Here is a 72,089-nt window from a genome sequence, read left to right on the forward strand (position 1 = left end):
CCCGCAAATATTAATCGGCAATGATCAGTGATTGTAGCTGGAAAACATGTTTATATGAAAAATTCAATTAAGATACAGTCCAGTATAAACAAATATACACTCTGAGCATAGAATAAATATAGGCACGAAGATACATAATACTCTAAAATAGAAATCCAAAGTTAGGAAGAATTCTATTGTGGGAGAATAATAATTCCCACATCTTCTCTCAATAGTAAGAACATAAGGGAAATTGCTATCAATTGTTGAGGATCTAGGACGAAGCTTAAGGAACTAGATAGTGTGGCTTAGAGGATCTGGTCCACACGGCCCCATGTCAAAATAGATAGGGTTCACAATACGTGGAACATTGGATTTTATAAAAGACTCATTAAACAATAAACACAAGCAAGGAAAGTAAGGAACGCTGAAGTGAACATGGAACTACATCGAGCATCCACATGGAATTTCTTGCATCAAAATATATACATTAAAATGAAAAGTTGGCAAACTACTCAACCTTTCTTCACGCATGAATCAGATAAGCATTAAGTGATTGGATAGTAGCTTCCACCTTAGGTAAGGTAAGTATATGATATGGATTATTTTTCATTCCTTTACACTATTGTCTATGAAATAATATTATTGAGATTTAGTATATTGGCAATAGATACATGATAGGAATGTAAATGAATATGAAACATATATAGCTGCCCTTTTTCATATGACATTAAGGGTAAGCACATACGGGTGTGCGAATTCAAACAATATTTTTATTTATTTATTTAAAGATCATAAACTAAATAGTTTAATATGTAATAATATTAATAAATGGATTAAGAATTTATTCACATTTAGTGATAGATTGTTAAGGGGAATTCAGAAGTCTATGTTTTCCTTGGAGAGCGTAGAAGTGCAAAGGTTTTTGTAAGCCTTTAAGTCACAAATGAATAGATGTTTTCAAAGTTGAAAAGTCATTATTCTTGTTAGATACCTCATTTCTAAGAAACCTTGAATAGAGTCTGGGTTAGTTAGTACCCTTGAGTTAGTATTGATATGGAAGAGTTTTTATATGAAACCCTAAACTATAAGTGGGGAAAAGATTTAGTATTATAACAACAGAGAAGGAAGCCAATGGAGCTTCAAGGAAGTTCAACCATAGTTAAAAATATGAAAATGTAAGTTTCCTTAATTAATCTAATCATAAAGGTGTAAAATTGATTATTTGAGAAATGATTTAGGGATTTCAAGTAGCTTTCCTATGGAGTCTACAATCAAGGAAGGTATATAAGATGCCTTATTGTAGTACTAGTTAAGGGAAAGACTATATAGAAACCCTACTGTATATAAATTTCCTATGGGGTCTGCAATTAAGGGAGGTTTTTCAAGACACCTTATTGTAGTATCAGTTAAGGGAAAGGCCATATTTAACTTTCCTATGGGGTCTGCAATTAAGGGAGGTCTGTTAAGACACCTTATTGTATATCAGTTAAGGGAAAGGCCATATTTAACTTTCCTATGGGGTTTGCAATTAAGGGAGGTCTATCAAGACACCTTATTATAGTATCAATTAAGGGAAAGGCCATATTTAACTTTCCTATTGGGTCTACAATTAAGGGAGGTCTGTCAAGACACCTTATTGTAGTATCAGTTAAGGGAAAGGCCATATTTAACTTTCCTATGGGGTCTGCAATTAGGGGAGGTCTGTCAAGACACCTTATTGTAGTATCAGTTAAGGGAAAGGCCATATTTAACTTTCCTATGGAGTCTACAATTAAGGAAGGTCTGTTAAGACACCTTGTTGTAGTACTAGTTAAGGGAAAGACTATAAGGGCATCTATCCTTCCTATGGAGTCTACAATCAGGGAAGAGCTGCTATGATACCCTATTGTAGTACTAGTTAAGGGGAAGATAGTAAGGAAACCCTACCACTTTCCTATGGAGTCTGCAATCAGGGGAGAACACTCTATTGTAGTACTAGTTAAGGGGAAGATAGTAAGGGCACCCTACCAACTTTCCTATGGATTCTGCAATCAAGGGAGAGCAGTTAGGACACCCTATTGTAGTACTAGTTAAGGGAAAGATAGTAATGGTTCATTTTCACAAGAACCTTTCTAGGCAAACAAGCAATCCACTAAGTAGACCACCTCGTGTGAATACCTAACACCTACCACCGAGGCCAAGGGGGCCAAAGTTCCACTCTTGGGCTTAGTATGGAATTGGCTTGGATTAACTTATTATCATTCAAATTTCTTGAAGTTTATATATATGCATTTACTGATGCTTATTTTGTGGTTGCAGGGTTTATAAGCCTAATGAAGAAGTATAGTCATTGTGCATTATTAATTTTAGGATCTAATCAAGGTTATGTATGATGTGTCTACATCGTGTCTACTTCGTGTCTTCATGCATCTATGTGTATGCTTTGTGTTTTCTTCGTGTCTTCATACATTCATATCTATACTTTGCATTCAAATGCATACTACATGTGTGACTCTTTATAGAATAGAATGAAGTAATCTTATAAGTAAAAATTTGAATGGGATCTAGTAGTCAATTTTGTTATATAAGGTGAAACAAATATGAAAACGATTATTGCTTGAGGACAAGCAAATTCAAGAGGGGCGGACTTGTCATGAGCCCAAATTTAAAGAATAATAATGAATAGATAATAATAAATATTATAATTACATTATACATTAATAAAATAACAATATATTTAACTAGTATTTGAATATAAATACTAATCATAACTAATAGTAAATTGATTACTAAATTTAAAACATATTAATCAATGTAATATTATATCTAGTAATGAATATTGTACAATAATGATAATAAAGAGTAAATAGTTAAATATCAATCAATTCTCTCTTATTATTATATACCAAATATTTTATATATCAATTATTTAAACCTTTCAATTAATATAACTCTTATAAATTACCATCAAAGATAATGATCAACTATGTAATGGGCACCATCAAAGAGACATGTTAATAACCATACAAGTTGACATGTCGATTCATCACGCTACCCTAATTTTGTATATTTATTAAGTCCACTTGGACTTCAAAGGGGGAGGAAAGGGAATTGTGTGCAAGAGGTCACAACGAATCATGTAGAGAGAGAAAAAGAAAGAAAACCGTAAAAAAAATGAATGACCTAAAGAAGGGTCATTACAGAGATTTTGAATCCCTGTTAGGAGATTCCAACTCTATTAGGAGTTGTGCTAACCCTATTAGGAGTTGTGGAAGGTAGCTGTACCCATTGCCCAAATAGCTTCAAGGGAAAGATCAATGAACCTACTATCCAAATGATATTTGTATTATTCCTTGCAGAATAATATAAATGAATAGTACTACTCCTTCCTCTTCCTATCCTATCAACTGGGCTTCTACTCCTTCTAATCTTGTAAATAGATCACAAGTCTCACATCCATTAATCCCTTGGATCTCTTACTTGCATTTAGTAAACACTCTACTCCTTTTCACACTTCCACACTCAATACAATGATCACAACTACCATGCACATCTTACAAACAAGGAAAACATCTTTTCTTTATACCATATCTTCAAAATAATTCCTTGAGTCAGCCTTGAGGTTTTCCTAATTAATTATAACAACATAATTAATTAATTTACAATTATAATAGCACTGTTGACTAACAGTCTATGCAATTTCTCACATGTGCAACACTAGGGATTGCACATCCATTGACATCATCATCGGACTATCATAAGTCACTGGCTGACTGCACATCAACAGATTATGTCATTGCCAGAGGATATAATGCAAACATCAGAAACTACTTCTTAGGTACTATGTTTCTATACTGCTCTCTGTCAATTAGGTACAACTTCTGTATGTCTTTGACTACATGTTGTGCATTGAACCTTCACATCAAGACAATGAACCGAACATGTCCATGAACGCACATCACCAGACAATCAAAACATTGTCCATACAACTAAGATCTTTGTCAGCTACTCAGTCAATCTTCACAGACTTACTGCTTTGTTGACATCAATGACAAACACAATCATGAATGCAACATGTCAATACTCTCCAATGCTTAAGATACTCCCCCAAAGTAGTATCATTAGTATTCATGCTAACAAGGCCTTCGCTTTCAATGTCAACAATGCCTCTCTATTGGTCATTTGGCTATAAATTATTCTCCTTCGTGTCTTAAAGGTGTTGCAACATAGTAGAAGGATGCAAATGATGATCATTTGATTGCCTTGGCCTTTGAATCTTTCTCAGATGACCTTTATAGGTTGATGGTGTCTCTCTTAAGGGTGGTACTCTTGTTGTGGTCCCCTCTAACCCAACATAGATGTCTCCACCTCTTGTTGTTGATATAATCCCTTTGGTATAGTGTCCCCCCTTTGATTGTTTTCTACTATTGATGTGCTCCTTCCTAGAATTGTTGATGTTCATCATTGTCAACACTCTATTCTTGATGTTGCTACTAAAGAATCTCCCTCTTTGAGGGTTCTACTACATTCTCTTGTAGTGGTGACCTTCCTAAAAATACAGCTTGGATGGTTGTTTTTCAGTGAAGCAAAAATCACTCTATTGTCACTCTCTATTCACTCCTTGATGTTAGTGAGTTGTCTACCATCTCTGGATGTAAGGGTGTGTAGTTTGAGTCAGCCAGGTTGACTCATTTTACCTTGTTGGCACCTTCGACTAGGTATCTTTCTTTCATGTGGGCTGACTAGGTTGTCATATTTAACTTGGTGCCAAGATTTGAGATTGACCTGCATGTTTTGGAGCAAGGATAATTTGGGTCTCATGATGAGGCTCCCATTCTTTCCAGCATTGTAATTTGGTAGCGCACTTCATGGATTCGTGTAACTCTTTGTTATCTTGGAGAGTGTTCTTTTGGAGCCAACTTGTGTAGCCATAATGTCTTCTTAATTAATGAAACATGTGTGATGCATTGATTGAGGATACAAGACATTTGGGTCTAAGCCCTATTTGGCAATGACTAGTTCTCATGCATACCCAAGGTGTCACTATTTAAAGATACCTTGCTCATTTATTTGGACATGAGGATGGATGGAGAAATTTAGATTCAAGCAATGAAGGATTTTCGACAATGGGATTTGGAGAAGAGGAGAAAACTGGTTACTCCTACTAGGTGGGTCTTTGTAGCCATTCTTTATATTCGAGCCAAGACTCATTTCTTTGTGATAAGATATGTGTGAAGACTTCCTCGACAAGAACAAACCTTGGGGACAATCTGTATTTTTAAATACAACATCTTATCCTTGTTATTGTAATATTGGATTGCATATAATAAAAGAATCTGGGCATTTCACCCCACCATAACTTCGTCTGTGTTGTTGCATCTTTTTAATTTTGGCACCATTTTGTCATGCACCGCATTGTTAAGCTTTTGCATACTTGGGAGCATCTAATCTGATCATCTACACATTCTACATAGGTGCATAGGAGAGACATAGTCTAACATCTTTTTTAGTAAGGTAACTATTGACATTTTTATTATCACCCTTTAGCCCATTGCAGATAACTAATCAGAGACATCTTATATGGGCTAAGTTCTATTTGTTTTTGGCCTAGGAAAAGTTGTGTATTTTCAGCATTCTTAGGTGCACGAAAACATTGTGCATTTTTGGGCATTGAAGTAGTTGGTTGAATGAGTTTGCTTAGTGTATGAGTCCTTTTTGCTCATTCAACATTTGTAGGTAAAAAATATAGTGCATTTTAGGGCTCATGTAGGATCACATGACAATTTGAAGAGAAGGGACTCTTTGTTGCGAGTGCACTTTGTGTTAGCCATGTCGACTCATCTTACCTTGTTGGCACATCTGACTAGGTATCTCTCTTATACGTGGGGCGATTGGATTGTCACATTTGACTTGGTCTCAAGATGTCAATTTGACCTACATGTTTTGGAGCAAGGGTAATTTGGATCCCATGGTGGGGTTCCCATTCTTTCTAGCATAGTAATTTGGTAGTGCGCTTCATGGAGCCATGTAACTTTTTGTTACATTGGAGAGTGTTCTTTTGGAGCCGACCTATGTAGTTGTTATGGCTTCTTAATAAATGAAATGTGTGAGACATATTGATTAAGGAGACAAGACATTTGGGTCCAACCCTATTTGGTAACATCTAGTTTTGGAAGCAAACCTGAGGTGTCTCTATTTAAAGAGACCTTGCCCATTCATTTGGACATGAAGACAGATGGAGAAATGACGACGAGACTTGGAGCAGATGAGCAAACTAGGTACTCTTGGTAGGCGGGTCTTTGTAGCCATTCTTTGTATTTGAGCCAAGGCCTCATTTAATAAGATCCATGTCAAGATTGCCTAAGCAAGATGAAACCTTGAGGGTGATTTGTATTTTAAATATATCATCCTATCATTGTTATTGTAATATTGGTTTACACATAATAAAGGAATTTGGGCATTTCGCCCCATCATATCTTGGCCCGTGCTATTGCATCTTTATTTTGGTACCGTTCTGTCATGTACCACATTGTTAAGCTTTTGCATACTTAGGAGCATCCAATACAATCAGTTGCATAGCTTGTATAGGCACATAGGAGAGGCGTAGTCTGGTATTTTATTTTGTAAGCCCTGCTTGCAAATTCCGCACAAGGTAGCCACTGCCACATGTGCAAATACCAAAGTCCGTGACAGGTTGCTCGTCTATTAACACTAGTCTAGTTTTGATATCATTATAATTATTCTATTGTTTCATTTCCTTCAGATCATGATTTTGTAAGGATCAACATCCTTCATTACTACTTTTAATATAAAAACATTTGAAATCATAGCTAAATCCACTCTAAAGTTTAAACAAAATATTATTTTAACTTCAATTGACAAATTAAATTTTAATTTTTAATTTTTCCCATAGAAGAATGAAATCTGTCCAACAAGGATTAATTTGCAAATGCCAATTTACACTACATAGACAATCGACGGACCGGCTGCTTCGCTTACTTGTAAGCCAATCTGGACATCCCACGTCATTTCAGTAATTTCTTTGATCCACGGTTAGTAGATGCAACCATGTAATTTCTTTGAGTTCCTTGGCGCATTTTCAACTCATTCCTGGTCGCTACCCTCTGCAGGAGTGGAAGAGACCTTTCAGTCTATTTTTGAAACCAAATTGATTATATTCTGAATTGTAATCCTAATCGAAAATCACTTGAATGCGATTTTCTTTCCGACAACTGAAAGTCCCTTAAACAGAAGCCTTTATTGATATGCTACTCCGTAAGGCTGATTCATAATCATTTGAATCCGAATTTCTTTTCCCCATTTCCAGAATTCCTTAGCCAGCAAGATTGAATGTATACTTCGCAAGGTCGATTGAAAATCTTTTGAATCCGAATTTTACAGATAATATGGGCTACTTGATGCGTCCAAAGTTCCTGAAGATACTATTCGTGTTTCTACTTTTAATTACGCCAATTCTAGCGTCTGGACGTGTATTAGACGATGACGATGCCTTAAAAGAAGCCGCGGAAGGAGAAGGAGGTGTGAAGACTAGAGATGGAGGTTCGGTTGAGTCTTCTGAAACAGTAGAAATGGAGGATTCTGAAGATTGGGATGAATTTGGATATTCAGGGGACAGATCAGAGGAAGACCTTGATCCGGGGTCATGGAGAAGGGTTTTCGAAAATGCCTCAAGCACCGAAAATATATCTGCAGATGACCGCTTATATTTATCTGGTGTGAATAAGATGATGTTTGCTGTCAGTGAGGGCGAGCCAGAACTCATGAAAGAAGCGGTAACAGATCTTCAGCTGGCTGCCGATGGAGGCCATGCACATGCCCAGTCAACGCTGGGTTTTTTGTACGGGAGTGGAAATGGAGTGGAACAGAGCGATGCAAAGGCTTTCTTGTATCATCATTTTACTGCAGAAGGTGGAAATTTTCAGTCAAAGATGGCACTGGCATACACCTATCATCGGCAGCAGGTACAGTTGGTTTGTTTTTTTATCATTTTATTGAGATGTGGACATAGGTTTTCACAGTAAAATCCAGCGAGGGAGGAACGACTCCGGGAAAATCTGTGTGCGTGTGTATACATGTTATGTTTGCATTGTTGTTCCCGATCACATCTTGATCAGGATAACGAGGTAATAAAGAAGTATTAAGATTTTCGCAAAAGCTTTTCTAGAAATTTCCATATGAACAATAATTGCACAAAGAAGGCAAGGCCCATTTCCTTCCATAGCAATTTATCATCACTGGGAACTAAGAATCTTAATCTAGGCTGAACCAACAATAACCTTTTATATGCTTCCGAAAGCTAATTTTAACTCAAATGCAACTGCATGTCAACACAAAAATACTAACCAAGGTTTTAAGAATTGTACTACGATTTCTACAAGCTTTCCAATGCTGCAACTGTAATAGCCCCTGTGTGCAATGAGTGATACAATTATGTACTTGATCCCTGTCTGCAATATGTGATTCATTTTTTATATCCATATGTAAAATATAGGAGAGACGGTTACATGATGGATTAAACAGCAAGATAATGGTTTATAATACTAACCCAAATAGTAGGGATTGAAATAAAGCATATAATAACACTGCTGCAGCCACAACTTGCAACAGCAATTTTTAGGTGTACATTCTGGTCTGATGTTACATTATGTACTATCCCCAATTGGATATTCCCCCAAAGATCTTCCAGAGTAATCTTTAGAATACAAACAGATCATTCGTGCAGTAAACTTTCAGATTAAACAACAAATACTCATATAGAAAACTTCAGAATTTGCTCTCGTTATTATAATATTCAATAGTACAACAGTATGACCAGCAAAGCTTATGAAGAATAAGTTATTGCATTATACATTTGCAATACAATAACCAGCTATTAAAAACCCAATCTTAGACAGAGTTTTACAGTCAGATTGGAAAACTAAGAAAAAAACGTGTAAATACACATGAGACACCTGCTGTGACATCTCCACGGACAATGGGGTTGCGTCCATTGTCTACTGGTACGAGGGTTTTTGTCCCGAGACTGGTTGAAAGCTGAAGCTTTCCAAATAGCTCTCCAAGAGAGAAACTGAAATCTGAATCATAAAACCAAGCATGCTCAAATGAATGAAGCTTTCCTCTTTTATGCTCATAATGGTGACCCTTCCATTTCCTCCGGTCCTTTGTCTTTTTCTTCCTTGTCACCTTTGGCTTTAACCCACTTTATAACATTAATTTGTCCCGTTTTTTAAATTTGCATTAAACCCCCTTGAGCCAAAATTAATATTTTATGAAGAGGACTTTAGGATCTCTAATGTCCCAAAAAGGGGACATTACAAGTCCTCCCTTCTCGAGATTGCTTGTCCTCAAGCAACCGGTACCGAGATCCCATATAAATCTGCAGGTAACTTTGTAGCCCATCCTGAAATCATATCCTGTAATACAATGAAACAAGGTGTTCATCTGCAACTTTTTAACCATTGAAATTCCTAGATCCCAAGTCAATCTCTGCTACTCTGCTGTTTCTGTAGGATGTGCGACTCTGATCATAAACCTCAAAGTGTGCAGTATCACAACATGCTCCCCCCAATGCAAAGCACACCCTATGTTGACTCTGGATGCCAAACCAACTTTTCAGCATGATCCTGGGAGTAGAAATAGATGATCGGTGAATCACCAACCTCATGATTCAGCCAGCTGAACAAATGGATGTCTAACACACTGCCCATATGCAAGGAAACCAAATCATCCTATCTCAGGATGCCATTGCCATAACTCAGATCAGCATCAAGAAGGTCAACAGTGTCACGACTATGTCGCTGAACTAGAAAGATAAACAATTCATATGGAACATGTCGCAACATGTGTGGCTCCCACTCATCTACCAGCAAGTCAACAACCTATGTAGGCCAATTAAAATCTGAAAATCTACTGACAGTCCAAGTGGTGAAGCTATTGATAACTGGAGTATGCAAAAAGATAAAATCGCAAATCAATAAGTAGGAAGCTGCCATATCATAAGATCTTGGTGATAAATCTCTAGGTAAGCTGTAAAAATGTTCAATGCACATTAAGGACAACTCTGAATTGTCTACTTCACCATAAGTATCATCACTAAAATTGACATCTTCACACATAGTTTTCGAAGTAAAATTACTTGGTTCATCTTCCACCTCATGATAAGGTGAGTTCATATAACTATTGTTGTAAAAATCAGAAATATGTTTTGACTTCTTGCTGGTCCTTGAAGCTTTCTTCATCATAATGAACTGCATTTAGAGACAGTGAAGTGGGGAACCTAAGCTCATCTTCATTGTCACCTAAGTGATGATAGATTGATGCGAGGGGAAACAACTCCCCTATAATACAAACTCAAACTTCATAACATAAAACATACAAAGACTCACGCCATTCCATACACAACAGATTGCAACACAACAAAATCAATTCATTTATACGAATTTTGAAATGAAATTTACATCACATGGCCTGTCGAGGGTCTCTCAAGATTTCCATACAATTTGTTTCTCAGCTCTGTTCATTTTCTACAGCAACTTGCCCTCACTTCACTTTCCTCTGCATCAAAATCTCACTAACCTCATTACCACTCTCTAATACCAGGCCCAAATATTGATTTTCTATGCCCTGGTCAAAATCTCTTTCCTTCAGGCAGTGTTTCACATTCTACGTTATGCTGCTTCCTTCCAAACTCCTCCTTCAACACATTCCCCTCCTTTATGCCCTTATAGTTGCAACCTTAAAATATCTTTAATATACAAATTTTCATTGTGCAAGACACCTAGTAAGCTAGTATTCTCCTCCACATATTTACTCATCTGCTGCATTTCATTCCCCCTTCGATGTTTCTTGTCATATTCTTCCCAATGGGCTGCCACCTGCACTATTTCTCTGCTCCCTATTACATGTATTTGGGCCTCCATTTCGTTTGTCCCCACCACCGGTAATTACTGTAGGCATTTTTTTCTACTTATTCTTGACTGCTTTGATAAAAGGCAGCCTTGGATTTTCAAGGCATGAGGATGATGGCCAAATGTTTTGAAATTGGTGTTACACCTGCCATTTGCCAGAGCTTGTAGAATTTTGCATTCACTTATTATTAAATAAATGTCCATACCCTGTTGCAATGCACCCACTCTGTCATGGGAGATGCACTGGTAGAAAGTTTGTGAGCATAGGCTTACAAAAGTGGAGTTGAGTATGACCCTTTGAGATTGTGAACAATCTGCAGTGAACTCCATCATTGATAATCGCCCATTTCTTTTTCCTCTTCTTCCAATATCCACTTGGAACACTCTACTTCCTTCTCCATGAAATCTGCACTCAACTCTTCTTTGCCACCATGGAATTTGGTCCACTTTCAACCATCCTTGGTAACATGCTTCTTCAGTACCCTTAAAGATCATCTGCATACAAATCTGTACTAGCAACAAAAGACTTCATTTTTCACTTCTTCATCACACACCAATTTAATTTTTATCAAATTCAAGATAAGGCATTACCTCCTCTGCCGCTGCTACAACTTCTTTTTCATCTTCTACCACAACATCCTCACTTGTCATATCCCCTACTCCATCACACAAATCTTTTCCTGCATATAAATCAGCACTAACAATATCCATTCGTACCATCTCATTTATATTCACTACATCATTCATCTGAACATGCAAATAATCTTTCACAAATTCAAGAAAGTATGGTTTTACCTCTTTCACATGCTTTTCTGCTACCACAACATTTGTCTTCATACTATCTGCTTCCATCTTTAAATCTCAGCTTCCCCCATCTTGAGTATCTTCTTGGCTTGTCATAAAAACTCCCATTGTAATGTCCCCTCTTTAGTTCGACATGGCATTGATCATGGATTTGCCTATTCCAGACTCTCGTAGGCAAATGGTGTGGAAAGAGAGTCAATTCTGCGGATCAGATAGTCATATCTTGCTCTTGAAGAAGTGTTAAGAGGTTATATTTTATCATTATTTGATATTGGGGCCCACATGTTATAATTTTAATTTGAGTTGCACTTTTTATTTTATAAAATTACTTTATTATAAAAAGTGCATTATAATGAGAATTTATAAAGGATGTTTCTAGAAGTTCTAGCAACTTCTTAGAAAAGTGAATAAATAGAGGGCTGGGCCTCTCATTTGGACATGCTTGGATTTGAGAACTCTTCTACTTCTTCATTGTGAAGACATTTGTGGACTTTGGATCTGTAAATTATTATTCGATCTTTGGGAACGGATCACTCCCTTGGATTGGCGACTTTGAGGTTGTGAAATATCACCTGAATTGTTGCATAATTGGAGTTGGTATTCAGCCATTTCATTGGAGCTTATTGAGAATTCGTTGTTAGGGTTTGTTTTTGGTTGGAATAAGGATTTCAGATTTGCCCTATCATTGGAGAAGCATTTGACAAGAGTTTGAAGACAGAATAAGTGCATTTTCAGAATTGGCAAAGCAGGGTTCGGAACCACATAATTGCTCATATCTCCTCAACCCCTTGGAGTTATTTTTTTATGGTTTTACAGGGTTACTACCTAACCCTAGGCGCCCATTTTCCTTGCATTTGGGGGTCCCAAAAACCCTAATATTATTTTATTTCAGCAGCCGTACAGGTACGGCTTGGTACGGCCCTGCTAGTGTGGGCAGCAGCAGCAAATTAAGGACAGTTTGGGGGTACGGTTGGAGGTCTTCATCAACGATCTGCAGCAAAACGTGGTGTTCTTCCATAGTTCTTCAAACCAGGTTCTTGCATTCTGAAATATATGTCAATTTTTGGGTAAATTTGCTGTCATACAGTCATTGTAATAATCAGTCCAGAATTGGTAATAAAATAATTTTAGAATTTATTGCATTGTAATTGGCTTTATATATATTGTAATTCTGTGATTATATTCTGAAAGTATCAAATCTGAAATTACCATATTCTGAATATTGTTACTGTTACACGCCAAGTGTTTGACAAAATTCCTAAGTTCAGTTTGAGGGTTTCTGTGGCCTTTATAGAGAGGGTCATTACAGTGGTATCAGAGCTATAAGTCCTGCCATCCTGTGGAGGTCTTATAGGGAATTTGGAACAGCTGGATAGGAGGGAAAGTGTTTGACGAAATGTCAAAACACTAAAATCAGAGCATGCGACAAAGGCCTTATAATTTCCGCAATACCAAAGCAAGACAAGATAGGATTTCTGACCTGCAGAGCGAACAGTCTAGCTCATCTATCCAGGTGGACATAGAATCTAGTCATACTGACACAGGGGAGGTATTCTTTGATCAAGACTACGACTACAATATGGATAGAGGTGGGAATATTGGTCCAGATCAGCGAGAGGAGAGATTTTTACAGTTATTAGACACTTTGGCACAGGGACAGCGATTAGCAGAACAAAGAGCACAGGAACAGAACCAGAGAATGGAGCTTATGATGCAGATGATGGCTCGACAAATGGGGTTGAACGCTAACATAGGTGGAGGAAATAATCAGAATGGTCACAATCAGAATGGGAATAATCAGGATGAGATACATAATGGAGGCGAACAAATTGGGAACAATTTCGGTCATGCCCCCCAGCAAGCTAGGACAGTGAGTTCGAGGCCTATGATTCCTACGTTCCTTCCTAGAGCTCCAGAGCAGCCGGTACCAGAACCCCAGATCACTGACATACAGGATCGGCTAAGGAGAGATTGGGAAGCAGGAGGTCCAGATTTTACAGCTGCAATCACCTTTAGAGAGTATATGGATGTGCGGATGAAGCATATGCCCCGTGGACAAGACAGGACTCAGAACTATGAGCTACGAAAGAAAGTAGGAAAACTACAGTTACCATATTATGATGGCTCGGGGAAGTCTACAGCAAGAGCTTGGGTTCAAAAGCTTGACACATACTTTCAATTGAACCCTATGTCTGAGGAAGAAGCTATTAAGTATGCAGCAATTCACCTGAATGGGTTAGCACACGAGTGGTGGCATCATGGTATGATCACTATGGGTCATGCACACATTACCTCATATGTGGAGTTTACGGAGAGACTGATTGAACGTTTTGATAAGAAAGATCCAGAACTCCATTTCAAGGAATTAGCCCAGCTTAAACAGTGGGGCTCATTGGAAACATACATTTCAGAGTTTCAGAAACTTGCAGTGTTAGTAACAGATGTATCTGAACGAAGGCTATTGGTTTTATTTATGGATGGGTTAGTTGATCCGTTGAGAGGGTGGATTAAAGCTCTCAACCCTCCCACTTTGCAGGAAGCCATTAAGAAAGCTCGTGACATGGATTCCTCTTCAGCTTCTAAAAATAAATTTCAGGCAAAGAGTTTCCCTTCAGGAAAAGATAAGGACAGGAAACCCTTTCATAGAGAGGCACAGCTACCTAAGGAAGAAAGTAAGAGGCTGGACAAGGAGACACTTAATGACTTGCGTAGGAAGAAGCTATGCTTCTATTGCAAAGGCCCGTATGAGTACGGCCATGACTGTCCTATGAGGCCAAAAGGGAAGGCCAACCGGGCAATGTGGGCTTATTACGAAGGCTCAGATTCAGATGGTTCAGAACATCATGATGAGGATCCTGATGAAGCAGAGGGAGAGCAGGAGATAGACAGTGCAGGGCAAAGGCAGGAAACAGAGCTACATTTACAGGAAGCACGACTGTCTAGTATCCAGAGAGAGGGATCTTTCAGACTTCGGGGAGTCTTGGTTGGACAGAAGGTTATTACATTGTTGGACACAGGTGCCACGCATAATTTCATTGATGCACGATTTGTAGAGAAGCGTGGACTCATTACTGAGGAGTTCGAAGGACTAAGAGTCAAGGTAGCTGATGGATACACTCTTCGTTGTGACAGGATGGTACGAGACTTACCTTTGCGTTTGAACAACTATGAGTTTAAGGCGGATTATCATGTGGTCAACATGGGTGACATGGACATAGTACTTGGGATGCAGTGGCTACATTCATTGAAGGTGGTTACCCTGAGATTAGAGGATATGGAGATACAATTCGAAATGAATGGTAGGATTCATGTGCTAAAGGCTATCCGTAATGGAGACATCAGGACTATCTCATTTAGGCGGCTGGAGAGATTAACTAGGCATAATGATATAGAGTGGGCAGCAGTTTGTACTTTGATACCTACACAGGAGGAGCAACATAAGGTGGAATATCATCCTGATATTCAGAAGTTGAGGATTAAGTACGAAAAGGTATTCAGTGAGATTCCACCAGGCAGGCCATCGGACAGAGGTATTGAGCATATTATTGAACTGGAGGAAGGTGCTAAACCTATCATGATCACACCATATCGACATCCAAAGCGACTCAAGGATGAGATCGAAAGGACCATTGAGGAGTTGCTAGCTATGGGGCACATCCGACCTAGTAAGTCACCTTTTGCATCTTCTGTTGTTTTGGTAAAAAAGAAGGATGGAACGCTTCGGATGTGTATTGATTACAGGGCATTAAATAAGAGAACCATTAAGAACAGGTATCCTATTCCTCGCATTGATGAGTTGATAGATGAATTGCATGGGGCCTGTTATTTCACGAAAATTGATTTGAGATCAGGATATCACCAGATCAGAGTCCGTGAATAGGATATTGAGAAAACTGCTTTCAGATATCATTGTGGGCACTTTGAGTTTGTAGTCATGCCTTTCGGCCTGACCAATGCACCTGCCACTTTCCAGTCCACTATGAACAGAGTTTTCCACCATCAGTTGAGGAAATTCGTGCTGGTGTTTTTTGATGACATTTTGATCTATAGCCGATCATGGCAAGAGCATCTAGAGCATTTGGAGACGGTGTTGAGCATTCTACAGAAGGAGTCCTTGTATGCAAAGGAGTCCAAATGTGACTTAGGGATGACCGAGCTGTTATATTTAGGACACATCATTAGTGCAGAGGGAGTGCGGATGGATCCTGAAAAGATTCGTGCTATTGTTGATTGGCCTCCACCAGAGAACCTTACACAGTTGAGGGGGTTCCTTGGTTTATGTGGTTTTTATCGCAGGTTTGTCAGTGGCTACTCACGACATGCAGCTCCCATGACAGATTTACTGAAAAAAGGGGAATTTGTGTGGACTCAGAAGGCACAGGACTGTTTTATGAGATTTAAGGAGATAATGACTACGTGCCCAGTTCTAGCATTACCTGATTTCACGAAGCCATTTGAGCTTCAATGTGATGCATCTGGAGAGGGAGTAGGTGCTGTACTTATGCAGAATAAGCACCCCATAGCTTATGAGAGCAGGAAGCTCAGAGGCCTTGAGCGTTCATTCAGTATATATGATAAGGAGATGTTGGCCATCATGCATGCTTTGGCCAAATTCAGACAATATCTTGTGGGTAGCAAGTTTTGTATTAAAACTGATCATAACAGTCTGAGGCATTTCTTGGGACAGCAGGACCTGAATGATCGCCAACAAAAGTGGGTAAGTAAGTTGCAGGCATATGATTTTGACATCTCATATGTCAAGGGAACTCAGAATGTTGTTGCAGATGCTCTATCTCGAAGGCCACACCTCACTCTTATGGTTCAGATATCAGAGGATTGGCGACACTTGATTATAGCAGAGTATGCCAGGGATACATGGGCCTCCGATATAGTAGAGGGAACAGTGATTGATACCAGATACACACTTGTGGATGATTTGATCATTTACAAGAACAGGATTTACCTAGTCCCAGGATCGAAGGTTAAGCAACTGATTATGAGAGCACTTCACGACTCACCGACAGCAGGCCATCCCGGGTACTTCAAGACTTACAAGTCAGTTCGAGAGCGGTTCACTTGGAAAGGGCTGAAAGCTGATGTTTTGCAGTATGTTCGAGAGTGTCTTGTTTGCCAGCAAAACAAACAAGAACACAGCTATCCGGCAGGGCTCCTACAGTCACTTCCGATTCCCGACAGGAAGTGGGAATGCATCTCCATGGACTTTATCACAGGTTTGCCCAAGGTACAAGGACGAGATTGTATTTATGTGGTGGTAGATAGATTAACGAAATATGCTCATTTCTTTCCTATCACCACTACACATTCAGCAGCTCAGGTGGCAGAGGTTTTCTTTCGGGAGGTTTTCAGATTGCACGGCTTGCCTCAGAACATTGTGAGTGATAGGGATAGCCGTTTCATGAGTCACTTTTGGCAGGAGGTATTCCGGTTATGTGGCACGGAGCTTACACTCGGCACTAGCTATCACCCACAAACCGATGGTCAGACAGAAATTGTGAACAAATGGGTGGAAGGGTATTTAAGGAATTATGTGGCAGCTCAGCAGCGAGCTTGGGTCAGATGGATATATCTCTGCGAGTATTGTTACAATACTACATATCATATGACTATACAGATGACACCCTTCATGGTACTTTACGGTTATGAAGCACCTAGTTTCTTGGATTTGTTGTTGAGCGACAGCCGGGTACCCAGTGCAAGTGAATTATTATAGGAGAGTAAGGATATAGTTGCTACCCTCAAAGACAATATTGCAAGAGCTCAGAACCAGCAGAAGCAATATGCAGACCAGAAGAGAACTGAGCGTAGTTTTGAGGTAGATGATATGGTTTACCTCATGTTGCAGCCATACAGGCAATCTACTCTTAAGAAGAGTGGTGCAGAGAAACTTAAGCCACGCTATTATGAACCATTCAGGATTATCAAGCGAGTTGGTGAAGTGGCTTATGAGTTGGAGCTTCCCGCAGACAGCAGAGTGCACAATGTGTTTCATGTGTCACGCCTCAAGAAGGCGTTGGGTCAGAATGTGGTGCCTTCTGCAGTATTACCTCCTTTAGACGATGAGGGAAAATTGATTTTAGTACCAGAATCCATTCTGGAGAGCAAAGAAAAGCAGCTTCGTAGAAGGGTGATCAGAGAATACTTGGTTAAGTGGAAAGATTTACCTGTTGAGGATGCTACTTGGGAGGGGGAGGCTATTTTGCAGCACCCGGCGTTGAGATTGCTTGAGGCCAAGCAATTTCAGGAGGGGCGGACTGTAATGTCCCCTCTTTAGTTCGACATGGCATTGATCATGGATTTGCCTATTCCAGACTCTCGTAGGCAAATGGTGTGGAAAGAGAGTCAATTCTGCGGATCAGATAGTCATATCTTGCTCTTGAAGAAGTGTTAAGAGGTTATATTTTATCATTATGTGATATTGGGGCCCACATGTTATAATTTTAATTTGAGTTGCACTTTTTATTTTATAAAATTACTTTATTATAAAAAGTGCATTATAATGAGAATTTATAAAGGATGTTTCTAGAAGTTCTAGCAACTTCTTAGAAAAGTGAATAAATAGAGGGCTGGGCCTCTCATTTGGACATGCTTGGATTTGAGAACTCTTCTACTTCTTCATTGTGAAGACATTTGTGGACTTTGGATCTGCAAATTATTATTCGATCTTTGGGAACGGATCACTCCCTTGGATTGGCGACTTTGAGGGTGTGAAATATCACCTGAATTGTTGCATAATTGGAGTTGGTATTCAGCCATCTCATTGGAGCTTATTGAGAATTCGTTGTTAGGGTTTGTTTTTGGTTGGAATAAGGATTTCAGATTTGCCCTATCATTGGAGAAGCATTTGACAAGAGTTTGAAGACAGAATAAGTGCATTTTCAGAATTGGCAAAGCAGGGTTCGGAACCACATAATTGCTCATATCTCCTCAACCCCTTGGAGTTATTTTTTTATGGTTTTACAGGGTTACTACCTAACCCTAGGCGCCCATTTTCCTTGCATTTGGGGGTCCCAAAAACCCTAATATTATTTTATTTCAGCAGCCGTACAGGTACGGCCTGGTACGGCCCTGCTAGTTTGGGCAGCAGCAGCAAATTAAGGACAGTTTGGGGGTGCGGTTGGAGGTCTTCATCAACGATCTGCAGCAAAACGTGGTGTTCTTCCATAGTTCTTCAAACCAGGTTCTTGCATTCTGAAATATATGTCAATTTTTGGGTAAATTTGCTGTCATACAGTCATTGTAATAATCAGTCCAGAATTGGTAATAAAATAATTTCAGAATTTATTGCATTGTAATTGGCTTTATATATATTGTAATTCTGTGATTATATTCTGAAAGTATCAAATCTGAAATTACCATATTCTGAATATTGTTACTGTTACACGCCAAGTGTTTGACAAAATTCCTAAGTTCAGTTTGAGGGTTTCTGTGGCCTTTATAGAGAGGGTCATTACACCCATATATTTTATACCTTTACCTTCTTCAGGCTCTTCTTCAATCAGATCCTCATCTTCAAACTTATGACCAAGTATAGTGTCATTATCACTCCCTATTGCTCTGCTCAGGTTAGCAACACTTGATGTCGTTACCTCGTCAAAATTACTCTCATTTTCGTCTAATTCGAACTTTGAAATTCTAGTCTTGCTTCTAAATAGCTCGGCCAATATGGCTACTTTGTTTGTGAGATCCTTCATCCCATGCTGCACCATCTCTTTCTTATCTGCAATGTTTTTTTCCCTAATCTTCTTCTCCTTTTTCCCAATATCACTGTTTCTTTTAATTAAACTTCCCAAAGCCCCTGCCATTGTTCCTTCTATCTCATCAATCATACATGCTATTTCTCTAATCTCTGTTTTCTGTCTCTGATGTCTATAGAAATAGATTCTTTCTTCTAAGTCCGAAATCTGGACTCTTGGCCTCACATCTATTTCCTTCATTGTGTGAGATCTTCTCTTTCTCTTTGCTTTTCTTACACCTGATGTGTAAGTTTCTTAGTGCGAAGTTGCCTCAAATCGGCAAATTTTATTTTGACTTCCAAATTCATTTCCCAGTTACAAAATCTACTTGGCAATCTGTCTGTACATAGAAGATACACTTCATTCAACCCATTTTGAGAAATCTGGTGCAAACTGCCTCATGTTTGACGATCTGTTTACACATCTAGGGACCTCCTGACAACTCCACCTTCGGGTCTTGGTGCCAAGCTGCCTGCACCCTTAGGAGCGGTAGATCTGATACCATTGATGCAAGGTGAAACAACTCCCCTCTGAACAAACTCAAAACTTATAACATATAATATACAAAGACCCACAACATTCCATACACACAACAGAGTGCAACACAACAAAATCAATTCATTTATTAAGATTTTTAAATGTAAATTACATTACACAGCTTGTCAGTGGCCTTGGCCTCTCAAAATTTCCATACAAGTTGTTCCTCAGCTCTGCTCATGTCCTACAACAATTCATCCTCATCTTACTTTCCTTTGCATCAAAATCTCTCTAACAAATTGCCGACTCTCTATTCCCAATCTCAAATATTGATTTTCTATTCCCTGGCCAATATCTCTTTCCTCCACACAGCCTTTCACATTTTTTGTTATGCTGCTCCCTCCAACCTCCTCTTATGCCGTTAAAATTGCCATCTTAAGCTATCTCCAATTTGCAAATTTTCATCATGCAAGACACCTAATCAACTATTATTCTCCACTACATATTCACCTATCTGCTGTGCTTCATTCTCCTTCCATATATCTTGTTATGTTTTTTTTTCCGATGGGCTGCCACTGTAACGTGCATAAATTCAGAACAATAAATTAATGGCTAGTTAATACGTAACATGCATAAATTTAAACTAGAAAGTAACAGCTAGTTTCGATATATATATATATATTTTGAAAAGCTAAGCAAGATATAAATTTGAAGTAACTAGCATTCAGAATTGATCTAATATTGAATTCATATATGAGCTTGCACAAGCATAAATTTTATACAACTGAGGGGAAGTACACAAATAAGTACAACTTACAAGAATCTGAAATGCAACCTTCGATTCTACTCATAAGAGACTTTCTAATCATTTAAATCATTTATACTGGTAACAAGGGAAAAAGGAAGAGTACTCACAATGATTCTGTTGCAAATGGTGACAGGCTGTCATGAATGTCAGGTCCTCATCATGGGTGGGGAAAAGACATCATTGGGGCATTTTACCACCCATACATGGATCATTTCAATCCTCCCTTGCTCACTTCTTTCTGAAGTGGGCCCAGCCCTCCGCAAGGGATGAGGTAAGAGAGGTAGCAAGCATCCTAGGAACTGGCATGAAGGTTCCTACTTCCCAGTTGGTCATACCCTCAACTTCCTGTTGTTTGATAATGACGCCTGACTGCAGATAGTATCCGGAACACTTAGGTTGACCCACACTGCAATAGTGCATCCTGGCCAAGGTTTTCATATATATGATGCCAGCCATCTGCCCTATCCCACTTGCATTAAGGCTCTGGTTTAAAGAGATGATCAGTGTTGGAATTTTTAACCAACTTGTAGTCTTGGGTTTTACCCCCACCCGGTCTTAGTGATCCCTCAAACTTGATAAGAAACCTTCACCTCTAGTTAACTTAAGCTCAGACCTCTTATCACATTAGGGTAAGTAATTAACTAATTGATAAAGAACTGGAAATTATCATTAACTTGTTTTACTTTGCTTGACTGAGTTTCTCAATTGCTACTGTTGTGTACAGTTACAGCAATGTCGTGGCTTCATGATTTAATTGGAACACACATTATACTTTCGAATCTGTTTTGAAAAGTGTGGTTATGTCCACCCTTAGCATGCAATTTGGATATACTCAGCCTTTGAAAATTTACCAATTAACCAGATTGTATTCATTTAGAGTTTTAAGTGAAGGAGTATAGCTACTGGTCAGGAGTCTCTTTCATTCTAACTGGTGAAGAAAGGGAATATTTGTCTAGAGGATTTTGATATTCGAATTTGCAATCTTTCTTGAAACTGTCATTGTGTTTTCCCATGCTAGCAGACATAATGGTGTGCACGACCGTGCCTATTATATAAGACTGAAAGGTAAACCAGTTACAGCTTTATAACCTTAGACTTGCCTCTGACTGTTATGGTCCATATTGATTTTCAAGAGTAAAGAACATTATGAGAATATAAGACTGACCTTCAAAAGTCTGATACAAGAACTCTGTCTATTTCCTGCTAAGTTTTTTTAGAAAGCATTGAATATACATGGGCTCTTGTTATGAAACACTGCTGTTATGTTTTTCTATTGTAAGAACTGAGTTGAAAATTCAGAGATATCTTTGCTAGAAATCTAGAACTACTTTTATCATCTATACATGCACAATCTTTCTTAACTCACATTCATTTCTGAGCAAAGAGTTTATTTTAGTGTAGAGAAAAGAGTTTAATGTGCCTGAAAAACTTCAAATAAGCGCTAGAGAGTAGGAGTTGTTGAGGCTATAGCTGATGGACACCTGACAGGATGCAACAAGCAGTACCGTCCAATGAAACCTAGAGAAGTAGAAGAACAAGAATGATGGCTGTAGACTTGGTAAACTTGGTAGACCAGGAGTATTATGCTCTCACACCAACTTCTATTTTCTGAGATTCTAATATCTCACGGGTGGTGAGGAAGTTAAAACTGTAGATTTAATTGCTTAAGCTCTGTATGAGCTAACCAGACCCTTCCTCACTACCTAGCTACGTTTCTTGCTGAGCAGTGTCTCATACTTGTGAAAATTTGCTTTCTTCTTTCCGTACTCCAAGAACAATATGACAAAATGAAGTAAATCACTTCTTGCAAACCTCCCACAGTATTCACCCTAATTTGCCTTCATCTATGCCATTTGCAACAATTACTCATCACTATGGATCAGCCACCACCTTATGTGTACGAGTGTTGGAAACTAATCTTCCCCTCACGGGGTTCTTGCGGTTAAAATTAATATCACAGGCTTTGACTAATGTTGATTAAATGATCATCGAGTGGTTCTAAAGAATACCGCAGCAATGATAGCTGGATGGTGAAGAAGAATCAACACAAGGAATTAAATAATCTTTTAAGGAAGGTTTGGTTAATGCCAAGGTCGTAGCTTAGTAGAAGTATATTAATTAAAAAAAGCAACATTGAGGTATAACATGCTGGATTAAAAGTTCAATTTTTTTTAATAATATATGTCCAAAAATTGTCTAGCCCGCATTGCTCACTCATGTAAGTGTGATTATCCATGACTCAGAAACTTGAGTGTCTATAATTTGGCAACTTTGCATAACAAATGATTACTCATGGTGGTTATATACCCCGAGAGTCCAGATGGCTTGATCATGGTAATCACAAAATTTATAGAGGTTATGATGATCGTGATAGAATTTTTTTTTTTGGAATGTGGAGAGGAATTATCCGATTAAGTACACCTTTAGTTGAGGAGTGTTGATGCGACGTATTGAAGACCTAAGCCTACTAGGATGCACTATTTCATTGCCTAGTCAGTCTTACCAGTATCAAAAGATCTTTACCACTCTTAAGACCGTTGTACCTCATCCCTCTTTCCCAACGATACCATTCCCCCTTCAGGATTGGCTACCATGCTCTTGCATTTAATTCCAGAACATGTCGTTAGACATTAATGTTTAAACTTAAATAGAAATGATTTGAACATAAAATTACTTCTATTCAAAAGAAGATATTTCAACAAGTATTTAAATCATTTGATCAAAACCAATTCGTTAATAACCTTAATTACAATTATTAATACATCAAAACGTAATTTAAATCATGTAGTTTCCATTTACACAATCTTCATGAAACTGGAAACCGAAATCTGCCTAGGGCACAACTTGCAAAACCATGGTTTAGACCATATAAAACCATTTAGGGCGCATAGGTAAAACCACTGTATAGCGTAAAACCAATATCATTAAGGGTACAAAAATCATTGTTAAAGTAACTACAAACTGTTTAAGGCACATTTACAAAACTACTGTTTACTGTAAAGGCAAGTCAACTAGGGCACATAACAATAAATGCCATGAAATATAGCAGTTCCAAAAAGGAGTCTGACAGCCACCTCCACTATTCCTCCACCCCCTATCACATGTATCAGGGCCCTTATTTCGTATGTCCACACTCTCTTTAACTCATGCAGCCCCTTCCATAACTATGCAGTCCTGCCACATATATTAGGCATTTTTTCCTATCTTGTCTTGACCATTTTGATAAGGCACCTTGCATTTTCAAGGCACGAGCATGCTGGCCAAAGGTTTGGAAATTGGTGTTACAACTGCCATTTTTCAGAGATTGTAGAATTTCGGGTTCACCTGCTATTAAATAAATGTCTATAGCCTGTTTCAATACACTCACTCTGTAATGAGCAGGCAGGATGCTCCTGTATCATAGATCCTTAAATTCTTCTCAATCTGGCACATGTCTCAAACAGCAGTTGCAAGCCACCTGGACAGACCTCAAGATTTCACAGTTAGGGTGTTTTGTCCTCAATTGTGGAAATTTTGCTTTTCAACCTATGGTGCAAATTTAGGAAAGTCAGATTACCCTAATGAACAATGGAAGCAAGTAGGTCCTTATTTCAGTGTAGTGTTTTAACACACTTTTCAAGGGCGCTGGAGATTGGCTGGTAAACAAGGGACATGTCTGTCATTTTTTCCGCACTTTCAGATTTTGATGCTCAAAAATCTTACTCCTTGTGTGGTTTCCTTGAGCTGTAGATTCTTCCATTTCATCAATTACCTAGAATGACCTTGTTTCTTAGCCTTGTTTACCTTATGTTGATGATAGCTTTGGGCTCCAAAATTGTTTTCCTTTATCATCAAGTGGTGGCATAGCCTTCTTAAGGCACGACACATGAAAGACATTGTGAATTCTGTTGTTTTCTGGATGTTCCAGCTCATATGCAACCCACCTATCCTGTGTATGATCTTATGAGGTCCATACAGTTATGGTTTATGCCTCTTTGCATTGCTCCCATTTATGGATGACTGCCTATAATGTTTCCCACCTTTAAAGTTCTCTCCAATTGATGGTGATCAGCATACATCTATTGTTTATTTTGGGCATATTCACATATGACGATTATAATTCTAGCAATACCTCCAAGGTAGAGCCACTTAACCTATCTTATTTGTTGGCTTGTAATATAAATCCTCAAATATCTTTCTAACCACTTGTTCACAATCTTTGTTTGCTCATCTATTTGAGGATGGTACATGATGCTTGGAGATAATGCTATACTTGTCGCTTGGAAAAGTTGTTGTCAACACGAAGTAATGAGCCTGCTGTCACTGTCATTCACATATTCCATGGCAGCTCATGTAGTCTAAATACCCCTCTTAGAAACAAAGCAGTCGCTTGTGGAGCTTTGTATTCTAAAGATATGTAGCAACTTAACTAAAATGATCATACTTAGTGAGTCTATCCACTAACAAAAAGATGCAATCCTTACCTTGTACATAGAAAGATCTTTGATGAAATCCATAAATATGCTTTCCTGTTTTTGATTGGGAATAGGCAGATGTTGCAACGAACTACTTGTAAATGCATATTCTACTTTGTTTTGTTGACAGGCAAAACAATCCCTAAATGGTTCACAACATCACCTTTGAATCCTTATGAAAAATGTTTTGTTTGTATGTGTTGTAGTATGCTAGTTGACGATCTAGAGTTTTTCCATTACGTGGTCTCAAGATTTTCTTTATTTTGGGGCAAGATACATCGGGTCCTTGTAAAGGATGCGCTCATTAACGGTTCACAACATCACCTTTGAATCCTTATGAAAAATGTTCTCATGTTTATATGTCTTGTAGTATGCCAATTGGACCATCTAGACTTTAGAGGTTTGCCATGACGTGGTCTCAAGATATATATATTTATTTGGGGCAAGATACATCAGGTCCTTGTAAAGGACAAGCACATTAACTACTCTGTTCTTGTCATATTGTAACATGCCATCGAAAATATCAATAGCGAAAGTGGTCTTGGCATATTCAGTTGTTAGAGAAACCTTCCAATTCGTAGATTCATCGGTCATAAAATACAAATAAGGTTTCATAGATAATGGATTAGCCATTACATCATTATTCGTTCAATTCTCAATGACAAAATCATTGGCCCGTAGCTTGTTTGACCATTTTTGCTATGTGTCACGAAAATTCATAGTTTCAAAACTCTCTGTGAGTCAAGCGGGAATCTCGGGTCCTCGAGTTGGGTCAGGCTTGTTGGTTCCGGTATGATGAGTCGAGTCAGCCTGCCTGTTTCAATATATGATAGCAAAAGGGTGAAGGAAAGGGTAAATCTTCATAAAAGTTTCAAGGGTTTTGTCTCTTTGCCGAGTCACAGCCGAGTCCGAGTTGGTTCACTGGTTGAGTTATCCTTGCCAAGTCAGGGTTGGGTCTGAGTTTGGGAACTTTGCGAAAATCCATATGAATGAGGATCAACTTCAAACTATCATGATTTGTATCTACCACAAATTTTCCACAAACCAAATATCGCCTAAGCTTGGTTATTGCACGCATGGTGGCTAGCACCTCCTTGTTGTAGATAGAAAAACTACTCTCCAATTCCTTTTACTTACTATGCTCGACTGAAATGGAGCTTTTTTTACATCAATACTACTCCAATCCCCTCTTCTGAAGCATTGCACTTTACAACAAAAGGAATCGAAACGTCTGGATTATCCAAAACATGACATGAACTCTTTACCTCCTTCAACTTATCAAGAGCTCTCCTTCTCGTCAAATCTGTTAATGGGGCTTTTAGTAGTGAAAGCCTTTTGACAACCTTTTGTAATAGTTGAATAGATTGAAAAATCCTCTCAAGTGTGTTATATTATGAGGTGTACGCTAATCCATGATAGTCTTAACCTTCTTATCATTTGTGCTAAGTTGCTAACCCCTTTGGCATAAATCTGATGCCCTAGTGTCATGTCCCAGCTATAATAAACAAGATCACAACATTGTTGAATATGAGTGCTGCCTTATAACCTTGATAAATTCATAATATGAAAGAGGTGACTCTTTTAAGGGAGTCGATGGGGATTTGTTAGGCAGCGATTCCATAATAAAAATCTGTGACTGCTATAGCAAAAAGATGTGAGTTAGTTCAGGGGTATAACCTTTCTAAAGTTTGTGATGATAATAAAGGTTGTGACTTTTTATCCTACAATGGAGGATATAAAAAGGAGATCTGGATTTTGATGGCTACGAGAAATTTTCAGTTTGGAACAGTGGGAGTGAAAGAGGTAAAGTACATGGTGGAATCCCGGTGTTTATAAAAGAGAAATGGTATGATGTGGTAAAATTTGAAAAGGAGGATCCTAATAAGTAATAGATATGGCTGCGTATAACAACAAATGGGACAATTTTCAGATTGGCAGCTTGTTACTTTGCCCTGAAAAACTCTAAATTCTACAAAAAGGAAGTTGGACAATGAAGATCTGTTTGCATTGCTAAGAAAAGATATCTCTCTATTCAGCACTATAGGCAAAACAATACTTGTTGGGGACTTAAATGCAAGGCCAACTAACAATCAGTCTTTACATTTGAACAATGACAAAAAAGGAGAGAGTAATCCTTTATGGTTAGTAGAAATCGGGGACCAATCATGCAAAAAAGCCTCAGAGGATGGTGATGGGGTGTTTATTATTTCAGAGAAAAATTATTGGGTTGAGTAGTATGCTGAACATGCTTATTTGTAGCAACATGAGGGTATGGCCAACTTTGGGGGATATCACTTGTAAGACATACGATGGTCAAAGTGTGGTGGATTATGTTATTTGCTCACAAAATTTTGCTTCTAGAGTGGTAGAGTTCAACTTCGTGAGTGTTTTGTAGAGATTAAATTTGATCACATGGCCCTCTATAGTAATATGGAGTTTGTTCCAAGTATTCCACATGATAAATAAGACTCCCACAGGCAAGGCAAAAGACAATTGTTAACAAAGGTAGAATTCTCATCAATCAAGAAAACAGGGTTATATTCAGCGCTGCTCTTAAACATCAACTCCTTAGACAATATTTCAATTAATGAAAGGGACAAGGAGACATTTGAACATTTGCATAATAGTGTGTTGATTCCAATTATACATAAGGCGTTAAAGACATGTAAAAAACAGGCAATAGGAAGAGGGGTACAAATACACTTCGAACAAACCCGTGATATGATGCAGAATTTGAGGCTGCCAAGAGAGCTATAAGAGGGAAAGATCGGTGCAAAGAAAACAAGAGGTCATATACAAAGTTTATCTAAGCAAATAAGGAGCATGTTATTGGAAGGAGGATGGAGTAATACGTCTTGGTAAACACAATCCCAAAGACTTTTGGAAGGAACTCCAACAGAGGAAAAAAACAAGCAGAAAATAATATTACAGATTACTGATGGTTAGAGTAAGCGAAGTTACTTTATGAGCAGACACATGAGAATGACACATGAGAATGACTCTCCCCTCATTGTTAACACCTTGGTGGAGTTGTTCATGGCGGATAACACCAAACTGGGAATAAAGAAATTGGCAAGTGGGAAGGCAAGTGATATTGATGAGCTGTTAGCTAAATCTTTAAAGTGGGAAGATGATCTGCTTGCCCTCCACATCAAAGGGGTCTTCAACAATGCTATATAGGAGGGGTTTCCGTCTAATTGGACCACTAGTGTAGTTATCACTCTCTTTTAAAATGGGGATGTCATTATCAATAACCCATCTAACTATTGAACAATTATGGTCAATCCTCTATTCAGCAAACTTATCAGGAGCATGGTGGAACAAAGAATCAGTAGTTGGGCAGAAGGTGAAGGAAAAAGAACAAAAGGGCAAGCAGGCTTCAGGCCTAGGTACTCCACTATTGATCATTGCATCACTCTTCGACATCTTATAGAGAAAGTATGGGACAATCAAGGGGGAAGCTTATTGCTGTTTTGTAGATTTCAAGGAAGCTTTTGGCACAGTTCCTAGAGACAAGTTGTGGAAGATAATGGATGAATTAGGTATTTCAGATGAGTATAGAGCAGCGATGCCTATATGAGAGGGTTTGGGACAAAATCATAACTAAAGAAGGAATGTCCAAAGGCTTTGGTAGTGATATTGGTGTCAAGCAAGAGTGCCCTTTATCTCGCACTTTGTTTGGCTTATACAATGATAAACCAGAAGCATTGTTAGACAAGATTGAGGGTGAAGGGGTCCATTTGGCAGGGTATGTGGCGATGCTTCTCCTTTATGTAGACGATCTTATTCTGATTTCAAAAATTGCTCAATGGTTGATAGATCATTTAGGGGCTTTTAAGCACTTTTGTTATGAGGTTGGAAAGCAAGTGATCACCAAAACAAAAATTAGAATTTTTTTCTTTGAATAGGAAGGAAAAACATTTATCCTTTCTTTTTGAAGGCAGCTCATTAGAAGTGGTGAAAGATTACAAATACTTGTCGATTGACTTCTATTATTGACTTATTTAGGAGGCTTGTAGAGCAAAAAGGATTCAGGGAGGGTGGAAAACGTCATACCTACTTCAGAATAGATGCAAAAATATTGAGCTTTAGGATTGGAAAACCACAAAAACTTTATTTGGTTTGCTGGTCACACCGATTGTCCTTTATGGCTACAAGGTTTGGGTGGGCAGCATGACTAAATGTGGTTGGAGACAAGTAGAAAGGATTTAGAAATACTTAATCACAAGCAGTCTTAAAGTCAAGACTTTAGTGCCATAAGAAATTCATTTAGCTGAAGCAGGTAGTTTCTTGTTGGAGGCGGCATCAATAACTCAACCTATAAGTTATTTTAAGGAAACTTGGAAACGTGAATAACCAAAGATGGCCTAAGATTGCAATGAATGAGGACTTGGTCCGTAGGAGGAAAACATGGATGATAGAAAACATAAAATGGCTAAGTGGAACATCAAGTTACAAGAATGTCCTAATACCAATATGGAAATAAAAAAAGTTTGTCATAGAGAAATTCCGGACTGCCATATGGACTAATAACATAAGTCGAAAAAGGCTCACTATATCAAACTCTTCAACCAACCTGGGAATGTGATGATAAGGTTTACCTAGGGGCAGCTATTAAAGGGAAAGCTAGATTGTTAGCAGCTTAGTTGAGGATAGTTTCCCATCATCTTAGATTCGAGATAGGTAGATGGAAAAGGTCCAAAGAGGAGTGGGAAGAAACTATTTGCGGGTTCTATGAGATAGGTGCGATTCAAACTGAATGTCACTTTGTTAGAGAGTGCTCAATGCATGATGACATCAGGGCTCAATGCGAAATCAGTTCAAGGGCGGACAACATGCACAACTTGTTCAGAGAGTATAAGATCAATAAAACTGCTAGTTTGATCATCAAGTTACATAGTAGGAGGTCAATCTTGGAAAATAATTTGGAGTTAATGTGAGGCTGTGATCCTGCGGTCTATTAGACCTATTTGATCTTGTGGACGTCATTAAAATTCTTCCTTCATTTAATCAAGATATTTAATTAGAACTACTATAGCAAATTTGTTTAGCAATCTATTTTGACTTTATAGAAATGTCTTGTAAATAGGAAGGACAACTAACCTAAGTTCATGATAGTTGAAGAACCAAAAATCCTAAATGCATCGATGAGAAATATTGCCATGCATTTAGATTGGTGGTTAAATGGACTAGAAAATTATTCCATGCTCTTGGGCTTGGTCAAGGAGGCGGTCCAGCCTCCAAGGTGGGCCGAGGGATGGAATAGACTAGAAATCCTTACATGCTTTCACAATACAATGATGGCCATCCTCAAAATTGTTATTTGCAAGCATTTCCAATCAATTTTAACATGGTTGACTATAGGAATATGCCTTGGATTAAGTTCTACTAATATTAGGGCATATTGATTTAAATATGAATGATGGTCATATAGATTTAGATGCTATCATAGGTTCTTGATATTAAATGTTTTAATTTTAATCTCTTGCAATTATTATTGTTTGCAAGCTCTAAACTAGGAGCAACCTATGAAGGGCTTACAATGCTAATTTTATTATAAGTTTACAAAGTTATATTAATACATATATCTCATTTCTCATCTTGAGTTGGAATTGTTGTTTTAGGGTAGAAGTGTAGATTATTCTAGAAGGGGTCATTACAACTAGATATAATAACTCAGTCAAACCAAATTTGCATTTTGATTCCTTGTCAAATAATGACTACAGCTTTGGAATACTAAGCACCTGAACTATGTGCCCCGAATGATCTTCCCATGTCTTACTATAAATCAAGATGTTATAAAAGAGAACTAGAAACACTTTTCACTAATTGTTTTATAAATACTTGGTTCATGCAACACTAAGATGTCATGCTTTAGTCAACCTAAATAGTATGACGAATAAACCATGTTGCCCAATGCCCATAATGACACTCAAGTTTTTTTTATGCACATTTTCTTTTATCATCCTTTTTGACGATTCCTTGATCATAGATCAATTTTGAAGTACATTGCATCATGGAGCTTATTCATCAAATTAATAATCATGGGGATGGGTAGCTGTTCTGGCTCCATAATGATGCACATCCTTGTAGTACCATCCTTTTTCTTGACCAACACCACATAGAAAGCACAAGGCATAGAGTTGGGTCATATGTTTAGTATATCCAATAATTCCAATGTCTGATGGTTTTGTATGAACTCGCCAAGTCAATGCAACCATTGCACATCCAAAGCCAAATCTGTCTCATAAGTGTCAACAATATAAAATATTCCTACTCTTTGTGTCTCTATAGGGTCATCTCAAGATGTTGAATCATTTTGTTGTAGAGAGTAGTAAACCCATCAGCCATTGTAAGATCAAATCACTCAAAATCATCTTTCTTCAATCTCAACCTAGTCACCAACTCTCATTGATGAAGTTATGTATAGCTCTTGTTGAGTCTCAAAATTGCAGGTTGTCAAACCCTAAAGGTATGCTAGCCTTATGATCAAGCTTAACGATGAATTTGGCCAACAAATTGGATTTGATCAAAATGATCAAATTCCCCTACACTATTGGTTTTGCTAGCTCAAGGTGAGTGTACTTCAATATGATTAAGCAAATTATAATATGTAATATTAAATTGCTTTCTACTTCTGAGTGACATGCATGTACAAGATAGATAATTATCTACAAGATTGCTTCCTAGACCAATGAGTTTTCCATATTAGCCTTTGATTTCACAATGACCACTTCAAACCCTCTTTGGTGATGGTAGTGTTTTTTCCTTTTATCGACATTTACTCTAAACAATTGACAATACATAACTGCAGTTACTTCGTTGACATTAGTCTCCTCGATGAAGCTATTTATTTGTATTGTCAACCCATTTGTCACAAGGACTTGATAGATCTCTCTAGGATGCAGTTTCATTCGTTGCCAACGTTCCATTAACAACACATAGGAATAGTCTTTCCGATGAACTCTTTGATGATGTGTTTTCTTTTGTTGAGGAGAAAATGACAAGCTCTGGTCAATGAAGAAATCTCTGATTGAAGAATGGGTTTTTTATTACTTTCTTTTTATCAGGCAAACTTTGCATAGTGTCTCTTGGATATTACGTGCCCTTACCAATGAAATCTTTTCTTTTCTCTTTTAGTCGGTAAAACCTAATAAGTCTCCATGATGAGGCCGCCCTACGCGAGTAGTATAGTCAACCACCCTTTGCGAAGGCATGGTGGAAATGCATTCTTCTCTAGGAGAAGTCTAAGGTGAAGTCATGTGTGCGACTGCATGACTTTGATTTTGTGCTCATGAAATAAATATGGTGAATCATGTTATGTTGAGATAGCATGTTTCAATGAGAATCTATATGATGAGAATTTATCATTGACATCTTTGGTGGCAGCTATGTGTGCTCGTCATACTAAAGATCTCTCTCTCTTTCTAAGAGGGATTGTTGAAGAGTTTATCTACGATAGAGATCTGTATCTCTGATTTTTCTATTGAGAAAATACCTTTATATAATATCAACAATTGGAGAAGATATTTATGATAATATTATATGAAAAGACTTGTGTCATGCAAAGAGTCACGCGTTCAAAAATATGAAGACTTGTTTTTGGAAATTGAAGAGACCTTCATTTGTGATGTGAAGACTTTCAATTCTATATATATGTGTGTGTGATTACTTTGTATAAATACATTATCACATCAAGTGGAAAGCATTGTACTTGAAAAAATTATTAATAAAAGAGATATTTTTCTGGTGTCGTTGGGTTTTTGTTACATCCCAATTTTCGACCCAATTTAAAATGTTCAGAGCTGTTGAGGTTCACATGAAGTCAGTTGACAGTTAAATTTGTTATAATCTTACGAAATGGTAATATGGTTAGTCGTTATAATTTCATATAAAGATAGCATGCTAGTTAATTGTTTATCATCAATTCATTATTTATTATTAATAACTTGTTATGGTAATACAATTTAATTGCGGAGAATTTTCTTGTAGGGAGCACGTTGAAGGGGTGGAAGCATTGTCAGAAAAGAATTGGGCACACAAGCATCACCGTCATTGGGCAAATGTGTATGAATCGTGAATCACCATGGTTGAGGATCTAACAACTGCATAACAGGATAATACATTAGACACACATGAGCTATTAAATAAATAATTTAAAACATAAATTAATTTAATTAAAAATAATACGTACCTCAAAGGTTTTTGATTGATCTTTTCTCCACATTGTTATAATATATACCTATTTATGTACACAGATACAAGAACAAAGTAGCACCATAATATTATTTTCTTTATAATAAAATGATGTCACCTCAGAAATATATCTACGTGCATATAGATAGATATAAACCATAAGTATTTTCAATTTATAACCTTCAAATCTTTTTCTACTTTTTAATTCATTTTCTTGCTTGAAACCAATTGAAACACTTGGCATATTTATTTGGCGTCCAAGAGCCAAGACACTTCTTTATGTTACGGTTTCTTGGAAGCCAAAGAGACATTATTATCTCTTTTTATTAAGAAATCGAGAGAGGCGGGTGAGATTGATATTTTTCAAGCATCCGACCTCCATTTTGAAGCACCCAACTTCCATTTTCAAACACTCAACTTCTTCATATTATTGACCATATTTTATCATGGCACCCAATAGCTCTGTCAACTAGTAACCATTGCATTGTATTCCATCCACGATTTCTGGTTATTCAGAAGTTTTGCTGAATTTGTGAGCAACATTCATACTGAAACTGGCATTCAAGATCTTTTCTGAGGCTGGTTGATGAGCATCCAGCAATACTCCATTCTTTCCTTCAGATTATACTAGGTTATGTGATTAACAAAAATCCAAACATTGCATTATAATTTCTTTCCAGTTGCTACAACATTCCGATTTATATAGCAGTAAGCTATAGCTTATATCATGATGCAAATTATCCTGCTTAATATCATAGGTTAGACCTTCTCTAAGTTAACAGTTATTTATGACAAATAGAAGCCAAGTATCCATGACATGCTATCATATTCTATTTATACGATTGAAAGTCATAATCAAATGATATTTATTTTGCAAGTCTTAAAGATTACATTTCTCTGGAAACATATAATATTCTAATATCAGTTGAGGATCAACAGATTGAGTTGGTTGCTTTGAGATTCGATCACCTGGGACTCACCCGGCTGTATAGCCAAGGAAAAGGGTGAAGAGGTGAGAGAAAGGAATCTGCAATAACATGAAACAACATCAGATGTGATATAACAATTAATTATTATTTTAAAAAGAATCATTTAATAGCTCATGCATGAACATGTTTATTGTTTTCTCCTGTTGTCTAGTTGAGTGGTGTAATTATATACCAGGATGCTCAGTGGCTGACAAGGTGTTCTATTGTCTATTCTGGGTAGGGAGGGCCTTTCTAGTTAGAGAAAGTGTGGGGATAAGTTTGAAGTCTGTGGTTGGGAGGTTAAGCCCCTGACAATGTTTCCCTTCTCCATGAGATTTCTGGATGTGCATTAGATAAAGATAAGTTGAGCATTCAAACATTTATGGGTAACATGTATTTTACTTTTGTGATGTTTATTCAAGTAAGAAGATAAAATGGATTTATTATATATCATCGTTTCAGATATTTTCCTTTATAGAAAGCGACCTTTTTCGTCAATATAAATTGTAACCAGTTAGTTCAATTGATCTTCCAATTGTATATGGAATATATCTATAGGAATGTTATTTCAGTTTTTCATTTATAAGAATAATGATTATGAGCATATCTTCTAATCTTATGTTATTGCCACAGTTAGCAATAGAAAGAAAAGGAATAAAATAGAGATAATCAATGCCCAGATGATATAGTGGTATCTGATGTCCTAAACGATATAGTGGTATTTGATGCCCTAAATGATACAGTGGTATTTGATGTCCTAAACGATACAGTGGTATTTGATGCCTTAAATGATCCAATGGTAATTGATGCCCTAATTAATACAGTGGTATGTGATGCCCTAATTGATATAGTGGTATTTAATAGTAATCATCTTTTAATTTGATATAATGGTATTTGATGGTAATCGTCATTTGATTTTGATATAGTGGTATTTGTGGACTAACTTGGGTGTTTGCAAAAGCAACCCTAGATTGATTTCAGTTTCAAAATTCTATGGTATGTAGATTTTAATTTCCATAGTAAATTCATTGATGGTGTTTTCAATTGTTAGTTATGAAATTTCAGTTTAACTAACTGTAACCGTTAATCTCATTCACTTGAACATAACTGATATAACTGTCTTCCTATGAAAATGAAGTAGTAACTATATTTCTTTAATATGATAGTTGTTAATTAAGACTCGAGAAAAGTGGATGTTGCAGTTTTTCCCTCTAAATTGGAGGGTTTTTCTAGGATAAATGTCTTGCGTCTTGTGTACCTATTTTTGTTCTTTATTGTTGTTTTCATTAATTCTAGGCAAAACATTAACATCCCTCTCCCCAACGATACTTCCCCTCTCCTCTCAAAGGGAGGTGAAGTCTCCTACATCCTCTTGGAGTCGCACATGTATTTAGATTAATCTTAAATCATCTCATGCACACATGCACACACACACATACACACATAGATATAGATATATCAAAATATCATTGCACTTTCAATCTGTGTATCATATATATATTAATTGCAATGTAAAATCAGCAAGTCATTATCTTTATCTCTACAACCATATATTCTTTTATATTAACATTATCATGCAAGAAAGAGTGCAAGAAAAAAAGACAATCGTTTTGTGAGAGAGGATTGTAGCAATCTACTTCATTAGGCTTAGGTTCCTCTAGCTCCAAATCCTCGTTGAACATCACCTCTGTTAGTGTGTCTTGTCCTTTAACCAAGAATTTGTGACATGACACCCATACATCTCTACAAGAAAAGAACAGTTTTTTCCTTCAAACGTCACTTTTGGACTCTTCCATCTTGCTTGACTTAGGAGGTAGTGTCTTAGATTGAGGGAAAACCTTATGAAAAAGGTTCTTTATGACGTCTTGATGGTTAGTGTACTTGTTCTTAGTTATTGAAATCTCCAAACTTATTGGTCCAAAAGCCTTGACAAAACCTCTAAGTGGTTCGACTTGTCCCATTACAAATAAGATAATGAGCCTCCTCTTTGTCACATGTAACCATGGTCCATAAGTGATCTTATTTGAATTTTGCATTTTATTCATCCATTGTGCCATGCTGCCTCCAATGGACCAACTCTTTGAATTGCATCTTGGGTTCCTTCATAGGTGATAACATGGTTGAACTAGCGGCAATATACTGCTAATCTTGCAATATATCACGAGCCAAATACTAGGCGATAATATCACAAATAACTCATGAATGATACATTAAAATAATCATAGTGGTATTTTGAAGATAAAATTGCGGTTTGCTGCAATGTATCTGTCGAAAAGTTGCTAAGCAATGTCAACTTTAAAAAAAATGAAGTTCCCAATATGGAATAGGTTTTTTCATTATCCATTGTGCAATATATTTCTTGAGATGGCTAAGGGAAAGGTTGGACGGCTGAGAATGAAAAGTGCGATTTCTGAGAAGGAAGTCATCCACCATTGGTAATTAGATGACACTCAGGCACTGAAGCTGCACCGCCATTGTTAAAACTATAAATTACAGTTTCATTGAATGAATTGATAGTATATAGTTTAAAGTAAAACCATAATTTCAAAGCTCACGTGTCTCGACTCAGCAAAACATGGAAGACCCAAATTTTTCGTTGGAATCAGCAAAAAGTTAAAACTCTGTAAATCTCAACAAACTAACAGATTCTTTGAAGTCATTCAAAGCTGTAGAACCGTGCATAACTCAGTTATAAAACATTTGAACTATATAATATAAATCGTAATGTTATAATAGTTTACTATAAATTATAATATCTAATTTATTATAAATTATAATATTATCATAATAAATATTATATTATAAAAGTAAAAATTATAATATATAATTGGGTGTAGGTGTGAGTTTTTAAGAATATTTTAAGAAATTATATATTTTTAAATGTTTAATAAAATGCCAATTTATTGCTGATTTTTTCGCCTAGTTTTTCAATTTTTTTGGGTTGGCCAAGTTATTGCTGAGTTTTCAACTATGGGTGATAATGTGACCATGTCCTTGGGTGATAAATTTTGTAATGGCACCATTAATGGGCTTTACTTCCAAACGAAGAATTGTAAATTTGATTTCTTCTTCCAACATAGGCTGATTGACAGGTTTATAACTTTTGAATCCAATCTTGTGCAACATTTTTTCCTGATCCATCAAAAGGGGGAAGTGTTAACCTGCTTAACTTTTTCTGACTGATGTGCAAGTCTTCTGTCCACTCCTGGTCCACTCTAGATTTAAAATTGAAAATTTAAGTTGATTTTTAATGTTCAGATCAAGGCCCATGTACTGATCCACACAAGCATTGATGCAACATGTTGCTGGATCCTGTTATTCTACTTCAGGTAAAGCTTCTCCCCTCTGTAAAAAGATGAGTGCAAAAGGTCTAGTTGCTGATTCAGCCGAAACCCTGTTATGGTCGTTTGAACTGTGGATCATTTTAGTTACTCCTTCACCAGTGTGATTTAATGTGGTTTGGTGGTCTTAGAGTGGCTTTCATTTTTTGTATACTTGGATGAGTAGCTAGTTTTTTTGCTACTGTTTTTAGATAAAAGCATTCCATCACATCTGCTGCTATTTCAATTTCAACCTTTGTTTGTGAGTTGCCTATCTCAATTTCTTCCTTTATAGAGCTCTTAAATCCATCTGGATCAATTGCATAGGTTCAAAATTCTCATCCACAGGCTGGTGGTTGTAGTGCTCTGATACTAATGTAATATCTGTTGGCTGCAATGAGTGATAGTTAGGTATTTGATCCCTGGCTGAAATATGTAAAAGATACAAAATAGAGGACAGAGTCACAATCGGGATTAAACAAGTTATATTAGCCCAAGAAATTTCTAGTAGTCCGCTAGGTCTGAGATTGCAATAACAGTTGAGAAAACGTTACCATTAAATTGATATGTTTGTATATCAGTCTGGGGCTCACAGATATGAACAGTGCTGAAAAATTATCAATAATCACTCACAGACCACAGGCATCTGCTGGCTTCTTGATGAACTTGTCATGGTATTCCATGTTTTGGCTATGGCTATCTGAGTTGGAAGAGAAATAAATATAGCAATGTTCAATTGCGATCAGAGAATTTGCTGGTTTGCACCCTGCCAATGCAATGACCTGACTCTAATAAAACAATCTGTATATTGGCTTTGCAAGAGATGGCATTGGTGTGATCTGCTTTATGGCTCTCCAACAGGGAAATTTGGGTGATGGCTGTGACTGCCCTATGAAATGATGGTGGTCACTACACCTTTGTTGACTTGTACAAGTTTGGAAATGCCTCAACTTGCATAGTATACTTGCTTCAAGACGTGATGTCCATTACCATATGCAAGGTGGATGATGGATCCTCCTTCCTAAACTGGCACACCTCTTGAACAATAGTTTGAAACCACCCGGACAGACCTCAAGATTTCTCAGTTTGGGGGGTTTTGTGCTCAATTGCTTTGGATTTATTATTTAACCAATAATGTAAAATTAGGAAAATCAGATTTCTAAATGAATAATGGGAACATGCTTTTATACCTACATTGGGTTGGGCCACCAGGTACTTATTTTGGTGCCTTGTTCAAAATTTAAATGTTAATTTATAGTAATATATATATATATATATATATATATATATATATGTGTGTGTGTGTGTGTGTGTGTGTGTATGTATAGAGTATTTAAAAAAAAAATTACTGGTGCTGAAGGTCGGTTAGGATAAAAGGGTCATGACACAAACCGGGATTCTTAGAATCTTTATCTGTGCCATTTTAAACTGGTTTTTGGAAAAGGGATTCCAGGTCTGAGAAGCCTTAATTAATGTTATGCTCCATACTTGGGGTTTCATGTTTACGATCTTGGGAAATTTTCTATCAGTAATATTATGTATTTGTATCAATATTTTATGAAAAAGATATTACAATAACATCAAATAATTCACCCCTACATCCACCTGCAAAAACCTTGTTCTATATACCAGAATACTTTTTCTACTAAGCACTCCTGCCTTTTGGGTAAAAGGACTGAGATATTATGAACAAAATCTCAGTCATTACACTACGGCCTCAAAAATAAGTATTCAAAATTGCCATTGAAATGGCCTTTGCTACCAGCATGGGGCCAAGCTACTTGAAATTAACATATGTGGGGTACCATTATAGACATAAAATGGAATAAAACTAAAGGAATTCATGCCATGCAAATGCTTTTCTATTTTTGTCTCCTTCTGAGACTTTAGTAGACGGTTGATCTAGAAATCCTCTGGCTCAAACCTTGGTCCTTTCTTGCCTCATGAGGAAGCCGTTGAGTGTGTCCTAGCCCATCTGGGCTAGAGTTCTTCTTCTTTCTTTACTACTCTTTGCACTCCAAATGATAGAAGGCCGAATGGAACCCTCACTATTTCTAATCTCTCTCTAACCTCTAACAAAGATTTCTGCCCAAAATGCCATCTGTCTTCCACATACTCCATCACTCTTTCAACCCCTTTCAACTTTCCTTTGTCCCCATCCATTGACTCCAAACGAGGAACTTCAACACTATTGTTGCATTTCCACCTCTGCTTCTTTAATATTCTCCTAAAAAATGCAGGCAGGTGCTTGACTGTAATAAGTGTAAGCCCGACCTCCATTCTTCTTCCTTCACGTAAAAGCTTCCACACCTCCCTAGGGAATACCACCTTCCTTCTCACTGCATTTTAGCTTTTTTCTCCTTAATTCACAGCATGCTTCAAAAATGAAATGTTTCCTATTTAAACCACACTCCTCACACCAGTCGCATCACCTTGGTAACATGTGCTGAAATGATGTTAAGTTGGCTCTCTCGGTGTACAACATATCTCCCCCCAAAATCCAAATCTTGCATGTCCTCCCAATAACCCCACTTTGCCCCTCCATAAATGCCACCACCCACTTGGACAATTTGGCTGCCACCTTATTGCCAGCTTGGAGCCCATGAGTGATTTTAAATTCTTTAAAGGTATTATAAATTTTACATGTTGATTTAATATATTTATTCAAGTTCCATGCTACTGCTTCTCCTTTAATTAGAGCATTTACTATGATCATCGAAACTCCCTCTAGGTGAACTTTCTCAACTAATAGTCTCTTCGCCATATAAACTGCTTGGAGAGCTACCTGCACCTTTGCTTCGTTATTTGTCCTATCTTGAAACTTTTTGTCTCCCGTTGCCACTATTCTCTGCACACTTCTCTTGCTACTAATCTCACCCTGGGTGGCCTTGGTTTGCAGGTTGCCTTTTGACGCCCCATCAAAGTTTGCTTGAGCCATCCCTATTCTGGTTTTACCCATTCACTAACTTTGATTTCCTAGGAAACTGGATTAACCCAATGAGACCCATTAACAGACTGGTGATCATATCTTGAATGTTTTGTTCAATGGAAAGTCAGTATGAAGTCCACAATAGCGTAACATTTTTTTTATAGTTCAAGACAAAAAGGAGATTATATGAAGTTCACAATAGCATAAGATTGTTCTTTGGCCCAAGATAAAAGGCAGATTATTCTAATTAATTATGTCAAAGGATTATTGCTAGGAAAAATCAGTTTAAATACCTCTGTGAGTATTGTAATTTGATATTTGAAATTTCTTGTAATATAAGGAGAATGAATGACATTTATTATAACTTCATATGAAACGGGTGTCTTATACAACCTTGCTTTCTGTAACAGATGTATGAAAAATCTGTGAAGCTATATGCAGAACTTGCAGCAGTTGCAGTTGCTAGCTTTTTTAGTGCCAAAGAATCTCCATTAATTGAGCCAGTGAAGAGAACAAAGAGGCAGTAAGGAAATCACGTGGTGAGGAAGATGATGATTTTCAGATTATAGAATATCAGGCCCAGAAAAGGAATGCAATGGCGATGTATAGACTTGGTATCTTCTACTACTTCGGTTTGAGAGGGGTACGCCGTGACCATGCAAAAGCATTAATATGGTTTCATAGAGCTGTTGAGAAAGGGGATTCACATTCGATGGAATTTCTTGGAGAAATTTATGCACGAGGTTCTGGAGTTGAGAGGAACTACACCAAGGCACTTGAGTGGCTAAAGGCAGCCTCCAGGCAAAAGTGGTTTTCTGCATATAATGGCATTGGCTATCTGTATGTCAAGGGTCAGGGAGTGGAAGGCAAGAACTATACCAAGGTGAGATCAAGTGATTGTATCATATATGGTTAGTAATGTTTTTCTCAGAAACTTGGTTACTTTAGCAAAAAAGAATATGGTCAATAAGAGTGAGTAGTTTTCTGCAATCCATCAGATGATCCGTATGAAGCTTGGGTAATTTGGTTAATGTTAACAGTTGAACACACATGTATTTCATTTCTATCTAATAATGAGATCATTTCCATTTAAACAAACAATACTTGACTCCTATAAGAAGTCTGAAATTTTTGGAGCCAGAGCAGAGGCAATAATCTTTGTCATTGTGGTCATCAGTTTAGTTCTTATTGTGGTACATCTGTTTTTAAACTTTTGCTTTTTGAATATGAGATACAGTTTTTTTCCAAACTTCCCATCTCATATGTTTGACATTATGTCATATTCTCTTTTATGTTAAGGATTGATTTTTGTTGAACATTTGGAATATTCTAAAATTGCACGTGATTAGGACTCTAAAATGTTGAGTCTGTTCATTGGAGCATGGTTGGGGAAGCTGTTGTTCATAGGAATCCATTTACATTTGTTTTAGTTTTTCTTTTCAGGCTAAAGAATACTTCAAAAAGGCAGCAGAAAATGATGACCCTAATGGACATTATAACTTAGGTGTTCTATACTTGAAAGGAATGGGTGTGAAAAAAGATGTGAAGTTAGCTTGTAGGCATTTTATAACGGCAGCTAATACTGGTCAACCAAAGGCATTCTATCATCTTGGAAAGATGTTCCACAATGGCATTGGTCTGAAAAAGGATCTTGCTATGGTGAGTTTGTTTCTTGTGTTGCGTTTACAATAGAGTTCACGTTTTTATATTGGAATAGGGAATTATTTGTTCATTGTAGCATGTGATTTTTAATTAAGCGTCACTTTTACAAATTATTGCTTATTGAGGGTTAATTTCAAACTTATTTTTTCTTGTCCCAGGCTGCCATATTTTATAAACTTGTTGCAGAGTGGGGTCCTTGGCGATCTCTGCTAAGATGGGCTCTAGAATGTTATTTGAAAGGCCAAACTGGCAAAGCCCTATTATTATACTCAAGGGTTGCTGAGCTTGGATATGAGGTTGCACAGAGCAATGCTGCATGGATTCTTGACAAGTATGGAGAATATCACATATGTATAGGAAAGTCAGGCTTTTGTTCTGATGTTGAAAGGCATCAACGTGCACATACACTTGGGTGGCATGCATCAGAGTAGGGTAATGAATATGCAACACTATTGATTGGGGATGCCTAAAATTTTCCACTCCTATTTTATTGTGCCTTATTTAGATAGGCATATTGTAACCCTAAAGTGGGAATATATTATATAAGATAGCTTAGGGTTAGGGATAGTGTGAAAATGCAATGTATAATCAGGTAGGTTGTTCTTGCGGCAGAATTGAGCTATAAGGGTTGGTACTGTAATCATTGGATAGTAAGAAAGGTTGGACGATTGTGTAGGTGAGCAATGAACCACGTTAAATTTGTGTGTTCTCTGTGTTTTTATGGTTTTCTTCTTTTCTTTCTGCATTTAACTGTTTATTCATTTTATTTTTTTGGACCTGTCAATCCTAACAAGGTATTACATACAGGGGTACTTATAGAGCTAGCATCCTTGAAATATCATATTGTAAGGAAAATCTCCTGCTCCCTATCCTAATGTATGGCTTTCATTATCAAAAATGTATATAGTCACTGTCAAAACATTTTATTAATGTATAATATTCGATCATTGTTCTACTAGAACTTCATGGTAGGGTAGCTATTCACAACCCTATGATTCTCTTCTATTTGTCATTCTTACAGATATTGTGTCAATCCAAAGGTACCAAAACTAAGTTCATGAAGATTCCTCAATTTTACTTAAGAATTGGAATAGGTCATAAATTCTCCTGATCCTTTCGAATCTTGGTATGTCTTAAAACTTCCTTTATGCGTGATATGTTCCTGGTCCATTTAGATCTTATGGCTATCAAGGGGTGTTATGCATATTTTCTCATTATCATGCTATTTAAGGATTTTAGTTTGGCACACTTAGCACTACTCTTCTCTCACTCACATTTTAACCCTCTAAAGTTTTAAAATATTAGTGTCATTAAGGTTCACAACTTACTTCTACTTTCAAGAGGGCATTGCTTATAATGGCTCGATAATCTTAGGGGATTCTAATCTCTTTTGTAATAGAATACTATTATTAAATCTTTATGTCACTATTACAAGGAACTTTACTATTAATATTAATCGTTTAGGATTGCCTAGCCTTGAGTTGTTTATCTAAGAGTGTTAGGTTTTCCCTCGAATTACTTATTAGGGTCACTAGCTTGAAAGACATGTTCATTAAAGTTCCACTTTTCTTAAGGTATCATTCAAATTGTACATTTGTTCATTGGCCCATTAATGCCCATCATCGTGAAACCCCGCTTTGATACCAGAATGTCATGCCCAAAATTTTCATGGCAAAAATGCAGCAACATTTTTTTTTTGTGCAAAGTGAACATAGGTTACATATTGACAAAACGTGATACAATTGGGTTATCAACTAGCTGTATATTCAAGGCACATCAATTCAAGATCCTTGAAGTCTCTAAGTTTCTAAATAACATTACCTAAGTTGTGGTAACTTCCTAGTGGTTGAAATGAGTACATTACTCCTCGATACTCCATGTAGAAAATGTTCTATAAAACCATTAAAGGGTTGATACTAACATGTTTAGTATCATACTCTTGTTTTGACACAACTCTTACTACAAGAGTACTCATATCCTAGTCATGAGCGAGGTCGGATTTATTGTGGCATATGATGTCAAGACTTGCATCAATGAACTTAATAGACTTAGAATCTATTTGGACAATATACCATACATGAAAATAACATACCTTCCCTTGCATAAATTTAAAATCAAATATGTATATTATAACATCCTTATAATAACTTTACTAATATATTTCTACTTACATATTCTTAATCCAAATAACTACCCTAACTATTCCACCCATATCACCCTTTCTATAATAATACTGCTAACCAATCTCTTTAACCAATCATATTAAACAACTTGTTAACTACTACCTAGATAACATTAATTCTACATGCTACTAGTACGTGACTTAAAAATTCCTACTATCTACAACCATAATAACACTAAGATACTACTAAATTCTAATCTCTCTAACCTACCTACTCTAGCCCATATCCATAACTATCTCCAAACATCCTTTTTTAACTACAACCAATAACATTCTAACCTATCTTATTATCATCTATTTTACCCCATTATGGTCTAACATGTATTACATCCTTATTATAAAATTTCTAACCTCGAGATACTAATCACCATCTATCCCTATATCCTCCTACATCCTCGCTTATTGTCCAAACTATGCCCACCCCAACACCACTTACCAATCTGAAAGCTGGCAACCTTTGGAGTGCTTTGGGAGGTGAGACATGTGGGGAGGTGGGAGTCACGTGTCTCCCCTCTCCTAAGACAATGCCTTTGCAACGTCCTTTTCAATGAAAAGCGACTTGGTGGAAGGAAATCATCCCTTCCATAATGTGGTTTAATGTGTTTTGTCACAGGTGCAAAAGATCAGCGCCAGTTGGGTCATCATCAAGATGTTAAAAATTAGTGAGTTTTATGCAAATGCTTGATTGGTCATGGACTGCAGAGGTGATCCCTATTGTTAGTGGACAGTTTGAATGGAAAGGAAACTGGGAGAAACCAACTGTTTATACTACAGGAGCGAGCAAGTGGATGAGGACAACGAATGCGTAAAAAATGATCATGATTAGATATTCAATCAAGTTGTTAAGTGGGGTCACAGCAAAGACAGGGCACTAGGTAGGTAACAGACACAGTGGGACCAGGGCATCACACCGAAGCATCACAGTGGGACCAGGGTAGCAGACACAATACCAGATAGGGTTCAGATCCCAGATAGGCTCGTTTCCAAGGGCAAAACAAAGACTGGGCCTAGCCCACAACAAGATAGTGGCAGGCTTTTAAGCCAGGGGTTTCAAGGTGCTCTTTCCGGTTTTTTGTTTTATATATTTGCTCTTGTTAGCTTTTGTTTCGTCCTTTCCTTTGTTCAATGGAAAAACAAATTGTGGATACACAAACAATGGGAAAACAAACGGTGGATATGCAAACTATGGAAAACAAGCCATCTCATTGGTCAAAAATTGTCAAGAAATTCATGTGCACTTTGAAACTAACCATTTAGGGGAAGTCAAAATGGCATCACTTGGCAAGACAAGGAAATATATTTGGGTCAATGTTAAACAGTTCAAGGGCATTTTAAAACGTAGACTTGCTCACTTGAAAGGGTCACATGAAAAGCAGAAACACGACCAGAGATTGCATAAAGAAGAGAAGAAACAGAAAGATGTTGTCAAAATGTGCCCTCCTCCACACTTAGGTGGTGACAGTCATTTGTGTGGTAGCAACAACTTTGTTGATTCTGTCACTTACAGCCCTACTTCTACACCTCTCGCTTGGTGCTCAGATCTTTATGTGCAAGAACTTTTGAGGGCCAAGAGGAGGTTGGAGCTCCTAGAGGCTAAGGAGCAAGAAAGTTACCGCAATATACAGGTGCTAATTACATCAAATAAAACTCTTACAGATAATAACAACATTTTAAAAGCTCAAATCTCAATGCTGCAAGAAACACTTTTAGCAGGGAAGCTTGAATGACAGAACATGAAGGATGAATGGAAAAATCTGAATGCCACATTGGAAACAAACAAGGTCACAACAAATACCGAGCCATCTCATAATAAGGAAAGAATGATTCTTCACACTAGTTCGTTGGGAAACGCAAAGGTTGAAGAGGAGAGGAGAAGTTTTTCAAAAGTCACCAAAACTTGGGACAAAAACAACAAACACCTTGATATGGCAAGAGAAGAGGAAAAGATTCGTGTGAACACACAAGATGGAGAGGTCAAGGAAAGGCAGCTTAGGGCATCCAATATCATTATCAAAGGGATAAAAGATTATGGGGAAGGTGAACATACCCTCGACTTAACGAGGGATTTCCTACAAGATGTGTTGTTGTGGCAAGGACAAATCTGCCAAGCTTGGAGGGTTGGCAAACCACATGCTGAGAGAAATAGGCCAATCAAGGTAGTCATGCCTAGCATTAGCGACAAACAAAATCTACTTAACAAAAAATAGCTCTTGAGGGGTTCTCACTTCGTTTTAGAGGAGGATTTAACTATGAGACAGCAAGTAGAAAGAAGGATGGAAATGGAAAAAATCAGAACAGCTAGAAATGAAGGCAAAAGAGCTTGGATGTTCAAGGGAAAAGAAATTATTGCTCATTTTGGCCACTGCTCCAATGAAAGGCAGCAAGAAGGCAACAAAGGTGCGACAACAAAAACTTTAGCATGCATCGATACAACAAGATCAACAATCACGCTTAGCGACAATAACTCAACTTCGAGTCTTTCACATCAAAACAAATAGCAATCAAGCTTAACCCATGCATCCTTAAGTTTAGTTTGTTGGAATTGCAGAGGTTATCCGTGGAGACGTGGGCCTAAGTTAGGACCTATTGCGGAAGGAAAAGACATTATTTGTCTCATAGAGACACATGAGCATGAGGGATGTAAGACCCCATTGTTTGAAGGCTACTGGAAGATGGCAGTGTGGAATGAGGCAGCGGGAAATGGTAAAGGTCATGGAGGTAGAATGGTTCTAGTAAAAGAAAGAGAAGGTTGTGCCATTTAATTGGAAAAGATTGATTCTAATAAACAATTTATATGGCTCAAAATCGTGGAAAATAACACTCTTCTCAGGATCGCAGCCTGTTACTTTGCTCCACAAGTATTTGAAACTTATAAAAAGTGTGGCTTAGATCACAATGACCCCTATGTTGCATTAAAGAAAGATGTTGTTTTTTCGCAACATGGGGATGTTCTTCTTGTTGGAGATTTCAATGCTAGGACAACAAATTGGCAAGCAAGTATTTTCAGCTCCAAAGTAAATGATAACCCTATTTGGCTCATAGAAGAGAGAAATCATCACTGGGAAAGAATATCCGAAGATGCTAAAGGTTGCAATCATTTTGGGGAAGAATTGATCACTCTATGTGGCACATTTGATCTAATAATCTATAATGGTTTGGCTAGATGGGCTAAGTCGGGCAATTTCACTTGCAACACATACAACGGGGCAAGTGCGGTAGATTATGTAATTTGTTCGCAAAATTTGTATGAAAATATTGAAGAAGTTGAAATTGGAGAGCACATTTGGGATCTCAAATCAGATCATAGACCGTTGTACATAAATTTGTATTGGGCAAAGGATAGGCAGATTGGGGCAAAAATCCATGACCCTCAATACCCCCCTTCTCAGGGCAAAATTTTGTTAACTTTAGAAAACAGTAACACTTTCAGAGCTACTCTTGAGGAACTTTGTATGGGACACCCTATGTTTAAGCATGGTGCTAACAGTCACGATTTATCAAATCTGATTCATGAGGCTCTTTCAAAATGCAAGAGAGCAGAAAATAGAAAATCTGAAACTAATTGTTTTCCAGCCAATGCTTGGTTTGATAAGGAATGTAAGAGGGCTAGGAGAAACCTAAGGGAGTCAAATAAAACTAACCTTGACATTAAGGCTTACAAACATATCCTAAAGAAGAAAACAACCAATTTTATGTTCACAAGGAGAGAGGAGCTAATTTTCTTGGGCAGAAATAAACCTAAACGTTTTTGGAAAGAACTCCAACCAAGGAGAAAGCAAATTGAAAATAATATTACTGTCACCCAATGGTTTGAATATGCTAAGAAACTTTATGAACAAGAGGGTGGAGTGGGACAACCACCTTTGGTCAACGATACTACAAATCTTTTCACTGTGCAAGAGATAGAGACAGGGATTAAGAAGTTAGGTGGAGGTAAAGCAAAAGACCTTGTTGCGATTCAAGCAGAATATCTGAAGTGGGGTATGAAAACTCTTGCACTGCACATCATTGAAATCTTCAACAAAATCTGCCAAGAAGGGTTTTCGAAAGATTGGACAATCAGCCTTGCAATGCCACTTTTTAAGAGTGGTGATGTTAACAATCCCTCCAACTATAGGACTATAATGACCAATCCCCTCTTTGCTAAACTTTTGGGCAGCATGATAGAAACTAGGATCAGCAAATGGGTAGAAGAAAACCATAAACGTGCTAAAGGGCAAGCTGGTTTTAGGCCAAAGCACTTGACAGTGCATCACTGTGTCACTCTGAGACACATTATTGAAAAAGAGTGGGAGAAAAAGGAAGAGGTTTTTTGTTGCTTGGTTGACTTTAAAAAAGCTTTTGACATCGTCTCGAGAGACAAGCTTTGGTTCAGGATGGAAGAATTGGGGATTCCTATACATCTCAGAGCTTCTATTCATAGGATGTACGAAGAGGTGAAAGTCAAAATCAGAACTTCAGATGGCATTTCAGAATGTTTTAGGAGAGATATCGGGGTCAAATAGGGCTGCCCTTTATCTCCCACTTTGTTTGGTTTATATATTGACAAACTGGAAGAGTGGTTAAACATGAAAAAGGGTGAAGGCATTTAGCTAGGTGAATTTGTTATAAAGCTGCTCCTATATGTGGACGATTTGATTTTAATTGCCAAATCTGCGTGTGGTTTGCAAGAGTATCTATCTTCTCTTGAGCACTTTTGCAGAATGGTGGGGATACAGGTCAATATTAGCAAGACTAAGGTTATGATTTTCTCTAATTATAAAAAACAACATCAACATGAATTTTATTACAATGGAAGTGTTCTTGAAGAAGTTACAGAGTATAAATACCTTGGCATTGATTTCAACAAAAACTAAGCTGGTCTAGCTGCAGGTGTAAAAGGACATTAGGTGGGTGGAAGGCTTTTTATGCTCTTCAGAATAGGTATCCTGAAGTAGAGTTGTGGGATTGGAAAACTATTCAAACCTTGTTCGGTCTTCTTGTGCTGCCAGTTGTTCTTTACGGGTGTGAATTATGGGCCAACAACACTACTATAGAGCACAATGGAAACAAATCGAAGGAATCCAAAAGCGCTTGATCACAAGCAAATTTAAAATCAAAAGCACTGTTCCGTATGATATCATGCTAAGTGAAATGGGGGCTGCTCCTATCAAGGCACTTGCTATGGTTCGCCTTCTAAGCTATTTAAAAAGAATCGAAAAAATGGAAGAGGATAGATGGCCTAAAGTTGTCTTTAGTGACACACAATGTAAGTGAAAAAGGACATGGATGCAACAAAACATCAAATGGATGAGTAAATGGAATATTCAATTCAATATGTGCCCCACAAATAATAAAGAAATAAAGGTCTTTGTTATGGAGAAATTCTACAAGAGAAATTGGGGAAGCGAGATCGGGAGGAAGAAACTATATTATATAAATGCGTTCAACCCCACTTGTGATCAACTCCAAAAAGTGTGCATAGGAACCAACATTTCTTGGAGGGCTAAAATTCTTATTGCTCAGTTGAGAACCAACTCTCGCCAACTTCGTTGTGAGATCAGGCATTGGAAGAGGCCAAAGGAGGCTTGGGAAGAGAGAATTTGTAGATTCTGCAATTCTGGGAAAGTGGAAACTAAACATCACTTTATTTTAGAATGTGAGGCCTACAAGGATAGCAAAGATAAATTTGCGGATACTATATGTGACAGTTCTTGGCATAACCTATTCAATGAAGAATACATTGAGCAATTGGGTGGACTCATCAGCATCCTACACAAGAAGTGAACAGTGCTACTTAAGTCTACTTGAGTTGTCTTGCTGTCCCATAGGCTATTTTTAGCCTCGTGGACGTTAAATTTTTATCTATCTATCTATCTATCTATCTATTTTTTTTTTTGGAAAACACTTTAGTACATCTGATGGTTGTTCTTCCCAAGGATTGTGGCTATGACTTGATTGCTACCCACGTAAATCTAGGTGGGGTCCAAGGTGAAGTTTGCCCATGTAGCTGGGATTCGACTTAGGCATTAATTCCTATTTTTATTTCTTTCCCTCCAAAGTTGTCACATTGAACATGAGATTAGAGGACACATTTATTTATAAGAACATTTTAGTTTTTTTTGTGAAAGGACTAATCACGTGGGCACCTCTTTCCAAACTTATTTTATCTTCCTAGGTTTGACTTGATCATTTTATAATATTATTAGTATCTTTACCTAGACTATTATTATTATTTTATTATATGCTGAAGTTATGCAGACATATCTTATGGATTATTATATTGAACTGTATTAGGCAATGGGCATTTTTCTCATCCCATACAAAATCTAGAGAACAAAATGCTCACTTCCAGATTTTAGTTTCTCATGTATGCTTGTGCAATGATTTCCTCTTAGTTTATTTTCCCACATTTAAACTATTGTGTCATGGAGTTTGGCTATGTTAAGGAGTTCAATGTTAATATTAACATTCTAGTAATGCATCAATTAATAGCTCTACTAAAAAATCTTGAGCTATTATAGAATACAAACTGAAAACTTAAAAAAAAATTAAATGTTTCATAATTACTATCTTGCTCCTAATTCCATTCTTATATTGAACAAGGTCAATAATACAATCAATTAATTCCTTTCTTATAACGAGGACTAAATGTAATTTCTTATCAATTAAATATGATAGGGAATTTCTTACATGAAACATCAAATCTTTGAGATGCAGCAGAGTAGTTGATGAAGAGGGTTTTCAGGCATAACTTTTCAAACTTGGTGCTTCAGTTCTGGGATCTTACCTTTCTACACTCTTTAATAGATTGGTTTGCACTGGGTTTCCTGATTCCTAGTCTAGACATGTTGTTTACCCTATTCACAAGTCTGGGCCTGTTTCTGATCCAAGAAATTATAGAACTATTATGATTGGTCATACTTTTGCCAAACTTTATGCCACTGCTCCGAACACCATGTTATCCAGTGAGCTTGATAGACGGGGATGTAGGGTGAGAGGTCAGGCTGGCTTTCGGGCAAACTACTAGACTATGGATCATGTTTTTATACTGCGGGCTATCATTGAGGAGGCTAGACACCGCTCTCAGAAGGTCTATTGTTGTTTTGTGGACTTCTGTAAGGCTTTTGATTTTGTTCCTAGGTTGGCTTTATTTCAGTGGCTTCAGGAGATTGGGATTTTAGATATGTTACAGACTACTATTTTGAGACTTTATGAGAAGGTTACTGGTAGGCTCATAACTCGAGAGGGCTTTTCTGATCCGATTCAGAGCACCATTGGCGTGAAGTAGGGTTGTCCTCTTTCCCCCACACTGTTTGGCCTGTATATTGATGAGTTGGAGGATTTCCTTATGAAATCCTCTCAACCAGGAGATGGGTGTTATTTACATTAGGTTTTGATCTCTATTCTCCTCTTTGCTGATGATGTCGTTCTCTTGGCCTCTTTTCCCGATAGCTTACAGAGACTCCTTGATAGTCTTGCTTCTTTCTGTACTCAGCGATAGCTTGTGGTCAATTTATCTAAGACACGGGTTATGGTCTTTAACTGTTTAAAGACCTCTCATCTCCATTTCTTCCTCTAGGGGAAGGAGGTTGAGATTACTCCCTCTTACATATATCTTGGTGTGAAGTTCTCAGGACCACGTTTTAGTTTGAGACTTGCTATTTAGTCCAGAGTCAGTAAGGGTATGGGCTCCCTGGCTTTGCTGGAGAGACTGCTTCAGGCATCATTTTTAGGATATTTCGTCCAAGTTGTCATTTTTTGACTCCTTGGTTCATCCGAAAGTCCTTTATGGTTATGTGGTTTGGGGACCTTCTCTTATTGCTTCTGATTGGGCTTCTATTGAGCGGGTCCAGACACTGTTGTTGTGTTGTATCATTAGGTGTCACAGATTCACCCCTCACAGCATTGTTTTAGCGGAGTTTGGTGCTCATCCTCTCAAACTTGCCATTATTTTTGACTTGATTTGGTTTCTTCATCGGCTTCATGGTTTTATGGAGACAGGTGCTGACTGACATAGATACTCTTTTTTGGCATATTGTTCTTCGGTGGAGATTATGAGATCTGACACTTCTGCTAGATCAAGATGCTGGTACACTCAGGACACCTCTTTGTTGGGTTCGATCGGGATTGAGATTGATCATCTTCCTCCCTATTAGTTTTCGTTGGATGCCCCGACTCATCTTCTTCCCTTTCGTCAGGAGTTGAATGAGCATGTCAAATAGGATATCTATAGGCAATACATTACCACTACTTGGTGTCATCCCCTGGGTGGTTTACGACCTAAGATGGCCTTCTATGCTGAGCATTTTCTTGTTATTCAGGATGGTATTGTTGTTCGCCCTGCCTATCTTTACCGGTGTTGGAATCATGCATTACGATTCTCTTTGGGCTCTTTTAGGGTTGGTTCTCATCGTCTCAGGGCTTAGACTGATCACCATATGGATCAGGCTGATCGATTATGCCAGTTATGCACTCTAATTGAGGTTGAGACTGAGACTCACTTCATATTTCATTGTCCTCATTACTATGAGATCAGAGGGAGATTCTATTGCCTTTTCAGAGACTGTTCTTCTCTCTTGATGTTCTTCAGCTATATTGATCAGCGATGTTTAACACTTTATCTTCAGGAGGCCACCCATCTTCGAGAGGATACCCTGCAGTCCTTTCATCAGAGACGGACTTCTGATTAGCTCATTACCAGCTTTTTCTCTCCCTTGTCTCCTCCGCAGGGTTTGAAAAGGCCTTTCACTACTTCACATTCCAGATCTGTCAGACATTGTGCCAGTCTCTACAGGCAGCATCTGTCTTATAGGGGTTCTTCACGACATTCGAAGACTATGAATTGTCCACGGATGTACCTCTCTATTACGGATTTCTTTGTGACAATGAAGGACCCTTAGTCCTTACCTTGTCTTTCTTTCTTCTTGTTGCTTTGTTCCTTTTCAGTCATCGTTTGGTGCCTTTGCTTGGCTAGCTCTTTTGTTTGTATGCTCAGTCCCATAAACTGTTTTGATTTTTCGTGGACATTAATAATTTTATCTTATCTTATCTTATCTTATCTTATCTTTTCTTAATTTATCCAATGATTCAACAATGTACATGACTCGCAAATTCTTAACCAATCCCATGAATGTTATTAACCATCTATTTGAAAGTGTTTCTTACATTAACCATTCCATTTCAATAAGCCTAAATTCATATTGAAGGAAACTAGGATACACTTTCAATGGTTATCCCCCAATTCCTTCCATGCTTCAACACAATGTACTTCTCAATAATTACATAAAATGATAAAAAATCCCACTTTTACAATACCATACACAAAAGACATATAGGGAGGGTTCCTTTTTACAATGCAATATCCAATATCATAGAGAAGGATTACATCTTCTCAATGCATTACCAATGATATAACACATTCCTTGTTTAATCAACACATGGGGTGACACCAAATTTTTTTCCTTGAGTTCAATGGACATAAAACTTGCAAAAAACAGAACAAAACATTTACAAAAGAACCATGGAGGCTCACCTCCCATCCTAGGCTTCTAAGAAGCCACCCACCGAGCTAGGGGAAACAAGGTTCAACCAGGTTACACTCAAGCATCTAATAATGCAAGCAATACAACATCACAATGCATATACAATCCCTCCAAGGTTTAACACGATGATTCACCATTGGAATTATGAAACAATGGGTGAAGATGGGCTCTCCAAAGAGGAGAATTCCATATCCATATACACATAAATTTGCAATTCCATAATGCCTCTTCAAGGCTATCAAAATATATCCTCCTCATAATACAAATGCCTCTTCAAGGCTATCAATACTTCTCATCACATCAATATGCTTATACCTCCCACAATAACAACAAGGCATTGGCTTCAATGGAGCCCATACTCCATGAACAACAAAACACTCTCCAAGAGAAAAATCTCTCAACTTCAATGTTGAGCCCAACTAACCCCTTCACCAAAAGCATCTCTTCCCTCCTAAGAGTGAAGCCTTCACATCCATTCAACATTCATACACACAAAAGCAAGGAAAAATCTGCAAGACAAATCCATCACAACAATGGCACATACCAAAAATCTCAACACAAACACATGACATGAATTTTAACACAATATGAACAAGAACATTCATCATTAAGCAAGTGCAATGAGAGTTATGGCATGGGCACCAACCTTGGTCCAAGCTAAAGGAAAAATGAATTTTGTTGCAGAGCTCCTTTCTCCTTAGTCATTCCTCGTTCCAAACCCTAATTGTCTCCAAGCTTAGAGAGTGGGTGAACACCCCACTAGTTTGTCCCAGTCCCCTAAAAAGACTCTCCCACTATATCTTTTTTGGCAAAAACATCAAGCCACTATCTCTTACAACTTTGTCCCTACCAAATTTGCTACTTTTTAACTAAGAGGAAAGATGGGGATGATTGATGGGACAACTCAATTTTCGAATTGGTGGGATAATGCATTGGTTAAGGGGTCCCCTAGGCTACCTAAGTAATAAAATGGTCAAATTTAGGCCCCTAACATGTTATGCTAGCATATGGGTAGCTTATTTTCACAAAAATGGCACTTTGGGACCACATATTTACCCTCTAAAATCCTTTTCAAGTTTGAATTCGAAATTCCCTTGATGGTGACCCATCTTATCCTTCTTCCAAGTGGATTTGATTAAATCTTTTGAAGGGCATTTTGTTTAAGGTTAAGTGTTACCATGACCAAAACCCTAGGTGACATGTCATCAACACAAACAATTACAAGTGTCAAGTGACACATTTAAACCACATTACACATCACCATGAAATGTCCCTAATATATTTATGAGACTATATTTACCACACTCATGCAAACTTATATTTACGAAATAAACACATCACAACGAGGCTTTGAATCTTCCAAAGATTCGCCTTGGCTAAACTATGTCCACATAAGTTTGGACCTTGTTTCCTTGATTAAATTCTATGGTTTAATTACCTACACACTAAACTCGAGCATCAGTAGTCCAATGAAAATCATATAAAAAAATACATGTATAGATGCATGATAATTTTAACATTTCAAAGTCAACACATACAAATTTCAATAATTAACCTTTCTTTTCTATTCATTTTCATATAAAAAAAGCATTGAAAATATTAAGATATCAAGGTCTACATATTAACATTAATCTTTCCCTATCATGATCAAATTAATATTCTAAATCACATTATATTCCATTTTCTATTATGGTAATGAAATGTTGAATCTATACTGTTAAGCCAACCAACATGAAAATTAGTTCTATATACATATCTTAGATCAAAATCACTAAAATGTAAACATCACAACTAGTATCCCTTTTAACAACATCTTGTTATCATTATGAGATTACACATCATAAGTTGTATCAATTATGTTAGGAAATCAAGATGTTTGCATAGTTATTTCACATAGTTTCAAAACCAATCATCAAATAAATCCATTACATCCTGTTAGTCAATATATTATATCCACATGAAACATCACATCTTACTTATCATTCACCACAACATATCCATCTAATACTACTTCCACAAAAATTGGCTTATTACGTTTACATCATACTGAGTTCTATTGTGTAGACCCTTGTCCAATTTGATAACAATTTCCATCTACACTATTGGTAATTCTTACTAGGGTGGTGTTGATTCATCTTTTCTTAAGTAAATTCATTATCCTAATAGCTCATAAAATACCATGAATCTATTGACCTAGTTTCTAGGTTATGACATTTCGAACCTTTATTCCATATGGTCTTAACTCATCAACCTAATGCAACTAAATATGTTATTTAACCTAGCAATAACTAAAATCTGTATCCATCTCAAGCAACATCTTGTAGTTCATTATTGATAAGTAAATTAGCGCTCATGACATACATAAATTCTAAAACCTTCTTACCCTCATTTTATCATAAGATGAAAGGATAACTATAAATATAATTCATGTCCTCCTCTCAAGAAACTAAAACATATCATCTAATGTCCTTGCTCTTTCTAAATCCTAATCGCATCCATAACATTTAAGGTTTGTAATAAGGTACTAGGGAAGGGGCCTTATAGATATCAGTGCATTTGGTTTTAATAATCTTTAGCACAATCTGCCTGCAACACAATCTACTATTCATGATTGCTTCAATGGTCTTTTGCACAACTACAAGCTCTTCTTCAATGTCAAGGCACGATTCTCCCTGAATTGAATTTGCTCTGATACCATGTTGATGTTTGGAGGATGTTGCAAATGTAATGACATTGCTTATTTGGTATATGCTTTTCAAATGCATCAATCTCCTCTTATATGTATTTCAAATGATACACGGAGAGACATGTCTTCTCATAAGACATATCTATCTATTATAATTATACAATAACAAATATATATAATATCTCATATATTAAATATATAATTAATACAAACACACACACACACACACAAGTTTAACTGACTGAAGCTACCAAAACATTAACATCCTCTTGATCTGCACTTGGCAAAAAGATATTATGATCAAGCTTTAGAGAATGATGCTGCTGCCAAGTTGCCTGTGATGCTTGCACTAATGAGTGTATGGTTGAGAAAGAACTATTCCGGGAGCAGTGTTGTGAGTTCTTTCACACTTCTACCAATTCTCTACTCTGTTCATTAATCGATATCTACTTTCAGGAGAGTTATCTTTGTATTCAACTTCTGCATTGTTATTTCTTGTTGGCATGTTATTTTGTTGGGGAGTACCTTATAACTGGCTGCTGATGGTGGATAGTTTTTATGTAGGCTATTTTTGTGAATTTGCGAGCATTCTAACTGAGCAAGATTTGACCATGTTGCAGGTGGCATTAATTGATTCTCTGCACGATATACTTCCTAGATTGTTGGAATGGTTGAAGAAAACCCTTCTTGATGATGACAATGTGACTATACTTATACTTGTTGTCTACCTTTTGATAGACTTGTGTCTTCATGATAGACAAAGACTTGTAGCTGCTCCTGTAGTTCCTCAGCAACAAATTGGAAATAACTAATGTCTAACATTTCTGAGGCTTTTGTTGTCTACTTCCACAGTGGTTCATCCATCCCATGTGATCAGTTTTTCGATGAGAGATCTTTTCCCTTAGAAATACCATGTTTATCTATCAATGCCATTATTCATGCAATCAATATTTGTTGTACCCCCTAATCCAAAATATAAATTTAAGAAGTGGGGCTTTGGGCCATTAACGGTTTTATTTTTGCTTAATGAAGTTATCTTAATTTCAGTTTCAATGTTTTTAAGGATTTACAATAGTAGATATGAACTAAGTATCTTATCTCTTTGCTCTTAAAATTATGCTAAAATTGGATTATTAGTGGATTTAATAAATCAAAGAAAATTTGTAAAATAGTTATATGCATAATTTTTTACTAAGATTGATTATGTAATTTGTTTTGGGAATTAGCTTTGATTTTCAAGTTACACTTTCGTCTCTATGGAGCTGCTTGCTAGTTTCTACTCCTCTACTCTTTCTTCTGGAATTGATTTCAAATCTCTATCCTTGCCTCCCTCAGCAACTCACATAGAGGGCTGAGAAGAAAATAATTTACTGGATCACTTAACCTGTGCATAGAACTAAGTTTCATAATTTTTTCTGGCAGCTATATTCGTCCACTATTCTTCTTCTTGAATTCGTTTTGAGCAATTTTTGCAGTGGTTCAGAAAGGATGCTTAGGGAATTTTGGTAGTCTCATATCCGTTTTAAGAAGAGATATCTGAGTGCATTCAAAAGATAAGGTGGTATGAGCTTTATTGCTGTTGAGCTTCAGGTAATTGCTTTTTGTGCAATTCGGATTATTCAGGATATGCGAGGGGATGGGCCTTGAGAGGTCTTGGACATGACATTGACTTTTTAATGTTTTCTTAGATAAGTTGTGAAGGCTTGGGTTTTCAAAACCTTGTGTTTACTCATTTTGATGAATGTTTTACGTACTGCCTGACTAGGTGTATTTAGAATGCTAGGGAGTAAATTGAATCATGTGCTATCTAGGAAGCACTCTACATTTTTTTAATATCCATGGTTTTGCTTTTGGCTCAAGTTTTGTCTTAACTCTCTGGTGAATAAAGTAGGGTATTGTTTAAATCAGAGCTAAGGTGAAACTTAGTAGTGAAGATTGTCAATAAATTCATGACTTGGTTTCTTGGGAAGGCTCTTAATAAGCTTAGTTTCAACCTGCTTCATATGGGGTGTAGGTACTAGAACTAGACACTGGATACCTGGTCAGCCAAGAAAAAATGAAACACACCTTATTTACAAATTACATCCGAGGTATGTGTTAGCGAGGTTGTCATTAGAGTGTGGCAATTCAATTCAACTAAGATTTGGATTAAAGAACACATAACGTTAAAGATATGGGGCTAGTATATTAAACACATGACAGTCACCTCCTTGGATGGGTGGTTTTTTAATTTTGGAAGTGTTTTATGTTTCGTGTATAATCTTTATGTGAAATACTTACAGTGCAAAATGGTACTTCAATATCTGGCCTTGCTCTTAGTCACCAAAAGTTATTTAACCATACATTTTGGTTTCAACCATTAAAGAATAAGATGCTTTATACTATGTTAATCTTTCTTGGCTCTTTTTTCAAAAAAAAAGTGGCAAGTAGTTATCGTTTTATAGGTCTTTTTTATAGAAATTTTATAGGGGGCTTAGTTTTTGTAATACAATTATCACACTAGAGGTTGGTTGTACAAAGTGAAGGATAAACAAGTGTGTTTTTATTAACAAAGCAAAATAACAAGGGTGTTGTTCCTTACAAAACAATACGCAAGAGGTTGTAAAATTGGGCCATCCCGTACATAAAAAAGAACTAGAAACTAGACAAAGAAGAGATGAAACCCCAATGGGTTCAGACAATTGTAGAAGAGATGAAAAAAGAGTAGCAAATAACTAGAATTATGCATGCCAACAACTCACACTATTGGTAGTTTTGAGTCACTCCCCTTGAGGAAATTAAGGAGCTCTCGGTTATTGATCTCACCATTTTGAGAGTCCTGGTGCATTAGGCAGAATGTAGTAGCTGCAATATACACAACCCTATGTTTGAACTTGCTGATATTCAACATTCCCATTTCTACCTCTTGGATCTTGGTGACAAAATAATCCACCCTAATTTTTAGTGTCTTTACATCATCCAAGAGGGCCAATCATGTGAGTTAGTCATTGAAAGGGGAAAAGGCCCTAGTCCTGAATAATCTAAGACCCTTGATCCATCTTGAAGCAATTAGAGACACGAGAAAAGAGAATTGTTGTCAATATCATTAGTTGACATCAACCCATCTCATCTTTTTCATTGCTTGGCAATTGTCTTTGCATCCACGTGCATAGTAGAATCCTCTGTCTATTGGGGCTTGAAAACATTGTGGGTAGGACCTTTTCTCTTTCATTCCTCTCTCAGACTGACACTCTCTAGAAAAAACACTACTAGATTGTAGTATTCCTCCAAATCATCCATACCAAATTTGTCATTTCCTTGGTCTTGTTTCTTACCAAAGTTTGTTGTTATGACACTCTTGCCTTTCTCCAACATGTTTGCCTTAATCTTTGTAGGGTAAGGAAAACAAGTGCCAACATTTCTGTTGGGTCCAATATCAATCATTCACCCTCCCACAAACTCTTTTGATTTCTCCTTATCAATAACCCAACCTTTTCTCTTGTACACATGCCAGTAGGCATACTGAACGGTCATTACTTTTGTCAATGCACTTTGTTTGGAAGTTCTAGGTGGTATAGTGTAGTTTAATTTTTTTTGTTTGTGAGAGATTATATGTCAACTCACAAGTGACACATATTTTGTACTTGTGAATTGATCTATGTTAAGAAAATTTTCTTGGTTTGCTGCAACCTACCATGCTTACCCATTAAAACTTCAAATCAACAAGGGGCTAATAGTGGAGTTTCCATTAAACCATAATACATTTGGCATTAACATGTAAAGTGTCGTTCCTCACAATTGGCCAATTCAACTCTTTTCCCCTTAAGATTGTTGACCATTAATCCACAAAGATAAGATTATTATTAAAACAACCATAACTATAGATTATTATTAAAACAATCATTACAATAGATTATTATTAAAACAACCATCACTATGGATTATTATTAAAACAACCATCACTATGGATTATTATTAAAAGAACGATCACTATGGATTATTATTAAAACAACCATAACTATAAGTCTTATAAGTTCTTATAAGTCAATTTCTAGGTGGCCATAAACATTATAAGGTCCATAGCTATTCGTTCTTTATTTTGCATTCCTCTCTAACCATTTGCCTATGTGAGGAGGAGTACTATTGATTCTATGCTAATGCCCTAGACCATCGACGACAAGACCTAATGTAGCCATTACATGCACAATTCCATTCCATTTCATATATGAGTGTTTGATAATAAAATGTTGTAGCCTCAAGAGAAGTATCTTGATATCCACTACAACATTTTTTGTTGAGCAACTTGATTTAATTTCCCTTATTATTGCTTTAACAATGTACTAAGAATCACCTTAACAACTTCCAAAGTTTTATGTCCCACATTTAAGGCAAGTTTAATTCCCCAAAGAAGATACATTCCTTCTGCTTGGTTATTAGAACATCCTTTCAAATTCCAAATGTATGTCAAAACCATACCACCATCATATTCTCTAACAATGCATCCTACAACAACCCTTTCACCCTAAGCCACACTAGCAAAGTTCAATTTAAACCACCCTTGGGCTAGTGGTTTCCACTTTTTATCTTTCCATACAATAACCTTTGAATTGTTGTAGGTTGCATAATCTCTAGGAAGCCCCCTATTTCTTGCAATTTTCTCTTCATAGGGTGTTGAGGGGAAGAACACACATTTTAGTTTGATAGACTTAATATTTTCAAGAAACATTTTATAGAAGGAATGAAAGACTATCTATAGAATCCTCCAAGTTCTGAAAATCTTGTTATTTCTTTCTTTCCATAGGCTCCAAGGATTGTGTGGGGGGATTATAGTTCCCACAATTGCTTGATTTTTTGGTTGAAAATTGGGCCCCTCCATTCCATGCACATCTATTGTATATTGCTATTAGCAACCCAAGATATCTTGATTTTTGTGAGGACTATATTCCATAAATCACAAGAAAACTTGCAACGAATTAAGATATGAGAAATAAATTCTTTCTCTTGTTTACAAACAACACATCTATTGGGAAAATTAAAGCCCCTCTTTCTCAAGTTATCCTAAGTGGGGATTCTATTATTGATGCAGGAGCATCCAGAGGTATAAGGGCAATCCTGTGTCACCCAAAAAAATGTACTTAGACTTAGTTTATGTTTCATGTCTTTTCATTTTTGGATACCCATTTGGGTCAAATAAAGGTTCCAACTCTCACAGTTCAACTATCAGTGTGCTAGAAAATCTCAAAAAAATAGGAGCATGCAATTTGGCCATCATTTCGGTGACCTAGAAGGTGTGAATTGGCTAGATGAATGTAATTGTGATTTAGAGCATTCTAGAAAAAGAATCAGGTCAAAAGGCCCCACGGTTTGAAAGTTATTGCAGTTTTTTGGGTTTTGGAGACCTCCTAAGAATGCTTCAAAGTCAGGTTAGGGGCATTAAATGACCTCCAAAAGGGCCAAAATATGGGGGACGAGAAAAGCTGGTCAATAGGGCTATAGAGAACTTTGAGAGCTTTTTGAAAATGTAAACGGTTCGTCAATCGGAGCTACAGTTCAAAAGTTATGCCTCCCGAAAGTTCGGTTACCGTTTCTGGATTCTTCTAGATTTGCACCGACTTCTAACGCAACTTATGGAACCTTCTATTTGGTCGGTGGATGCCTACTAGCACTTTCTAGAATGTACTCCTAGTCCTTAACCCTCCGGGGTCTATTTAAGGAGATTTTTGGCATTGTAAAAGGCAGTTCAGAGTGGAGTTTGAGAGGAGGTACTGAAAGGAGAAATTATCTCTAGATTTATGCTATTGTAAGCCCTTAGGGCATGTTTTGAAGTTTATTTTCTCTGTACTATTTGTACTAGCTTATTTCCTCAGTTAATACAATTTCCCTTTTCTGTTGTGTCCATTCTGTTCTTGGGTCGTGTCCCCATCAAGTGGTATCAGAGCAGGTTTTCCTGAGTGTCTAGACAGAGCACCGACTGTGAGGCAGTTTGCACCAGGACTGTGTGGTTGTGGGTTTGAGTTAAGAAGATGCCTCCACAAAGAGAGCGTGGCAGAAGGGCTAGAGCTATTAATCCTGAGGAGGTTAGAGCCCTCCAAAGGTAGGTACAAGCATTGCAAGAGGAGCTCCGTAGAGTAGCAAATGTTGCTGCTGGTGACGACAGTGAGGATGACAATGAAGAAGAAGTTATGGGATCAGAAGGGGAATTTGACGGGAAAGTTCTGAATCATGCAGAGGAAAGGCTTTTTAGGGCCATTACTAAGTTTGGGAAAAGACCTACAATTGAAGTGGGTGTATTTTCAGGAAATCTGAAACCAGATGAGTTGATCGATTGGATCAATGAATTGGAAGAATACTTTGAGTATGAGGATATCAGGGACCCAGATAGGGTTAAGTTTGCAAAGGCCAAACTGAAAGGCCATGCCAAAATCTGGTGGCAAGAGGTCCAATTGGAAAGAAACAGAAGAGGAAAGGAGAAGATCACAAGATGGGATCGCATGGTGGACAAATTGAAGAAGCAGTTCATTCCTGTGGATTATGAGCTTGATTTGTTTAAGAAGATGCATGGGTTAAAGCAAGCAGGAAGATCAGTCCAAGAATATACAGAGGAATTTTATCGACTCTTGATTAGAGCGGGGCATGCAAAAGCAAATAAGGAGAAGGTTGCTCGTTATATTAGTGGGTTACGACCTAGCATCCAGGAGGAATTAAGTCTGGTAAGAATGACCAGTGTTGAAGAGGCATACCAGTTTTCCCTACGAGTTGAAGAGAAGTTGAATAAAAGGTTTGAAGGAAGACAAAGAGGGCGCGGTCAAGGAGGAAGGGGAAGCGGTAGGTCATCTGGAGGCCGCAATGAAACCCAAAAGAAAAATGAAGATGTGGGTACTACCAAGAACCAGAGGAATGAGGGTTTCAATCGCTCCCATGATCAAGACTTTGGAAATCAAAGAGGAAGAGGTAGAGGACGTGGACAAGGAAGAGGAGGCTTCCGTGGTACCTGTTTCCATTGCAATGAAGAAGGTCATCGTGCCTTTGAATGCCCTCAATGACAAGGAAGGACAGATAGGAGAGCTGAGGGCCAAGCTAGGGTTGCTCATGTGGATGAGGATGCACAATCATCACATTCAGAGGATGCAGAAAGAGGAGAGACCTTGGTAAATGAAAGAGTCCTACTAAGTGGTGAGATTGAACTAGGACAACGGAGGAGTTTGTTCCGTACCAGATGCAAGTGTGAGGATAAATGTTGTGACGTAATCATTGATGGTGGTAGCACTGATAACTTGGTATCAGAAGAGATGGTCTCTAAGCTGAAGCTCAAGAGGGAGAAACATCCCCAGCCCTATTGGATTCCTTGGGTAAAAGATGATCATAAGGTCCTGGTAAGTGAACAATGTTTAGTGAAACTCAAAATTGGGAGTTACCATGATGAAGTTCTCTGTGATGTTATTTCGATGGATGTTTGCCATCTATTATTGGGTAGACCATGGCAGTTTGATAGACATAAAGTGCATGATGGACATGCAAACACATACTCTCTGACAAAGGATGGAGTTCACCACAAATTGAAGCCCATGAAAAAGGAAGGTGAAAAGGTATGTAGCAGTGCTAGGATTTGTCTTGTTGATGGAAGGAAGTTTTTAGATAGCATGAAACATCAACATATGTGCTATGCTTTGATTCCTAGAAAAGATAAAGAAGGTAGTAGTGAAATACCACTTGAAGTTTCAGATTTACTAGGGGAGTTTGGAGATATTATCTCTGATAATGTTCCAGATGGATTGCCACCAATAAGGCAAATCAGTCATCAGATAGATCTGATTCTAGGAGCTAGTTTGCCTAACAAGGCTGCTCACAGGATGACTCCTACTGAAATAGAGGAGCTAAATAGACAGGTTTAGGAGCTGTTGAGGAAGGGCTTGATTCAAGAGAGCCTGAGTCCATGTGCAGTACCTGGAGTACTTGCACCAAAGAAGGATAGAGAGTGGAGGATGTGTACAGATTCTCGAGCTATAAATAGGATAACCATCAAGTACCGGTTTCCTTTGCCAAGGATGGATGACCTTATGGACTGCTTGAGTGGAGCTCAGTACTTCACAAAGATAGATCTGAAGAGTGGTTATCACCAAATACAGATTCGAGAAGGAGATGAGTGGAAAACAACCTTCAAGACCAAGGAGGGTCTTTATGAGTGGTTGGTCATGCCCTTTGGATTGATGAACGCCCCAAGCACCTTCATGCGGCTCATGAATGAGGTACTTAAGAAGTTCTTGGGAAAATTTGTTATTGTCTATTTAGATGATATTTTGATTTTCAGCAAGATTTTGGAAGAACATTTACTGCATATTCGTAGTGTCCTCGAAAGGCTAAGGGAAGAGAAACTATTAATTAATATGAAGAAATGTATCTTTGCAAAAAGGGAGTTAGTCTATTTGGAGTTTGTTATATCACCCGAAGGTCTCAAAATGGATCCAGAGAAGGTAAAAGCCATCTTGGAATGGCCTACTCCAAGGTTTGCTATTGAGGTAAGATCATTTCATGGTCTGGTTAGTTTTTACAGGAAGTTTATTAAGAATTTTAGTGGCATATGTGCACCCCTAACTGATACAATAAGAGGGGATAGAAAAGAGTTCAAATGGACTGTAGCAGCTGCAAGAAGTTTTGAATTGCTGAAGAAAAAGGTAATAGAACAACCTGTGTTGGCACTTCTAGATTTTAGAAAGGTTTTCGAGGTAGATTGTGATGCTAGTGGCAGTGCTATTGGGGCTGTATTAAGCCAAGAAGGTAAGCCCATTGCATATTTTAGTGAAAAATTGAATGATGCAAAGAAGAAGTATTCTATTTATGATCAAGAGTTCTATGCAATAGTTCAGGCCTTAAAGAAATGGAGGCATTATTTATTGCCAAAGGAATTTGTTTTGTATACTGATCATTAGGCATTATAGTACCTAAATAGCCAAGGTAAATTGAATTAGAGGCATATGAAGTGGGTAGAGTTCTTGCAGAGCTATACATTTGTGTTGAAGCATAGAAGTGGAAAATCTAACAGGGTTGTAGATGCACTAAGTAGGAGACAGTTGTTGCTTACAGTAATGCAGGTTGAAGTAGTTGGGTTTGATGAACTCAAGAATTTGTACCCGGAGGATCCTGATTTTGCTGAAGCATGGAAAGCTTGTAAAGAACCTGTTGCTGTAGATAGAACCAAGTGGTTAGACTATTTGATTCAGGATGGCATGTTGTTCAAGGGTAGTCAATTGTGCATTCCAAGGAGTTCCATGAGGGAAAATCTGATTAAGGAGAAACACAGTGGAGGGATGGCAAGACATTTTGGTCGAGATAAGACCATTGCCATTCTTAGAGAACATTATTTTTGGCCTCAAATTTCACAGGATGTGAAGAAGTTTGTACAGAGTTGCCAGGTTTGTCAAGTTGCCAAGGGGTTTAGTCACAATACTGGCCTATATCAGCCATTGCTTGTTCCATCAAGGCCATGGGAGGACATAAGTATGGATTTTGTTCTTGGATTGCCAAGGACACAAAGGGGTAATGACTCAGTATTCGTGGTGGTTGATAGGTTCTCCAAAATGGCACATTTCATTCCATGCCACAAAACTCATGATGTTGTCCATATTGCAGACTTGTTTTTCAAAGAGGTGGTAAGACTACATGATCTTCCAAGGAGCATAGTTTCTGATAGAGATACTAAATTTGTGGGGTATTTCTGGAGGACATTGTGGAAAAAGTTAAGAACCAACTTGAAATTCAGTTCCACGCATCACCCACAAACTGACGGCCAAACAGAAGTGGTAAACAAAAGTCTGGGCAATTTGCTGAGATGTTTAGTTGGGGATAAGCGCAAGGGATGGGATTTGATTCTACCACAAGCAGAGTTTTCTTACAATAACTCTGTAAATAGGAGTACTGGAAAATCACCATTCCAAATTGTATATGGGAGTAGCCCAAGGACTGCACCAGAGTTGAGGAAGATAGAGCAAGGGGAGAGGACAAGTGCTGAAGCTGAGGAATTTGCTGAACATATCAAGTGTCTACATGAGGAGGTTTAGGCACACATTACCAAGATGAATCAAGAGTATAAAGCTAGGGCTGATCAAAGGAGAAGACATAAGGAATTCTAAGTAGGGGATCTAGTCATGGTGCACTTATGAAAAGAAAGATTTCCAGCCAGTACTTACAACAAGCTGAAAATGAAGAAATTTGGCCCCTGCAAAATTCTAAAGAAACATGACTCAGGAAATGCATATGAGGTGGAGCTGCCAGATGGTATTCACATTTCTCCCATTTTCAACATTGCAGATTTAACAGAGTATCATGATGATGGTGCAGATGAGGAGCTAGTGTTAGAGCCATGTCCGATTCCTGCTTCTAAGAAGGAGGAGATAGAAGACATTCTAGATCATCGTGTGGGTAGGAGTACCAGAAATAGGCAGTATGAAGAGTATTTGGTGAAGTGGAAAGGACGACCGATCGAGGACTCAACTTGGATTTCAGCAGCTGAGGTTTCCCATTTGGGATTTCCTCTACCATCCATAAAGTGATAGGGTCACTTTTCAATCTACCCTGGGTGTCTGATGCAGGAGCATCCAGAGGTATAAGGGCAATCTTGTGTCACCAAAAAAAATGTACTTAGACTTAGTTTCTGTTTCATGTCTTTTCATTTTTGGATACCCATTTGGGTCAAATAAAGGTTCCAACTCTCACAGTTCAACTATCAGTGTGCTAGAAAATCCTGAAAAAATAGGAGCATGCAATTTGGCCATCATTTTGGTGACCTAGAAGGTGTGAATTGGCCAGATGAATGTAATTGTGATTTAGAGCATTCTCAAAAAAGAATCAGGTCAAAAGGCCCCACGGTTTGAAAGTTATTGCAGTTTTTCGAGTTTTAGAGACCTCCTAAGAATGCTTCAAAGTCAAGTTAGGGGCATTAAATGACCTAAAAAAGGGCCAAAAAATGGGAGACGAGCAAAGATGGTCCATAGGGCTATAGAGAACTTTGAGAGCTTTCCGAAAATGTAAACGGTTCGTCAATCGGAGCTACAGTTCAAAAGTTATGCCTCACAGAAGTTCGGTTACTGTTTTTGGATTCTTCTAGATTTGTACCGACTTCTAACGCAGCTTCTAGAACCTTCTATTTGGTCGGTGGATGCCTACTAGCACTTTCTAGAATGTACTCCTAGTCCTTAACCCTCTGAGGTCTATTTAAGGAGATTTCTGGCATTGTAAAAGGCAGTTCGGAGTGGAGTTTGGGAGGAGGTACTGAAAGGAGAAATTATCTCCAGATTTATGCTATTGTAAGCCCTTAGGGCATGTTTTGAAGTTTATTTTCTCTATACTGTTTGTACTAGCTTATTTCCTTAGTTAATACAATTTCCCTTTTCTGTTGTGTCCATTCTGTTCTTGGGTCGTGTCCCCATCAATTATCCATGGCAGCCCACCAAAACATGTTAATTTTTGGAATAAGGTAAGTTCCATACCTCCATAGCCCAAGGAGGAGGGCCTTCCATTTTAGTTAGCATAGTATATGTTAAAGTTGAATATATCATCAAAGTTTAGACTCCGAAATAATTTATTGTCCCTAGGGAATATAGGAATCATGATCCTTTGAACATTTATCTATAGCTCTCTAGTCAAATTAAGTAGACGAGTCTGAAATTGGAAGCATAGATCATCTCTTCCCAATTATTCAACGGGGAAAGGTAATCAACAACTTTAGCCCCGACATAGTCACTAACCAACTTTCTTATATCATTAAAAAAAATAGAGGAAGACAAGGGCCTATCTTTATTCCAAACATCTTCTCAAAATCTAATAGTTTGCCATTCCCAAGTTGCCATTTCAGTCCTACTTGAATGATGCTTCTTCGCTTCGTGATAATATCCCAAAAACCTTATACCCTCTAATGAAGGTCTAGTTGTGGAGATTTCCACAAAAAACTTTTAAAAGTCTAGTATTTAATACGCATGATATCCACTAGTCAGCCTTATGTAGAGTAAGTTTCCAACCAACCTTTGCCTTCAAGGCATTATTTAAAGTGGTAATCTTGTGTTGAATAAGGTCACCATACTCCTTAGGCTTAAAAATTGTGTTGTAGCTTACTAAAGCCATTGCTCTCTTTTCTTCCATACCTATTCATAAAAGTGTTCTATGAATTCTTTCTATCTTATCAACGATGATGCTTGAAATTTTGAATAGAGAGAGGAAGAATAGATGAATTCCTTGCAGGAACAAGGACAACAATTGTTTTTAACCTACATTACATGAAATTTTCTCTTTCCAACCAACCAACATCCTTTGCAATCTCTCAAGAATAGAGTTCTAGAAGTTCTAAGTAACTTCTTTGACTTTGAGGGGAAGGACAAGGTACTGACCCAGGAGGACAAATAATTTACATGTGAGAATAGCCTAGATTTTATCCTATAAATTACTCTTGGTATTATATAATTATAAGTTTATTTTCTCATGGGTTTTGCATTGGATTGATGCTAAAGCATAGTCAGTTAGGAATGTCCTCCTAACCTTTGCTTCAATCATAGAGGCTTTACCAAATGAAAAATATTGTCATCAACAATTGTTGTAGAACACTTGTAGGTAGGGTGGAAGCAATTTTAATCTCATGAAGTTTACCTGGGTTAACAATGCCCAAAATAATCCTCCTAAGGACCTCAATAAGAATGATGGAAGAGGTGAAGTACGTGGGGATCACCTTGTCTTAGTTTCTTATTAGCTCCAAATTTCACTCTTGGGATTCCATTTACCAAGTCAAAGAATTTAATGGTTTCAATGCTGACTTTTATGAGGTTAATCAATTTCTCATTAAATCCTAGCTTATTTTAGACTTTATAAAGAAAATTCCATCTAACCTAGTCATAAGCTTTAGAGATGTTAACCTTAAGAACTATCCCATGCACACCACATTTGTTTATTGAGTGGATCAATTCACGAGTTGTGGTAATGACATCAAGGATTTGATATTCCACCAAAAATCCTTTCTAATTGTTGTTGATGATACTAGCAAGAAAAGGCTTGATAATGTTATTAACAAGGACTTTGGTGAAGATTTTATAGATGGTGTTGCATAAGCTTATATGTCTAAAATCCCTAATCCTCTTTAGCTTCTATTTGTTGGGAGCAAACACAATGTATGTGTTCTTAAGTTTCATGAGTAATCTCCCCATTCATAAAAAATCCCTAGTGGCCATAGTAAGTTCAAACTTGATATGTCCCAAATATCTTGTAAAAAGGAAGAAAGGAAACCACAGATTTCACCTTTTCTTCATAAATCTAGATAAGACTTTAGACATTGTCCTCTGGGGTAAGAGTTTGTTGCATGTAGTGTAAGATTTCTTCATCAATAACATCAAACCTTTATCCATCATCTTTGTAAGCCTTGTAAAATTAATCAACAACCTATATTTTTGATCACTAATTATTTGTGACATCTCAATCCCACTCTTAGGGCTCACAATCCTATTTTTTATATTATGTTTGCAAGCTAATTTGTGGAAAAAATTAAGAGTTTTTATCTATTTTAAACCATTGTATATGAGGTCTCTACTTCTAGAATACATCTTCCTTCCTTAGTGTTTCCTTCCATATTTCCTTTGTGGATTCTTCTTCATTACATATATCATAGGAATTATCCCTTGTTATCGTACTTACTTGAATCTCCTTTAGTTTACTACCTATTTTCCCCTCTTGAGAGAAATATCCCCAAATGTCAATTTGTTCCAATTCCTAATTAATTCCACCTTTTAGCTACCTCTAGACATAGTTGAACTCTAATTTGGTGTATTTCACTTGTTATTTAGGGAAATTTTGAATTTTGAATACAAAGAACAGAAAATCTCATACATGAATGGCACATAGCCTTGGTTGTAGTTGTTCTTTTGACTAAAAAGAAGTGGAGTGATTTGATATTATCCTTGGAAGGGCACATGATGTGGCATCATACCGTAAGTCCCACTACACCAAAACCAGAAACTTATCGAGTTAACCCAACTCAGGCTATTTTCTTTGTTATTATTGGACTAGGTGAACTTTTGTTCAAACAATTCAATATCAAGCAACCTAGTCAAATTGATAAATTTAGCTAGGGCACCCATGTTGTCTAAGTGATCTATTGATTCCCCTAGCTTCTCTAAGGAGAATAATCAAATGCTAAAAATCCTAGCAACCATCCAACAAGTGTTGGGATTGTCCATGATCATGTTAGCTATCTCCTTCTTGAAAAATTGTCTAGCCAACTAGGTATTGTGTGTGTGAAAATTGGACCTACAACTATGACACAACACTTTAATAAGTCATTACATTCATGATTAGAATAAAAATAATTAGATAAATGAATACATAAAATCATGATAAATCAACCAATTTTCTCCTATCTAATATGAGTATGATTGCTCTCAATTTGCTAAGCTATTAGTGATTAGACAAAACAAAATGAAGGATTTAAATGTATACAATTCTAAGTTTTTTTGGAGTATTTTTGTAATGCAATAAGAATGATTAATCTAAATGGAATAGAACAAAATAAACAAGATTCTCCAAAGTGTGATGCACAATATCTCTAGAGAAAAACCATCATAATAGCTCTACTCTTCAATCACACATGAGAAATAAGGAGATGGACCTTGGTTTATAGAAAACCCAAAAAACTGATGGTTGAGATTGATTGTGATGAATGGTTCAGATTAATTCAAAGGTGAGTAAAGATGAGTTTTAAAACATGTACATTATGATTTAATATGTAAAGCTCAGCTTATGCATAATTATGTTAAAAGATTTTTTCATTTTCTTGATATATCTATTTATGCAAACTCAACTTTTGTCATTGTTTTTGTCAGTTTTGAGGATAATTGAATATTTATCACAATTAATTGTTTTTTTTCTCAATTTTTGAATATTTAATTCAAATAAATAATGTTTTTAGAGATATAATTCAATTAAATCAAATTAATTCTTTTTCCATGTGTAAATATAAAATAAATTAATTTTAGATGATTTAATTGCCAATTCAATGTCAATATTTAGGAATTAATAGATTTTTAATAATTTTGCAAATGTTGATGAACTATGCAATTTGATGATCAAACTAGATTAATAATAGAAATTAATTTCCTTTTGGTTAGGATTTTTATGATTTTGATTGATAATTCAAATTGGGGGCTCATTGTTTAAAAGACCAATTTTGGGTGATTACAGGTATAAGGGGTATACATATTATGTAATGTTTCACCCAAGGATCCTTGGACACAAGGATAAAACATGCACTAATTTTTTCCTAATTATAAGTTATCTCACTAGATGATGGAGTATCCAAGCTCATTATTAAACATCTAAACAAGCTAAGCCATAACTCACATGTTCTCCTGCACAAGAAAAAGTCTTTCTAACACTTCTAAAGATTCACAAGCACTAAACCATACTTTCAGAACAAAGAACATACATT

At 37.2% G+C, this 72,089-nt stretch overlaps 1 pseudogene across 1 annotated transcript; it reads left to right on the forward strand.

The window, feature by feature from the left end:
- Nucleotides 1–7,227: 7,227 nt before the first annotated feature.
- On the forward strand, nt 7,228–42,970 carry LOC149535061 (ERAD-associated E3 ubiquitin-protein ligase component HRD3A-like; annotated as a pseudogene). Its single transcript, XR_016357145.1, has 4 exons — nt 7,228–7,943; nt 41,010–41,482; nt 42,043–42,258; nt 42,420–42,970. The product of XR_016357145.1 is annotated as an ERAD-associated E3 ubiquitin-protein ligase component HRD3A-like (transcript).
- Nucleotides 42,971–72,089: the final 29,119 nt, after the last annotated feature.

Source organism: Cupressus sempervirens, chromosome 10, assembly GCF_028749045.1.
Source record: "Cupressus sempervirens isolate cs-2001-9-10 chromosome 10, ASM2874904v1, whole genome shotgun sequence".
Lineage (NCBI taxonomy): Eukaryota > Viridiplantae > Streptophyta > Pinopsida > Cupressales > Cupressaceae > Cupressus > Cupressus sempervirens.